The 72089-nt window shown below is 38.5% G+C and overlaps 3 pseudogenes; all 3 read left to right on the top strand.

Annotated features, from left to right (window-relative positions):
* Positions 1–44163: 44163 nt before the first annotated feature.
* LOC149236929 (protein unc-13 homolog) lies at positions 44164–45513 on the top strand (annotated as a pseudogene).
* Positions 45514–46646, top strand: LOC149236928 (uncharacterized; annotated as a pseudogene).
* Positions 46647–48463: 1817 nt separating this feature from the next.
* On the top strand, positions 48464–49794 carry LOC149236927 (E3 ubiquitin-protein ligase RGLG5 pseudogene; annotated as a pseudogene).
* Positions 49795–72089: the final 22295 nt, after the last annotated feature.

The raw sequence follows: 72089 nt of genomic DNA, 5'->3' as shown, positions 1-72089 counted from the left end.
TCCCTATTGATGGGTGGTAATCATTCCTTAGTTTTGAATTTTGGGGATGGTTTAAACTCAGCTACATCTACAGTAATATTGATGGATGGTAATCATTACTTAGTTTTGAATTTTGTGATGGTTTAAACTCAGTTACATCTACAGTAATATTGATGGGTGGTAATCATTGCTTAGTTTTGAATTTTGGGATGGTTTAAACTCAGCTACATCTATAATAAAATTTAGGTAGAACAATTATTAAGGATCTACCTGCTGGTCAAACTAGCAAGGCTTAACCCCAAGGGCATCGAAGAGATTTGAACACAAAATACTTAACAATGAAAACTGAACCGAGCTATCCCTTAGGGCTAGAAGTAGCTTAAAGTCAGATATCACAACATTTAAATTATATTCAAACCACCAAATACTTAACAATGAAAACTAAACCAACTGAACTATCCCTTAAGACTAGAAATAACTTAAAATCAAATATCACAACATTTAAATTATATTCAAACCACACCTTGTTTTCATTCATGCCTTGAACACATTTATTTTTCAATCATAGTCATTTAAAATATTCCCAGTTACGTTCTGATTACTATCAATCTTTAATACCAATAACAAATCTGTTTACATGCATAAATATCTTACTTATTCTGTATACTCAGTAAACAAATACTTTGTTTACTGTATGCCTCCTTCAGTTAATAATGTGCACCATCATGGAGATCCAGTATCACTTATACAGTTATTAGAGACCAGCCTTGAGATAAGAAAAGAAACAAATTACAAAGTCTACTTCAAAATTTTTGTTACATTGAAAGTTACCAATCAAAGCATGGATGCGAGTTAGTAGTAGACCAAAGAAAACATGACGTGAACAACCCTATTAAAACTGTTATAAATAATGGATATAAGCAGATATTGATTCAATAACAAACCCAAAAAGGGAGAGAGTTGCGGACCATTTCTGCTAAACTTTTCAATCTTCTTGCAACTGCATTATTTTCTAAGTATTTTATTAGGAGAAAAAGTAAAATAAAATTTGTATTAAAAAAATTACTGTATTTTAAATTAAAAGTTATTTAAAAATTTTAATATTAAAATATAAAGTTGGTTTGTTAATACTAAAAATTATTTATATATATATATATAGTTTTTGATCACTATATTTTCATATAAGATTATTTAATGAAAAATTTTGTGCTTTAGTTTGGTTTTCTCTAAGCAAGTTATTGGTTTTTTTCCCTAACCAAGAGTTTCTAAGGGTTCTTTTTCCCTAACCAAGAGTTTTTAGGGGTTTTTATTCATATTATAGAGTTTAATGGTTGTTTAATTTGGTATGAATTTATTTGTCAAAAAAGTTTATGGGTTTGTAGTTTTTCTTTTTTTCTCAATAAATTGGTTTATTTAATTCATGTAAGTAAAGCGGTACATGACATAGCAAACTAGGGAATAATTTCTCAAGATATAAGTGAGAATATACTCCATTAACAATGCATCGACAGTTTGTATGTCGTTTAAATGCTTGCATGGGCCCTAGCGAAGGACAAATTCTTGAGCTTACGAAACTGATTTATGTTGCTTGATTTGGTTTTTATATGCCCTAAAAAAAAATTCACAATATGTCCCTAAATGGATCTTGGAAGCAAGTTGCAACTCGCTATAAAATTCAAACCAAGACTTGAATGGGAAAACTATCCATCTGTTGGACTCCGGGCACCAAGTTACAGCTAGGGACACCCCCTTCCTATGACTCCATAGGTTAAAAATTAACTAATTTGAGGATATTCAAAGTTAGGGGTTTTTTGAGTGAAGATCAATGCAAAGTTTAGATAAGGGGTTGGATTTTTGAAAACACTCACTCGAGCACTTGTGGGTAGTGTGCTCATGTGGGCCTTAGTGAAACACAAATGCTTGAGCTTATGAAACTCATTTTCGCTGCTCGGTTTGGTTTTATACCCCATGGACAAAATTCACAATATGTCCCTACATGGCTCTTGGAAGTGAGTTGTAACTTCCAATAAAATTCAAAGCAAGACTTGGATGGGAAAACCGTCGATTCTGTTGTACTCCTGTGGCCAAATGATAGCTAGGGACACCCTACTTCTAGGACAACATGGGTCAAAATTCATTTATGAGGATCTTTAGAGCTATGGTTTGTTCAGAAAAGATCAATGCAACTTTTGCACAAGGGGTTGGGTTTTGCAAAATTCTTGTTTGAGAGATCATGGGTAGTATGCTCACTGAGACTTTTCCAAACACAATTTTGAAAGCTTATGGAACTCATTTTTGTAGCTCAATTTGGTTTTTATACCCATGAACAAAATTCACAATATGTCCTTGAATGGCTCTAGCAAGTGAGATGCAAGTTGCCATAAAATACAAATTAGTACTCAGATGGGGAAACCATTGATTCCATTCGACTCTTGACACTGGGTTATAGCTAGGGCACCCATCCCCCCTTCTAAGATTCCATAGGCTAGAAAATGATTTATTTAGGATTTTCAGAGCTAGGGTTTCATTCAATAAAGGTTGATGCAAAATTTGGATAGGGGGGTGGTTTTTGCAAAACACTTTAAAGAGTATCATTTGTATACATTATTTGGTTTGGATTTTATACCTGCGGGCAAAAATGTGTCAAGGACTAGATATGAATGGGAGAGGGTGTGTGAGAACCCATCTAAGATCCTTCTTTAAAATGCATAAAATGGTGTAATTTTTTTAAACTTCTTATTAAGCAATTTATGGTGGTACATTAAGGATCATATTTGAGAAAGAATAGTAACAAATCCACTATTAGATGGGAGGGACGACAAGTGTAACATTCCCCATCCCCAATCCCGAGGATTTCTCTTACATGTGTTTAGTTAGTTGTTAAAAAATATAGCTAGTGCATGACAATATCTTTTTACAATGTGAATGACAATGCAACATGAAAAGATAAGCATCTAGTAAAATCTTTTAATTTTCCAATGTAATGGGGGGCTTCTTAATGTGCTAAAGTGTGGTTGTAAATCTATTAATAAAATGAAAATAACACTAGTTACATGTGGCACATAGTTTAGAGGAGAATCATCTTGCATGAGAATAGTGGGTTAGTAAACCATGGAAGAGGAAGCTTTGGACTAACAACTTGTTGAAGAGTGCACCCTCTTAAAGGATGGGTGTTGGTCCCAAGGAGGATCACACTTGAGAGTGTTTCACTTGTATTGAATTGTGTCCTTATTATGTTAGCTTCACTAACCTATTGTATATGTAACACCCAAGATCAAGATTCCTTAAATGGTAATATGCACGTACATGTGACACTTAGGTTGGTGAACTAGAATTTTATTGAGGCTTGCATACCTCTGTATGTATAGATATGTTAGGCCAGTGGGCCAAGATATTGTTATACACTGGAGTGCCTATGTAATGGGTCAAAGAACAGGGATTATTAGGCAAGTGAGCCGAGTTCCATTGAGGCCTACGTGCCTATTTATGTATATATGATATATTAGATCGATAGGTCAACACATGTATTTGTTTAAAGCTAGTGGACCTATGTGATGTGGGCTTAGCTGACTACTCATTTTGCTACAAACCGAGGGACGAAAGTGTACCAAGGGCCGCGATTCCTCGGCAAAAAGGTTACATGATATGAAGATATATTATAATATTATAACATAAAGTAAAGGGAACACCATGTCTATGAAATGGTGTTTCCTCTATTTAGTAGGTCAGTGAGAGGGATAAGACTCCCTAGATGAGAGTCTGAAGGGATCCCTGGAAAACCCATGAGGGTAGTGGAGGAACTCTTGGAGTTGCAGGTCTCTAGAACATCCCTCACTGACTGGATAGGGGTTGATGAGGGATGTGACCATGTGAGTTGGAGGTTGTTGGGTTTGGTACCTTAGTTGTGTGAGGGTTTTGAAAGGTACTTGAAAACCGCATGAGGGTAGTGGAACGCCTGGAGTCGCAGGACTCTGAAACATCCCGACTAGGATAAGGACTCATGAGGGATTTGATCGAGTTGGTTGGACCCTGTCAAGTTTGGTACTTTGGTCTTGTTATGTGTGGTACGAAACATGTACATGGATCGAAAAGCCGATGTTGAGTGGGGTTATGACCCCATCTCAAGGTGACCGGGTGCTGAAAGAATTAGAGTAACGCGATCTATAGTTAAGAAGAACATCTAAGGTCAATAGCCCGCCGACAAATTTAACAAGTACCTGAAACTGTTGTGTTTGTTTTATGAGTTATCGTGGCACGTATTTTTCTGAGTTGTTATATGATTATTGTGTTATTATGGTTTTATTGTGCGCATGTTAAAATGTTCCTGCTTAAATTATGCAGCCATTTTTTGGTCATTTCTTGGTAATTCTGATATATGGGTGAGTGGCATCGCCCAGCAGGAGGGTGGACCCCAGGCTACAACACTGGGCCTGTATGGGCTAGGGATAGAGCACAGGGGAAGAATTTTGAGAATGTCTGCTGATTGTTTGACAAATTTTAAAAACGGGACAGAAAGGACTTGTTTACGAAGAATTTAATCTCTTCCACGAAATTCCCGAGCAATGTTTGGACTCTTGGAATGATGTAGTTACACACTATGTGCAGAAGGTTCGACATACTGGAACCAAACTGGAAAAACTATGGCTAAAGCCCATAAACGAATATCTGCGAACACTGTAAGTACTATGGCATACAGACACAGGTTCGGTGGAGATTTACGGATAACAAATCAACAAAACAAGGTCATGAGACCTTTAGACCTCATGTTGCAGCGAGTAAGAGCAAGTATGGCCGTAGGTCATTGTCGGCCATCTGCAGGCTCGAGTCCGGCAACATGTAAAATTTGGTGTTAGATTTTGAAAATATCCGGGTTTCCTAATTTTATTTTTGGTATACCAGTCTTCAATCTTGTTTGAATTGCAGAGGGTTTAATGTGGTCAAAGCAACACACTCGTAGACAGGCATATTTCAGTATGCAGGTGTGAAACCAAACATCTAGGCACATTATGTATGGCACATCTGGGTATGCGTGTGTTAAGAATCCGCATCAAGTGTTTGAATGCCTCAATGCTAACTAATGAATTCTATTCCATTATGGTTTGATGTTTCTGGACCACTTTCAAAGCAAGTTCATACCAGCTTCATGTACGCCACCGGGAAGCAACTGAAACAGGGCTACAATGACAATTTTTGCCATTACTTTTACAGTTAATGAGAAATGGGAATGAAAATCTAATTCAGGATATCTTTAACGATGGGGTTGCAATAATATGTGAACTTGGCATCAATATATCATAGTGGGACGGATGGCATTACCTTGGCATCAATATATCATAGTGGGACGGATGGCAATACCATCTCCATTGCATGTACAGAAAACTGAGCTATTGGGTTGGTTGCATTTATCTTATCGGATGTTCTTTATTAAGTTGGGTAATTTTACCAAGTGTACTTCGGTAATGGATGTAGGAGACATTAGTATATATCTTGGAAAATCTTGGCTATGGTCATCCAATAAAGCATCCTGCAATCGTGTTGGATGGAAAACATACTCTACTAATAGAGCTTGTTTGCAAAGCAGCCATTATGAAGCATGGAAATATACAAATTGAGATTGGATCTGTTCCAGTTAACACTAAGTTGGTGATCAAGGTTGCTGATGTAGTTGAGTCAATCCATTTCCAGCAACATCAAAGAGCATCTTGATCTTCCATGTGCAATATTCGGCCTTGAAGGGGATCATGTGACCAATGCATCGCATATCCCTGTACACTTAGGTGCAATGTCTAGTACTTTCCATTGGCAACTCGGATGTTGGGGAGAGAATTTGAATGAGGGTGATGTCTTGGTAATCAACCATTCATGTACGAGCGGACCACGGAATCCATTTTCCTGAAGTAACTGTCATAACACCAGTATTGTAGGATGGGAAAATTATCTTATTTTGTATGGAAAGTAGGGGACACCACGCAGAAATTGATGGAACAACTCTTGGCAACATGCCTCCACTTTTAAAAATTATATGGGAAGAACGAGCTTCCATCAAGGCTTTTAAATTAGTACAGCAGGGAATTGTTTTTCAAGAAGGGCTTCCTAAATTGGTTTTCATCCAAAGAGTAGGGAGATATGGATGGTGGTTCATCTAAACATGGAAAATAGGTTCTTGATTAAAGCCTTTTATATCTCAAACGGCCAAATACTTCGGTCTTCGTACTTGGATCCATTGGAGCAATGGTTTATGGGTTACATTTCCTATTTTTGTCTCTTGCTTTCAAATCTTATTGCCATTTTCTTTTTTAAATGAACTTTCATCTAATCTTCGAAAGATGCCAGATTTTGGGCAATTATGTATATAGTTTTGGTAGTTGTTGTTGCTAAATATCAAAGAACAAAAAGTCCCGAGCTAAAGCAGAGGTTGCTAAAATAGCAAGATAGCATGGCTAACTTTGACCACATCCTTTCAATTTCATCTTTGGGAGTGGTTTTTACCTGGGCAAATTTGTATCATTGTATGTCAAGGGGATTTGCTGAGCTGAGGAGATAAATGTGGCACTTCATGAGAAGTGGCCAGATAAATTGAAAATGTTAGAATTGATGGTGAACTAGATTTCAACCAACAAAAAAAACATGGAGTGCATTCTTCCAAATGATCATTGAAAAATGTCTTTCAAAAATGCTGGAAAAAAATTTGGCCACAAATATAGACTAAACTTGACATGGTTGTTGTGCCCTTGGGATTGATTTCTTTTACATGAAGTATATAACTTGCAGATCTAAGGATACCATTTCAAGATCATGACGTGAAGGTATCCTGAGCTCACATATTTTGGGTCAATGAAATAAGAGCTAGTGATGGTACCAGTGTGAGAATGAAAGCCCATCACCTTTTCGTTGATCTCTTCCATAGGGGCATGCCTATTGTGATATAGTGAGTCCCAGGTAGGAAGATTGTCTTCAGTGAGATACAATGTTCCATCAATGTGTTTTTTAGTTAGTACTACTACCATATTTGGGAAGGGATGGCACAAAGTTGTTTGCAAGTGATATCCAAATATATATCATGAAGAATTGTCAACTCAAAATGGTTGCCATACATACTAGGGGATGCATCATTGTCTTCAGTCAGATACAATGTTCCATCAATGTGTTTTTCAGTTAGTACTACTACCATATTTGGGAAGGGATGTCACAAAGTTGTTTGCAAGTGATATCCAAATATATATCATGAAGAATTGTCAACTCAAAATGGTTGCCATACTTACTAGGGGATGCATCATTGTCTTTAGTGAGATACAATGTTCCATCAATGTGTTTTTCAGTTAGTACTACTAACATATTTGGGAAGGGATGGCACAAAGTTGTTTGCAAGTGATATCCAAATATATATCATGAAGAATTGTCAACTCAAAATGGTTGCCATACATACTAGGGGATGCATCATTGTCTTCAGTGAGATACAATGTTCCATCAATGTGTTTTTCAGTTAGTACTACTACCATATTTGGGAAGAGATGGCACAAAGTTGTTTGCAAGTGATATCCAAATATATATCATGAAGAATTGTCAACTCAAAATGGTTCCCATACATACTAGGGGATGCATCATGCATCATTGATACGATTTGTTGATGTTGGTTGTTTATCGTGTTTTCATAGCTGATTGGAATGTTGCCTTAGGGGATAATGTTAGTAAACTTCCTTGTAGACACACAAAATAAATATGTTCATAATCATTCAAATTCTTTTCTAGTCAATTTTCCTATCAAGGGACTTACCCATAGCATGATCAGGGCACCAACAAAGAAAAAGAAAAGCAGATTTTACTAATCTCAATGTCTTATTTCCATTGAAAAGATAACTAGGACAACTTTGAAATATCTTCATAGAGTTACTATATTGATACTAAATTTGTCTTGCAATGCCTATAAATGTCCTATTTTCTATCTGAACTTCAAAAAATAAAAATAATAAAAATTAGGATGATTAATTATCTTATATAAAATGTAGAGGACTAGTAAATAGAATGCAAGGAATTGTTTTGCTACACTGTCAGCGGGCATGATTGCTTTTCTAAAACTATTCAAACCTACAACGAAATTTAATACTTAGAATTTGGTTTTTTTAATATTATATATATTTAATCAAATATTTTTATATTCACTCTAGAACTATTCAAACCTACAACGAAATTTAATCCTCAGAATTTGGCTTTTTTAATATTATATATATTTAATTAAATAATTTTATATTTCCTAAATGCAAAGACTGTAAAAAAAACATTTCATCTAATCCGTAGCTTGCTCACTTCTCAACTTGTTCAGTAATATTTTTTAAAGGTAAAATATAATTCCCATTGGATTCCGAATGTCTAAATCGCCCCTAATGTCTAAACACCTCCATATATGGAAAGGCCCGCGCCAATTGCTTTGCATTGAAAAACATGCCTTTTAACAAAGGCTATTCCTCTTTAAAATGGATCCCTCATGTGGAGTTCTCAGTTGTCGGTTGTCTTTGTCGTGGAAGGGCCACCCTTGATTTGCATCCGCGATGTCGGAATTTAACAAATTTCATTTCTTTCCATGGATTGCTTTTATTATCACTATATTTTCACTTAGAATTATTTAATGAATTACTTAGTGCTTTAGTTTGGTTCTCTCGAACGAGTTACTGGTTCTTTTTCCCTAACAAAGTGCTTTTAGGGATTTTTTATTCATATTATAGAGTTTAATGGTTGTTTAATTTGGTATGAATTCACTTTTCAAAAGGGTTGATTGGTCTATAGTTTTTTTTCCTTCTCAATAAATTGGTTTGTTTAATTCATGTAAGTAAAGCAGTATATGACGAAACTTTGCTAAGAATGATAGAAAACAAGGGAATAATTTCTCGAGATACAAGTGAGAATATACTCCATTAACAATGCACCTGTAGTTTGTATGTCATTTAAAAGTTGGCATGGGTCCTAGCGAAACACAAATGCTTGAGCTTGCGAAACTCATTTATGATGCTTGATTTGGTTTTTATACCCCCTAAATAAAATTCACAATATGTCCCTAAATGGCTATGGGAAGCAAGTTGTAACTCGCTATAAAATTCAAACAGGAAAACTATCTGTTCCATTGGATTCTGAGGACCAAGTTACAGCTACGGACACCCCCCTCTTATGACTCCTTAGGTCAAAAATTGATCAATTTGAGGATCTTTAGAGTTAGGGTTTTCTTGACTAAAGATCAATGCAAAATTTCCACAAGAGGTTGGATTTTTGAAAACACTCACTCAAGTGGTCATGGGTAGTGTGCTTGCATGGGCCTTAGTGAAACACAAGTGCTTGAGCTTATGAAACTCATTTCTGCTACTTGGTTTGGCTTTTATACCCCCTGGACAAAATTTACAATATGTGCCTAAATTGGCTCTTGGAAAAGAGTTGCAACTTGCCATAAAATTCAAAGCGTGACTGAGATGGGAAAATCGTCATTTCTTTTGGACTCCTGGGACTGCATTATAACAAGGAGCATCTTCGCTTCTAGGACTCCATAGGTCAAAAAATATTTATTTGAGGATCTTTAAAACTATGGTTTTGTTCAAAAAATATCAATGCAAATTTTGCACAAGGGGTTAGGTTTTACAAAATTCTTGCTTTATCATGGGTAGTGTGTTGATTAGTCCTTTTCCAAACACAATTTCCAAAGCTCATGGAACTCATTTTTGAAAACACTACTCGAGCGGTCATGGCTAGTGTGCTCACATGGGACTTAGAGAAATACAAATGCTTGAATTTATGAAACTCATTTTTGCTACTTGGTTTGGTTTTTATATCCCTTGGACAAAATTTACAATATGTCCCTAAATGGATTTTGGAAGCAAGTTGCAACTTGTCATATAATTCAAAGCGAGACTCACATGGGAAAATCATTGTATTTGTTAGACACCTGGCACCAGATCATAGCTATGGATACCTTGCTTCTAGGACTCCATAGGTCAAAAATTGATTTATTTGAGGATCTTTAGAGTTTTTTTTTATAGAAAATATCATTGCAAATTTTACAAAAGTAGTTGGGTTTTACATAATTCTTGCTTTAGCAATCATGGTTAGTGACTCACTTGTATCTTGAGAAATTATTCCCAAAGCTTATGGAACTCATTTTTGTAGCTCTATTTGGTTTTTATACCCACAAAAAAAATTCACAATATGTCCCTAAATGGCTCTAGCAAGTGAGATTCAACTAACCATAAAATACGAACCAGTACTTGAATGGGAAAGCTATTGATTCCGTTAGACTCCTAACATTAGGTTATAGCTAGGTCACCCCCTTCCTAGGATTCCATAGGTGAAAAAATGATTTATTAAGGATCTTTAGAACTAAGGTTTTGTTCAGTAAAGGCCAATGCAATTTTTGCATAGGCAGATGGATTTTTCAAAACACTCTAAAGAGTATCACTTGTATACATTGTTTAGTTTGGCTTTTATAGTCATGGATACAAATGTGCCAAGGACTAGAGAACATGTTGGCATTATGACACAGGCTTGGCACTATGGCACAGGTATTGTCCTTGATGGCAACTCACTCGGAAAATCACTCAGATGACAGTTTAGGCTCACAGGCTCTTAGAATAAAGGAAAAGGAGGTATACGTAGGTTTTCATTGACCAAGCCGCGTATACACACGAATTCACAGACCAAAAGGTGCGTATGCGTATACACGCACTTTCATGCACAGAAAAGCGCGTACAATTTGGAAAACTTGGTTTTTGATCCTTGGTATTTGGACCTATGGTTTTGGACCATGGTATCTTGTCTGAAGTGTTGAACCTAGGTATTTGGACCCAGGTATTGGTTCTAAATGGTTTTGGACCATGGTATTGAGTAAGGCCTAAGACTATAAAAGAGGAAGGAGATCATTAGGCAAAGGCACTCAAGGATTGAATATCTAATGAAGAGCAAGATCTAAGATACTAGTGATTGGGTTATGGTGCCTAGTTGGATTTGAATCAAGGAGGAACCTGAGTGCTAGAAGAAGGATAAGTTCTATTGATGGATCAAGATCTTAAGGCTTGATGAGAAGTATCTTTGTGTGATTTTGATCATTTATATTTGGCGCATGTCTTCATCTACAAATCTAATGATCTGGGTATAACTGATGTCTGAATAGTTGAAAAGGGTAAATTATCTTTTATAGATCTGTACGCAGGTTCAGCGTAGCAAAGGTGCATATACACGCTGGTTCGGTAACTGAAAACGGCGTATACGCAGGTTTGCCTTAATATAATAGTGTATGCACATAGGTTCTAAATATTGAAGTAGCGTACATCTCATAAAATATGTTTTAGCTACTTATGTTTACTGTTGCAGTGTTCTAGGTTTTGGTTGGGTTCTGGTACTGTTACTGTATTCTGGTTACAACATTTAGAGAAGTGATTGTTTGATTCAGTTTTTGGTTGGTGCAAAGGAGATTGGTTAATGCAGATATATTTGATGTTTGATTGATGTTATTGATGGATCCAATCTGAAAATTTATGAAACATGGTCCCTGGAAGAAAAGAGAAGGTTGTAGCCTTCTGTAGGTCAGCACCTACGTTCTAGTACATCTGCTAGTACAAGAGCTAAGGGGGTTGTAGCTCCCTTCCAGGAGATGCTGGAGAACAAGAGAAGGTTGTAGCCTTCTGCAGGTAGAACCCTGCTTACTGGTATAAGACTGCACCAATACATAAATATTGTAAAAAGAAGTTTCTTATTAAAAGAAGATAAAGACGAATTGCAGTAGGTGGTTTTTCACCCACATTGGGTTTCCACCTTATATCTTGTGTTCATGTGTGTGATTGCCTGTACTGTTTACTGCACTTGATTACTGTTTTATGGTTTTGATACATAGATTAAGATCAGCTAACTAAATTAGAAGTCTGCAAGATATACGTGGTTTTCTCTAAACACAGTTGCGCATATACGCAGGTTGAATTAACTGAAGTAGCGTATATCAATTTGTTTATGGAAATGAACAATTTTTAAATTTCTAATACTAATTCACCCCCCCCCTCTCAGTATTATTTCCAACAATTGGAATCAGAGTAGGTCCTTCAGAAGAACCTTGATCACTTGAAGGAAGATCTATCATCATGAGCAACTACGAGAAAGAGGCATCCATTAGGTCACCAATATTTGATGGGAGTAACTTTGTCTATTAGAAGGTAAGAACCACAACCTATCTTCAATCCATTGGTACAGAAGTTTGGGATATCGTGGAAGGAGGATACACATTTCTATCAACAATTCCTACAGATACGACTGGCAAAAGGCAGTATGAAACAAATGCAAAGGTTGTCAATACTCTATTGGGGAGTCTATCTCAATCAGAATTCGTCAAGGTTAAGCAGCTCAAAACCACTAAAGAAATATGGGACAAGATCATTCTAAGCTATGAAGGAGACGATCAGGTAAAACGTGCAAAACTACAATCTCTCAGAGTTAAATATGAAACTCTCAGAATGCACAATGATGAAAGTGTGGCTAATTATTTCTTACATATAGATGAGATTGTTAATCACATAAAAAACTTGGGTGAAGAGATAAAAGAAGTCACTTTAGTTGAGAAGGTTCTAAGATCTTTGTCTTCTAAGTTTGAATCAAAGGTTTCTGCCATAGAAGAAAAATAGAATCTTCAGAGTATTACTATGTCACAACTTCACGGAATCGTAACTGCTTTCGAAATGAGAAAAGGGGTCCATTAGACATGAGAGAAGCCACATTCAAAGCTTCAGGAAAAGGAGAATACAATGAGTCGGGACATACGTCAGAAGGAGAGGAAAAATCAAACTTTGTCAAGAACCTTCAACGGGGTTTTGGAAGATTTAGAGGTAAGCTACCTTTCAAATGCTTTGCTTGTGGAAGAGTCGGTCACTATGCAGCCAAATGTCCTCATAAAGATAAGCTTGATAAATGTAATGAACTAGTTAAATGGAACAGAAAACAGAACGTAAATAAGAAGAGCTATTATACACATGAAGACAACAATGGATTTTCAAATAGTGATGAAGATGAACATGGTAATGATTATAGACTTTTGATGGCTTTTGAAGATGATGATTTCGTGGATGCTATAGATGAAGATGGTCTCTATGAAGAGATTTCTAAACTTAAAATTTGTTTAAAAGAAAAGAGTATGATTATAGATACTCTGACATTCCAACTTGCTGAAAGGGAAAAACACAATGAAAAGTTAGAATGTGAAATTGTGGGACTTAGAAAAGATATTGAGAAAACAAAAGCTCTTAATCTTAGATTTGTTACAGGATCTGAAACTTTAGATGAGATTATCAAAGTGCAACGTTCTCCTCTAATCAAAACAGTTCTTGGATATGCTGAAGAAGCATCTAAAGCACAGAAGCCATCCACCTCTAAAAGTTATCTTGATGCAGCAAGGAGAAGTGAACAGGTTGATAATCGTCAGCAAAGGCATAAAGCGGATCACCAGGTAAATCGGGGTCAATCTACTTCAAGGATGAACAGAAGCTACAACCAACCACAGGTAAATCATTCTCAATTTGCCTCAAGAATGAATGTCAATAGAAACTACAATCACCTGGTCGGTAGATTTGATAATCGCAGGAATTTATTTAATGGCCAATGTTTCTCATGTCATAACATTGGACACAAAGCTGCTCAATGTGTTGCCTACAAGACCATCATGACTAGAGAAGCACAAAATCAAAGGAGTGTGACTGGGATCATGAAGAGAACCTACAATAACTTTTCTGCTCTTGAAAATGAAATAGAATGCTCTATTTGTAACAACTTTGGTCATGAAGATTATGAATGTAGGAGTAAGCTTCGGCAAACATCTCAGAAGGAGCAAGCTTCATTGGGTCCCAAAACATGGAGAAAGAAAGAACCACAACCAGAAAGATGTGGTATAGCCTTATATGTGGAAGGACAGGAAAATCAGTGGTACATCGACAGTGGATGCTTGAAACATATGACAGGTGATAAAGAAAAACTTTAGTCATATAGTGCCTTAGAAAAGGAAAGGAAGGTCTCATTTGGAAATGACACCCCTGCGCTCATAAAAGGTAAAGGCTCTGTTCTTTTAAAAGAAAAGGTCAAAGCTGGAAATGTTATGTATGTTGATGGCTTAAATCATAATCTATTGAGTGTTAGTCAAATGTGTGATCAAGGAAATGAGGTAGTATTTCGATCAAATGGATGTATTGTTCGTGAGCTTGATACAGGAGAAACAGTGATCAAAGGCATAAGAACTCCAAATAATTTATACATACTCAAGGGATGACAACAACAATGCTATCTAGGCAAAAATGATGAACACTGGCTATGGCACAGAAGATTGGGGCATCTAAGCTTCTCTCAGATAAGGAAAGCGTGCAAATATCAGGTTGTTCGCGATCTTCCTGACATCAGAATTCCAGAAAATACAATATGCAAATCATGTTAGTTTGGTAAGTAAACCAGAACACATTTCCCTGAGAAGGAAGGATCAGCTAGTAAGCCACTTGAACTTGTCGATATTGATTTATGTGGTCCATCAAGGAAAAAGTCACCTCGTCGAGAAGAATACTTTAAATTGTTCATTGACGACTTTTCCAGGATTTGTTGGATAGGACCTCTGAAGCATAAAGACGAAGCTTTCGAAAAGTTCAAAGCTTTCAAAGCCTTGGTTGAAAATGAATCAAATCGCAAAATCAAATGCCTCAGGTCTAATTGAGGAGAGGAATTTACCTCAGATGAATTTTTCGACTTTTGTGAAGAACATGGAATAAAAAGGGAAATCTCTACTGCAAGGACTCCTCAGCAAAATGGAGTGGTGGAAAGGATGAACAGAATGGTTCAACAAATGGCTTGTGCTATGCTTGATGAGTCTGGAACTCTTGCAACCTTCTAGGCTGAAGCTGCATTTTGCTGCCATCACTATTCTCAACAAAATAAATGTTCGGGTAAACACCACTCAAACTCCTCATGAACTTTGGTATGGTAAGACTCCTACTGTAAAATACTTCAAAGTCTTTGGAAGTAAATGTTACATCAAAAGGACTGATGAAAAACTTGGCAAGTTTAAACCTAGAGCAGATGAAGGCATTCTCCTTGGTTACTCTTCCCGAAGTAAAGGATACAAGTGTTATAATAAAATACCAGGGAAAATTGTTGAAAGTATTGATGTTGTGGTTGATGAAGCAGGTAAAAACTGAAGAGTGGGAAGAAGATGAGGATTATCCTTACACATCAAATCAGAGTAATGTTGAAGAAGAAGAAACCAATGAAGCACCAGAAGATTAGATAACGTAGAATAAAAGACTCCATCCAGATATGTTCCGAAAAATCATCCAAAGACTCAAATTTTGGGATAGAAAGAGGCAGGTGTACAAATAAGAAGAACTATTACAGAATCTTCAAGCTATCTAGCATTGCTTTCCTCCATCGAACCACAAAATGTTCATGAAGCATGCAAAGATGAATGCTGGGTCAAGGCCATGAAATAAGAACTTGAGCATATTGAAAAGAATAACACTTGGGAATTGGTTTCTAGACCTAATGATAAGAATGTCATAGGAACCAAATGGATATTCAAAAACAAGGTGAATGAAAATGGAGATGTTATTAGAAACAAGGCCAAACTTGTTTGTAAAGGGTATGCTCAACAAGAAGGTATGGACTTTGAAGAAACTTTTGCACCAGTTGCTAGACTTGAAGCCATAAGAATGTTCCTTGCTCTTTCTAGCTTTCATAAGTTCAAATTATATCAAATGGATGTGAAATCTGCTTTTCTAAATGGAGACTTAGAAGAAGAAGTGTATATTGAGCAACTAGATGTATTCATCCTTGGAAATGATCCAAAACTTGTATGCAGACTTAGAAAGGCTCTCTATGGTCTTAAACAGGCTCCAAGGGCTTGTTATTATTGCCTGGACAAATACCTCCATCAACAAGGTTTTTCAAAAGGATCAGCAGATAGAAATCTATATATAAAAATTGACAATGATAAATTGCTAATACTTGTTGTGTATGTTGATGATATCATCTTTAGTAGCAATGAAGAAGCCATGAGTCAAAAATTTACTTTGGTGATGCAGAAAGAATTTGAAATGTCCCTGCTTGGTGAGCTCACATATTTTCTTGGTTTACAAATCCAACAAAACAAAGACGGTATCTTTGTATCACAAACCAAGTACCTCAAGCAGATATTGAAGAAATATGGCTTGGAAGATTCAAAACCAGTGTGTACCCTTATGGTAACAGGATGCAGCCTCAGCGCAAATGATGAATCACCAGCAGTACATCAACCAACCTATAGATCCATGATTGGTAGTCTGCTCTGTCTTACAGGTACCCAACCAGACATCATGCATGCAGTGGGAATAGTTGGAAGATTCCAGGCAAATCCAAAGGAAGCACACCTTTAGGCAGTTAAAAGGATTTCAAATATCTTCAAGGAACACAAAACTATGGCTTGTGGTATCCTAGAGACACAGATATCACACTTCATGCATATATAGATGCAGATAGAGCAGGAAGCGTGGATGACAGAAAAAGCACTAGTGATGATGCATTCTTTATGGGTTCCAGATTAGTGTCTTGGTTCAGCAAGAAACAAAGTTCAATTGCATTATCTACAGCTGAAGCAGAATATGTGGCTGCTGCATCTTGTTGCACACAACTCCTTTGGATGATGCAAACATTTCAAGACATTCAAATCACTTGTACTCCACCCATCTCCATTCTATGTGATAATACAAGTGCAATCAGCATTTCAAAGAATCCTGTCATGCATTCCAAGACCAAGCACATACCTATCAAATATCATTTTCTCCGAGAACAAGTGCTTGAACAAAAAGTCAAATTGGACTATGTTTCCTCCAAGGAATAGGTTGTTGATATATTCACCAAACCACTGTCCAGAGAGACATTTGAATACCTCAGACAGAAGCTGAGGGTAGTTGATTCATCATCTTGCTGTTGACACTTATCTGTTTTAGAGAACAATGGTTGTACGCGAGTTTCATGAAGCGTATCCGCGTACATAAGCCGGTTTCTATGGATACAGTCGTGTATATGTTGGTTTGAAGAATATTAGTAGGCCAGACTCAGGATGAAAAGAGTCTGGTATGGGTCTGACAGTGACCATCTGGCATAGGTTTAGGGGGAGCATATACTTCTAATAGTGCATTATTGGCATTATCTTAGAAGATCTTGGTACAATTTCACAGTTGTTTTTTATTCAGGTGGAACAGGTGTAGAGGGAGATCATGATTGCTGGTATGGATGGTGATTGACAGATGTTGCTTGTTATCACCCCAAGAAACTCTCCTAGGTTGTATATCATAGATGCTCGGGAACATTACAAACTCAACAAAAATGTTGGAAAATGGTGGATGAATGGAAGGAATGATGCATATTCAAGCCAGATAACCACTTCTACTATGCTTAACCCCAGACATGGGTGAACACCCCCAGACTACAAGGCTTTAGACCACCAATTACTCACAGTTTAAGGAAAAGGTGAGCATGGAGAATACTGACCACACCAACAGATGCACAAGACCATGTGATGGCTAGCTGCAACCAGTAAAGAGGTCTGTAAATCTATTTCCTAATGCACAGACAGGATGACAGCTCTCTGGCATTAAAACAACAGAAACCTGCATACACATTCAATAATACTCGCTAGATTCTAACAAAGAGGTGGGATGACAGCCCCTCTAATGCTAAACATCAAGAGAACATGACAAAATGCATAACAGGCACAGCCTGGAACAAAGAAGAAGTGGAAAGTGAGCAATTAACAACGACAGAAGCTTGTATTAGATGAAAATGAAGACCAGAAGTTGCAGGTATCATAATAGTTACAGTCTCCAGAAGTTGAACCTTACATAAAAATAACATCCATCAACCCTCATTACATCTTATTTCTGGGTATATATGTAAGTTGATTACAGAACTATCTGCTATCCTATGCATGGAGGGGTCATAATGGACCACTAACCACATTAACTGTTTGAAATGGGTCTCTGATACAATCTGCTGCTTCATAATGAATTTGACATTCTCTGTTGCTCGACCGTCCTTCGTGCACAGGTGAAGTATAATATGAAACAGGCTCCATTACTGATAAGTGTATTTAACTGCTCGAGGCATGTCCTTTCCTTCTTCGGCCATGCTATCCCTTGAATGCGGTCGTTGAAGAGTAAATGTGCCAAATACTGATGGATGGCCGTTTCTGTCCTTCGGGATCATGGTACAGGTTGTGGGCGCAAGCAGCATGGAGGAAGATCCACCGTTGGATAGCGTGGATCGACGGCGGAGAGCACTTTGCAATGGCTATCGGGAGGTATATGTGCGGGGAGATTGTAAGCTGTTGGATCTTGGCAGATGAACAGCGGGGAATGGTTCACGGACGATATCAGGAAAGAACGGAAGCAGACAAACTAGAGCCATCATATCAGGGCGCAGCAGATCCAACGGTCATCGCACGAGAAAGGTGTGTGAACGTTAACGGGCGGGGGATGTACATGTGGGCGGTAAGTGGTTTCCCCGCACCGCTCACGGGAGGCAGGTGGTATCCGTATGCAGGGGCGCGACGCAATAGAACTGCGAGGCATGGCAGTTGGGTCCGGCGGGAAACCGCTTTTCCTGCGTGCTATCGTGCGTGCGGCTCTCAACGGCAGGAGTAGCGTATATCGTTGGATCGTGCGGGCGGTACAATCGGACGGTGGAAAAAGATAAAGGGTTAACGGGAGTGATGTGACCGGGAAAGCCGCAGGTTATTTGATTTTGTAAAAGTGCACGGTTACGTGAATATAATCGTATGGGCTTTGAAATTCAACGCTGAAGGGTTTGACCAAATAAAGGGACTTACGCGGGGTTTTGGGAGAAAAACAGGGATAAAGGGGTTTAAAGGAGAATAAGGAGAATGAAGGGGAAGATGAAACCAACTGCTGCGAACCTCTTGAAGGCACAACCGGCACTGCCAAACCTATTTTTTACCCATCAAAAGCTTAGTCTTATAGCAGAGCTAACACTGGCTCCTTCTGGGGATGAGATCCTCCCTGTGAGGTCTCAAGAACCTGCAAACCATTGCCTTTCCAGTTGAAAACAAATTAGCCAAAATTCCTAGTGTTCCATTGGGCATGGAGTCTACTTTGCTTACAATAAACTGATAAAATAAAATATTTACAACTTTAAGGCCCAAAGACCTTAAAACACATAAATTTTCAGAAAACGCCCATTAACTAGGCCATAAAAAACTACTTCTCCTCCCATACTTTTCAGTATGAAGGTGTTGTTCCCTTGAATATGAGAAATGATAAAAGGCCCTGTCCAGAAAGCATCAAATTTTCCATGATTGCCTTTCTTTTCCTTCACTGCATCCCACTTCAGCACTAAGTCACCAACCTGAAAATTATCTACTTTTGTCTTCCTGTCAGAAGCCTCTTTGATCTTTTTCTGATGTGCTGCAGCGTTTTCAACCAACTGCTCTCTAATTTGATGTACTTTTGCTAAATCAGTGATCCTCTTTGCCATGTCTTCTTCCTCATTCTGTTCTGTTTGAAGGAATTTTGCCACAGAGAGAGTTAGTTGAATTGGGAATACAGCTTCAGTACCATATACCAGCTTGAAAGGAGAATTCCCTGTGGATCTTTTAATGGTCACTCTATCAGCCCACAATGCATACTTGAGCTTTGAATCCCAATTCTTTTTATTGTCCTCTAACAACTTCTTAATTATCCTTATCAGGCTTTTATTATAGGATTCTGTCAGACCATTTCCTTGAGGATAATATGAGGTGGAATGAACCAGTTTAATACCCATTGAATCACACATTTCCACCAATTCTTTTGCCCTGAAGGCTGCTGCATTATCTGTGACCAGTTTATGTGGACAACCAAATCTGCTGAAGATATTCTCTGTCAAAAACTTCATGACCACATTATGATCAGCCTTCCTGGTAGGGATTGCTTCAATCCACTTGGTAAAATAATCAGTGGCTACTAATATCCATCTGTGCTGGCCACTGGAATGTGGGTTGATTTCTCCAATGAAATCCAAGCCCCACTGCTGAAAAGGTCCTTTTGCCTGTATTAGTTTTAGGGGCAGGGACTTCAACTGTTGTTTTCCTTCAAATATTTGGCACCTGTCACAATATTTAACAAATGAAAATACATCAGAAAATAAGGACGGCCAGTAACATCCAGCTCTGAGAATTTTATGGGCTATAGCCTTCCAATAATGGTGCCCTCCACACAAGCTGGAATGAAAATGCTGCATAACTTCTATTGACTGTTCTTTGTCCAGAAACCTCAAAAGCACTCGAGATGGATCCCTCCAGTAGAGCAAATTCTCATTAATGAAATATTTAGCTGCTCTAAGCTTAACAGTTCTGGATTGACTTGTGCTTAAGCCTGAAGAGATTTCTAGCTTCAGCAAAAATTTAACTATTTCAAAATACCAATCACAAGAAGCCAGACTTTCTGCTACTGACTGCTTTATGTGTGGTTCAACTACTTCCTTTTCTTCATCCGCCTGACCACTTTCTGCAATTGTGCATAGAGATCAATATCCAATGATCTGCAGTTTTCTTCAGCCAATAATTTGGAAAGACCCTAACCTCTGACTAGCTTGGTGGGATTCAGTTCTATATTAAATTCAATTAGCTTTGCAATCCATTTAGCCCTTCTTCCATCAGCATTAGGTTGTGTTAAGACATCTTTTATTGTAACAGAGGGTACAGATGCAATTATCTTGGAATGCAAGATATAAACTCTGAAAGCTTTCAAAGATTTGATAAGGGCATATGCTTGTTTTTCAATAATGTCATACCTCAGCTCAGCATCCCTCAAGTTTTTGCTGAAAAATTCCACCGGATGCTCTGAGCCTTCTTCATCTGCTTGCAATAAAACTGCTGCAATAGTGTCTTCAGAGGCAAATGAAAATATATGGAATTCCTTGCTGTAATTTGGGCTGCTTAACGTGGGAGCTTCCATAATGGCTTTTTTAATAGACTCAAATGATTTTCTTGCTATATCAATCCATTTGATTTCTGCCCCTTTCTTCAACATGGAGGTAATATGCTTCACATATTCAGCAAAATTCGGGATAAACCTCCTTACAAAGTTAATCTTGCCTAGAAAGGACTGGATATCCTTCTTTGATCTCGGGACAGACAAAGCATGTAGCTTTGACTATTTCTGGGTCAATTTGAACACCTGCAGCAGAAACAACATGTCCTAACAGCTTGCCCTCTTCTAAAGCAAATTGTGACTTTTTATGATTGACTGAAATTCCAAACCTCCTACACTTTTGGAACACCTTTTTCAAATGCTGCAAATGATCTTGATGGCTGCTGGAGTACACTGTTATATCATCAAGGTAAATAAGGACAAATTTATCCTTCTCTCCTATAAATGCTATATCCATAGCTCTCTGAAAGGTTGCTCCAGCATTCATCAATCCAAAAGGCATCTTGGCATACATAAAAGTGCCCCAAGGAGTGGTAAATGTAGTCTTCTCTTGATCATTTGGATGCACAACGATTTGATTAAAACCTGAAAATCCGTCTAGGAAAGACATTACTTTGGCTCCTGAGAATTTTCGCAGCAAATGCTCTATCTTCGGCAGGGGATAATTGTCTTTCTTTGAGCACTTGTTCAAGTTTCTGAAATCAACACATAGTTTGATTTCTCCACTTTTCTTCCTCACTACCACCAAATTGGCTACCCATTTTGAATATCTGAGAGGGACTATGATCTTGGCAGCCAACAATTTTTTAATTTCTTTTTCAATTAGAGGAAGAAGCATAGGATTTATTGGTCTCAGCTTCTGTTTGAAAGGAATAGTGTCTTTCTCTAGAGGGATTTTATGCTGGATTATCTTCTTATCATACATTTTCATATCACTATACTCCCAGGCAAATACATCAGCAAATTGCTTCATTAGTTTGCAGTATTCAGAACTCTGATCAGCAGACAGATGGGTAGACAAATTTATGTATCTAGGCTGACTTGGACTCCCTATGTCATGCTTACAGACTACAGATTGGTCTTCTTTCTGGGCATCTTTGTAAGGCACATCATTCTGGTCGAACAATCTTTCTAGAGGAATTAAACCCTTAGGAATATGATTGCTGGGAAGCTGAACAATGCCGTTTTTACCAATTTTATTTCTAAGCTAGGATTTGGGGCTTTCTTCCAAGGCTTCATTTTCTTGGTCAATTTTCATTTCAGAAAACTCACCAATGACTTGCAAAAATCTATTTATCTCATCATCATCATCAAAAACATTCCAATGCTGGACATTGTCAGGCAAGGATGGTCTATATTTCATTTGGACTTCATACACTAGTCTGGGAGGCATTGGAGGGATAAATAGACTAGCAGAAACAACAAGGGAATCAACAAGCTGATTTTTGGCTCTAGGGATATATGAAATACATAAATTTTCAAAGGAATCTTTGAGTCTCCATACCTCATCTCTGTATGCTTTTAGCCTTGGGTGCTTTGCCTGAAATGTTTTATTTACTTGCTGAATGATCAGATCAGCATCTCCAAACACCTTTATGTTCTTAATTCCTCTGTCTTTTGCTGCATTAAGACCCAATAGCAAAGCCTCATACTTTGCTATATTGTTTGTGACTTGAAAAGCCAGCTTAAAAGACAGTTGTGTACTTTTTTGTTCTAGAGATATCAGCACCACCCCTGCTCCTGTAGCCTTCCTGGAACATGCTCCATCAAAGAACATCTCCCAAGCCTAACCTCCTTGCTCTTCCTCGGCCTGAACTGTTGGTTTCCTAAGCTGCATTGAGGCCTTCTGGGATTCTTCTATTTGGAGGATACATGCTCCAAAATCAGTGTCCACAACATATATGGGATGATTGGTAGGATTTTTCTCATCACTGATGATGTATGCCAAGTGTGCTTCTCTACACAATCTCCTTCTTTCTCCTCCAAAAACTGGGATAGTTGCATAAGATAGATCATTCTGTAATGTCCCACCTAGTCTCTTAATCCATCATCTAGATAGCAGCATGCCAAACTTAGGAGGGACATCTGCTACTACAATATCCATCATCATACTCTTCATGGGCCACTGAGTTAGGGTAATGGCTAGATCTTTGATCAATCCAAGACATTTCACCTTTCTTGAATCAAAAGAGAACAAATCATGATATGGTCTGGTGATGTCAAGGCCTAACTCTTCCATGACAGCTTTAGGCATCAAATTGTGGCTAGCCCCTGTATTTAGCAGGCAGTTGTGGAGTATTTTGTCATGAATGGTCAAGGAGACATAAAAATATGGAGAATTATTATCAGCAGGTTCAATCATGGGGCTAAGCATAATGGCAGGCTTATCGTCTTGCAAATTGACAGAGTCAGTGGAGGTTTGTGTGATTTCCAGATCAAGAGCTTCAAGGATAGGCTTTCTAAATACTTCACTCTTTACCAACTCTACCAGAGGCACAAATATTTTCAATTTTTGGACTTCTGACTCAAAGCTGAAAGAAGAAGATAACTTATTAGAACCTTTTACCTCTTGAACTAGAGCTTTGAGAATGACTGGATCAGTTGCTGGTCTTCTCTGTCTAATATTCCGTGACTCTGTTTGGACGACAGCTCTTTGGGCAGCATTCTCCTTGAAATTTTTTGCATTTGACCTCAAATTATATCTTTGCTTCTCCTCAGCTTGTAGGACAACTTCTCTATCCAATTCTTGACTATCTTGTTCCTGCAGCAAAGATTCTTCATAAGCAGCAAATGTCAAAAATGCAGCGCTGCCTTTATCTTCCATGCAGTGAATTTCATCCTCATCTTCTTCAAATTGTTCCTCCTCCATGACTACATTTTGGAAAGGAGCTTTAACTTTATGTTCTTCATTTGGTTCTTTACCCCTCTGAATTATTTGTAACTGCTCATTTGCTCTTCTGAAAGGATTTGGGTTTCTTGGAGCAAATGTGTTCTGCTGCCTTGTTTTTCCTGAATTCTGCTCAACCTTCAGCTTAGATATTTCAGCAGCCAATGACTCTATCATCTTAGTCATTTTATCTAATTTAGGTTCTGAAGATGATGCAGAGGAAGTAGAAGCCTGACCTCTCTGCCTCCTTCTGTCAGCTTGACTTTTGAGCTTTTTTGCAGCCATAATATTAGACTCTACTTCTAGGGCTGCATCTTGCATGTCTGCCAGAGTAGCACATCTCCTTTCTCTCAATAACAGGCAGAAATCAGAGTCAAAAGCATTAGCATAAGTGAGTTTGGCAGAGGTGGGGGTAGGCTTTACCTCAGCTAGTATCTTACTATACATATGATTGAATCTTTTATTAAAATCAGGCAAAGATTCCCCATTTTCCCTCTTCAGGTTACCAAACTCAGTATGATAATACAACAAGTCCTTTTTATCTCCCCATTGCTTCAAAAATGCTTCATCTAAGGTTTCAATATCTGTTATAGATCTCTGGGGTAATTCTCTGAACCACTTCCTGGCCTCTCCATCAAGGCTTTGGACAAAAACTCTCATCCACGCATCATTTTCACTTATATCTAAGTTATCAACATAACTGTAAAAGGCCTCAAGGTGTTCTTCAGTTGTTACTCCCTTTGTGCCAGTGAACTTAGGCATATAATTATGATATTCTCCCACAGGCATAGGATTCAAAGGGATAGGGAAGACCAAAGGTCCATATCTGGCAGCAACAATTCTTTCTATCTTCGTGGGTACTTGCTGGCCTGCCATGATTGGGATATGTGGAAGAATACTCGTAGATTGAATGGTAGGAAGTAATGTGATGGATGGCAGAGACAAAGGGATGTTTTGGACTGTATTGGAAGCTTTCCTTGGACTGAGCTTCAAAGGGGAACTAACTGAACAAGGGGCTGTAATATTCTATGAAGGAATTTTCTTATTAACAGTGTTGAGCTCTAAATCCTCAAACTGTATATGTTCAGCTATAACTTTATCTTTCAGAGATGCATGAGATTTCTTAGGCTTACCTGATCCTGATGCCCCTTTCTGTTATGCTTTCTTCGATTTGACAATCTTCTCAGGGTCAGGTACTGATTCAGCTGGTGATTTCTAAGGATTTCTTCGAGTATGTCTTACAAACTGAGCCCGAACTTCAATGTGGAGTCGCCAAATGCTGGTCTTCCTCTAGTGGAGTTGCCAGATAGATTATTACAACCAAAATATGTGCCCAGACCTTGTCTATCATCAAAATCTGGAACTGTGTCATTCTCCTAGGGAATCTGAACTTCAATTTCTTCTCCCCGGCAATGGCGCCAATTAATGTTATCACCCCAAGAAACTCTCCTAGGTTGTATATCAAAGATGCTCGGGAACATTACAAATTCAACAAAAATGTTGGAAAATGGTGGATGAATGGAAGGAATGATGCATATTCAAGCCAGATAACCACTTCTACTATGCTTAACCCCAGACATGGGTGAACACCCCCAGACTACAAGGCTTTAGGCAGCCAATTACTCACAGTTTAAGGAAAAGGTGAGCATGGAGAACTCTGACCACACCAGCAGACGCACAAGACCATGTGATGGCCAGCTGCAACCAGTAAATAGGTCCGCAAATCTATTTCCTAATGCACAGACAGGATGATAGCTCTCTGGCATTAAAACAACAGAAACCTGCATACACATTCAATAATACTTGCTAGATTCTAACACAGAGGTGGGATGACAGCTCCTCTAATGCTAAACATCAAGAGCACATGAAAAAATGCATAACAAGCACAACTTAGAGCAAAGAAGAAGTGGAAAGTGAGCAATTAACAACAAAAGAAGCTTGTATTAGCTGAAAATGAAGACCAGAAGCTGCAGGTATCATAATAGTTACAGTCTCCAGAAGTTGAACCTTACATCAAAATAACATCCATCAACCCTCGTTACATCTTATTTCTGGGTATATATGAAAGTTGATTACAAAACTATCTGCTATCCTATGCGTGGAGGGGTCATAATGGACCACCAACCACATTCACTGTTTGATATGGGTCTCTGATACAATCTGTTGCTTCATAAATGAATTTGACATTCTCTGCTGCTCGACCGTCCTTCATGCACAGGTGAAGTATAATATAAAATAGGCTCCATTACTGATAAGTGTATTTAACCGCTCGAGGCATGTCCTTTCCTTCTTTAGCCATACTGTCCCTTGAATGCGGTCGTTGAAGAGTAAATGTGCCAAATATTGATGGATGGTCGTTTCTGTCCTTCGGGATCATGGTACAGGCTGTGGGCGCAGACAGCATGGAGGAAGATCCACCGTTGGATACTGTGGATCGACGGTGGAGAGCACTTTTCAATGGCTATCGTGAGGTATATGCGCGGGGAGATTGTAGGCTGTTGGATCTCGACAGATGAACGACAGGGAACGGTTCGCGGACGATATCGGGAAAGAACAGAAGCGGACAAACTAGAGCTGTCAGATCAGGGCACAACGGTCATCGCACGAGAAAGGTGTGCGGACATTAACGGGTTGGGGATGTACGTGTGGGCGGTAAGTGGTTTCCCCGCACCGCTCACAGGAGGTAGGTGGTATCCGTATGCGGGGGCACGACGCAATAGAACTGCAATGCATGGCAGTTGGGTCTGGCGAGAAACCGCTTTTCCCGTGCGCTATCGTGCATGCGACTCTCGACGGCAGGAGTAGCATATATCGTTGGATCGTGCAGGAGATACGATCGGACGGTGGAAAAAGATAAAGGGTTAATGGGCGTGATGTGACTGGGAAAGCCGCGGGTAATTTGATTTTGTAAAAGTGCATGGTTAAGTGAATATAATCGTATGGGCTTTGAAATTCAACGCTGAAGGGTTTGACAAAATAAAGGGACTTGCGCAGGGTTTTGGGAGAAAAACAGGGATAAAGGGGTTTAAAGGAGAATAAGGAGAATGAAGGGGAAGATGAAACCAACTGCTGCGAACCTCTTGAAGGCACAACCGACACTGTCAAACTTGTTTTTTAGCCATCAAAAGCTTAGTCTTATAGCATAGCTAACACTGCTGATGATAGTTGTTGATGACTATCATAGTCTTGTCTTAGATATTTGGTCTCTATGTCATATATTTCTTGTATTATAAAAGGTCATGTAACAACCTATCTTGTTTCCCCACTATGCTTGGGATGGATGATGTAATGTTCTTGTCTTATCATGTATAAACTTTTGGTGTATCCCCACTTGGTTGGGTGGATGAGTCAATCTTGGTATATCCCCACTTAGTTGGGAGATGGATGTATGTATGCGTCTTTGGTGATAGGAAGGTCATTTATGATGTATAGAGTCATGTTCTTCTTGTAGAACATCTTTTTACAGACACTGCCTACAGTCAGGGGGAGCATGGACAACACAGTAGAGCAGAGATTTCAGCATGTACTCAGGGGGAGCATCACCCTTTGCCCTTGATGACAAAGGGGGAGAGTGATTTGGGGTTGCCATCAAGTCCAAAGGGGGAGATTGTTGGCATTATGACACAGGCTTGGCACTATGGCACAGGTATTGTCCTTGATGGCAACTCACTCGGAAAATCACTCAGATGACAGTTCAAGCTCACAGGCTCTTAGAATAAAGGAAAAGGAGGTATACATAGGTTCCCGTTGACCAAGCTGCGTATACACACGGATTCACAGACCAAAAGGCGCGTATGCGTATACATGCACTTTCATGCACAGAAAAGCGTGTATAGTTTGGAAAACTTGGTTTTTGGTCCTTGGTATTTGGACCTATGGTTTTGGACCATGGTATCTCGTCTGAAGTGTTGAACCCAGGTATTGGTTCTAAGTGGTTTTGGACCATGGTATTGAGTAAGGCCTAAGACTATAAAAGGGGAAGGAGATCATTAGGCAAATGCACTCAAGGATTGAATATCTAATGAAGAGCAAGATCTAGAATACTGGTGATTAGGTTATGGTGCATAGCTGGATCTGAATCAAGGAGGAACCTGAGTGCTAGAAGAAGGATAAGTTCTATTGATGGGTCAAGATCTTAAGGCTTGATGAGAAGTATCTTTGTGTGACTTTGATATTTTATATTTGGCGCATGTCTTGATCTAAAAATCTGATGATCTGGGTATAACTGATGTCTGAATAGTTGAAAAGGGTAAATTATCTTTTATAAATATGTACGCAGGTTCAGCGTAGAAAAGGCGCATATACACATTGGTTCGGTAATTGAAAACGACATATACGCAGGTTTGCCTTAATATAACAATATATGCACACGGGTTCTACATATTAAAGTAGCGTACATCTCATAAAATATGTTTTAGCTACTTATGTTTACTGTTGCAGTGTTCTGGGTTCTGGTTGGGTTCTGGTACTTTTACTGTATTCTGGTTACAACGTTCAGAGAAGTGATTGTTTGATTCAGTTTTTGGTGGGTGCAAAGGAGATTGGTTGATGCAGATATATTTGATGTTTGATTGATGTTATTGATGGATCCAGTCTGAAAATTTATGAAACGTGGTCCCTGGAAGAAAAGAGAATGTTGTAGCCTTCTGTAGGTCAGCACCTATGTACTAGTACATCAGCTAGTACAAGAGCTAAGGGGGTTGTAGCTCCCTTCCAGGAGATGCTGGAGAATGAGAGAAGGTTGTAGCCTTCTGCATGTAGAAGCCTACGTACTGGTATAAGACTGCACCAGTACATAAATATTGTAAAAAGAAGTTTCTTATTAAAAGAAGATAGAGACGAATTGCAGCAAGTGGTTTTTCACCCACATTGGGTTTCCACCTTATATCTTGTGTTCATATGTGTGATTGCTTGTACTGTTTACTGCACTTGATTACTGTTTTATGGTTCTAATACACAGATTAATATCAGCTAACTAAATTAGAATTCTGCAAGATATACGCGGTTTTCTCTAAAAACAGTTGCGTATATACGCAGGTTGAATTAACAGAAGTAGCGTATATCAATTTGTTTATGGAAATGAAAAATTGTTAAATTGTTAATACTGATTCACCCACCCCCGCCTCCCACCCCCTTCTCAGTATTATTTCCAAGAGAACAATGAGAGGGAGTGCCTAAGGAAGCCACCTAAGATCCTTCTTTCAAATCCATAAAATGGTGAGTTTTTTTGTAACTTCTTATTTAGTGATTTATGGTGGTACATTAATGATCATATTTGAGAAAGAATAATAGGGAATCCACTATTAGAGAGGAGGGATGATGAGTGTAACACTTCCTATCTACAATCCCAAGGATTTCTCATACATGTATTTGGGTAGTTCTTGAAAAATATAGCTAGTGCATGACAATATATTTTTACGATGTCAATGACAATGCAATGTGAAAAGATTAGCGTCCAATAAAATAATTTAGTTTCTGAATATAACGGGGGGCTTCTTAATGTGCTTAGTTGTTGTTGTAATTATATTAATAAAATAAAAATAACATTAGGTACATGTGGCACATAGTTAGAGGAGAATCATCTTGCATGAGGACACATGGATAGTAAACCGTGGAAGAGGAAGCTTTGGACTAACAACTTGTTAAAAAGTGCACCTCTTAGAGGAGAGGTGTTGTTCCCAAGGAGAATCGTGCTTGGAGGGTGTTTGACTTGTATTCAATTATGTCCTTATTATGTTAGCCTCACTAACCTATTGTATATGTAAAACCCCTAACCAAGATTCGTTGAATGGTAATATGCATGTCCATGTGACACTTAGGCTGGTGAGTTAGAATTTTGAGGCTTGCATGCCTCTATATGTATAGATAAGTTAGACTAGTGGGCCAAGATATTTATATGTTTAAGGTCAACATGCCTGTGTAATGGGTTGAAGAGCTAGTATTATTAGGTTAGTGAGTTGAGTTCCATTAAGGCTTGTGTGTCTGTTTATGTATGCATGATATATTAGGCTGGTGGGCCAGCACCCATATGTGGTTAGGACCATTGAGGGTAGTGGAACTTCTAGAGCCATAGGACTCTCGAAGATCCTTGGCCGACCAAGATAGGGGTTGATGGGGGATGTGAGCATGCTGGTTGGAGGTTGTTAGGTTTGGTAAATTAGCTTTGCGAGGGTCTAGAAGGAGACTTGGCAGACATGTGAGGAAAATGAAACTCCTAGAGCCGCAAGACTTTGGAACATCCTTGGTTGACTGAGATAGGGGTTGATGGGGGATGTGATACTATTGGTTGGAGGTTGTTGGGTTTCGTACCTTGGCCCTATTATGTTTGGTACAAGGTATGCGCGTAGATCAAGATGTGGATGCTGAGTGAACTCATGGCCCCAACTCGGGGGTGACTAGTTGCTAAAAGAACTAAACCAATGCAGCTTACAGTTGGGAGGAACATCTGAGGTCCGCAATCCGCTGGTAAATTTAATAGATAAGTACTCAAAACTTGTTATGTGTTTGTTTTATGAGTTATCATGGGATGTATTTTACTATATTGTTATATGATTATTGTGTTATTATGGTTTTATTGTGCACATGGTAAAATTTCTGGCTTAAATTATGCAACCATTTTAACTCATATCTTGGTAATGTTAATATATCCATGAGTGATATCACCTAGCAAGAAGGTTGAGGAGGTTACAAGTAGTATCAAAGCCCATACTACAACATTGGGCTTGTCTGGGCCCGAAATACAACAAAGGGGGAGAATTTTGAGAATGTCTGCCCATTATTTGAACAAATTTCTAAAAGAGACACTATCTCCCATGCTCATGGTACATCAGAATTGATGCATGTGGACAGAAAAGACTTGTTTACGAAGAATCTATTTTTTTTTCAGCATGTGGACAGAAAAGACTTGTTTACGAAGAATCTAATCTTCTCCACGAAATTCTCGAACAATATTTGGATTATTGGAATGTTGTAATTACACACTGGATTATTGGAAGGTTCGACATGCTGAACCAAACTGAAAAAGTATGGCTAAAGCCCATAAACGAACATCTGCGAACAATATAAGAACTATGGTATACAGACACATTTATTTCCGGATAACAAATAAACAAAAAAAGGTCATGAGACCTTTAGACCTCATGTTGCACAAGGAGTAAGAATAGGGAGATATGGAGGGTGGTTCATCTCAACTTGGAAAGAAATGTTCTTGTTTAATGCCTAGTATCCCTCAATAGGCCAAATACTTCGGTGTTCGTACTTGGATCCATTGGAGCAATGGTTCATGGGGTTACATTTCCTATTTTTGGTCTCTTACTTTCGAATGTTATTGCCACTTTTTATGAACCTCCACCTAATCTTCGAAAGATGCCTTGGGCAATGATGTATATAGTTTTGGCAGTTTTTGTTGCTAAATATCAAAGAAAAAAAGTCCCAAGCTAAAGTAGAGGTTGCTAAAATAACAAGATAGCATGGCTAGCAGAGGTTGCTAAAATAGCAAGATAGCATGGCTAACTTTGACCGCATTCCTTCAATTTCATATTTGGGAGTGACATTTACCTTGGAAAATTTGTGTCATTGTATGTTAAGGGGATTTGCTATGCTGAGGAGATAAATGTGACATTTCATGTGCAATGGCTAGATAAATTGAAAAGGTTAGAATTGATGGTGAACTAGATTACAACAACCACAAAAAAAAAAGCATGAAGTGCAGTCTTCCAAATGATCATTGAAAAATGTCTTTCGAAACTGCTGACAAAAAATTGGACACAAATATGGACTAAGACATGGTTGTTGTGCCCTTGGGATTGATTTATTTTACATGAAGTATATAACTTGTAGATATAAAGATACTATTTTAAGATCATGATGTGCAGGTATCCTAAGCTCACATATTTTGGGTCAATGAAATAAGGGCTAGTGATGGTACCAGTGTGAGAATGAATGCCCATCATCTTTTCGTTGACCTCTTCCATAGTGACATGCATAGTGTCATAAAGTGAGTCCCATGTAGGAAGATTACTTTCAGTGAGATACAATGTTCTATCAATGTGTTTTTTTGTTAGTAATATCCAAATATATATCATGAAGAATTGTCAACTCAAAATGGTTGTAGGAAGATTGTCTTCAGTGAGATACAATGTTCCATCAATGTGTTTTTTTGTTAGTAATATCCAAATATATATCATAAAGAATTGTCAACTCAAAATGGCTGCCATACAGACTATGCACATGGATATGATTTGTAAATGTTGGTTGTTTATCGTGTTTCCATAGCTGATTGGAATGTTTCCTTAAAGAATAATGCTAGTAAACTTCCTTGTAGACCCACAAAATAAATATGTTTATAATCATTCAAATTCTTTTCTTTCGTTTTCTATATCAAGAGACTTACCCATTGCATGATCAGGGCACCAACAAAGAAAAAGAAAAGAAAATTTTACTAATCTCAATGGTTTCTTTCGATTCCTAAAATAACTAAGTCAACCTTGAAATATCTTCATTGAGTTGCTATGATGATACTCAATTTGTGTGACAAAACCTATAAATGTCATATTTCCTAACTTTGTTGGCATTATGATACAAGTGTTGTCCTTGATGGCAACTCTCACAAATAACAGATCATAGTGCAGCAGGTCAATAGCAAAGAATTGATGATCAGACTACAAAGAATGAAATAAAAAGAGGTATATGCAGGTTCCTCTTAACCAAGGCACGTATACACGCAGTATAGACGATCAAAAGGCGCGTATATGTATGCACACACTTTCATGCAAAGAAAAGCGCGTAAGTGTGGGAAAACTTATTTTTGGTCCATGGTATTTAGTCCTTGGTATTTGGACCTATGGTTTTGGACCATGGGATCTCGTCTGATGTATTGAACCCAGATATTTGGTCTAAGGTATTGATTCTTTATGGTTTTGGACCATGGTATTGAGTAAGGCCTAAGACTATAAAAGGAGGAGAAGATCATTAGACTAGAGCATTGAGAAAATCTTGAATATCTGATGAAGGATGAGATCCAGTATGCAGGTTGTGGGTTCATGATACTTTGCTTGATCGGAGCTAAGGAGGAATCTTAGCGGTTGATGGAGAACAATATCTAAGGATAGATCGAGATCTAATGGCTTGGAATGAATCATCTCTATACAGTTTGATCATGCATATTCTAGATCTATATACTGATGCATGTAATGTTCTGTAAATATTATGATCTAGGTATAACTCAAGTTTGGAATAGCTACAAATCATGAATGAATATTTACAGAAGTATACGTTGATTGACTTTGATAAAAGTGTGTATATACGCAGGTTAGATACATCTGAATAGCGTATACCATATAAACTATGATGTTTGAAGTTACAGGTGATTCTGGTTGTTGATGCAAAGTCTGAGTTCTGGTGACTGTTTACTGGTGTCAGTATTCTGCATATTCAGATTGGATGATTATGTTTAGCTTCAGTGTTGACGAATGAGATCTATAATGCATCAAGATCATAATGACTTATCTTTATGTGATCTGATGGACTAGATTTGGTTGCTAACATACGTATTATCCTTGTATATGTAATGTTCTGGGTACGTCTGAAGTTAGGAAGTGCAGCGAAGTTATAAGTAAGTAGTTGATGACATATACGTTGGTTTGCTTTGGTGAAGTTGCGTATACGCGCTGGTTTGGCATTTCCAAGTAGCGTATGCACTCTGATGCATGATTTTTGATGATACAGTTGGTTTTGAATATTGTTGCAGAGTTCTGTGTTCTACTCTATGTTCTGGTGACTGCACTTTGTTGACAGGGTTTCAGTGATTCAGTATTGGGTGATTCAAAGATTGATGATGCTAGTGTTAATTGATTGTGTGCTTCAATGATATAGATGGGTCCAGTATGAAAATTGGATGAAACGTGGCCTTCAGATTATGATGTTGTGTTCCATGAGTATCCAGTCTGAAAGTTTAAGAAACGTGGTACCTGGAGGAAGAAATAGAAGGTTGTAGCCTTCTGTAGGTCGACACCTACGTACTAGTACATCAGCTAGTACAAGAGGTAAGGGGGTGGTAGCTCCCTTCCAGTAGTAGCTGGAAAATGAGTGAAGGTTGGAGCATTCAGTAGGCTGGCACCTACGTACTAGTAAAAGGATTAGCTAGTACAAGAGCTAAGGGGGTTGCAACTCCCTTTCAGGAGAAGCTGGAGAACGAGAGAAGGTTGTAGCCTTCTGCAGGTAGAAGCTTGTGTACTGATATAAGACTGCACTACTACAAAAATATTGTGAAAATAAGTTTCTTATTAAAAGAAGATAGAGACGACTTGCAACAGGTGGTTTTCACCCACATTGGGTTTCCACCTTACATCTCAGTGTTCATGTGTGTTGCTTATGTGTGATGATCTATTCTATTTCACTGCTCCTGTTTACTGTTCATATGGTTAATAATGTTCTGATGCACTCATTAAGGATCAACTAACTGAATCATAAGTTTACTGGATATACACTTTGTTATCTCAAAATCAGACCCTGGAAGGCTGCTGACCAAGAATACTTTAAGTCACTCTTTCAAACCTACTTTAGGCTGAGGCTTAGCCTCCTCAACCTGAGAGGGTTCTCTCACAAGATTAAAGATTTGGATAATGAATAAGATGGCTAACTCTCTGAAACAAAATGAACAAGTATAAGAGGTTGAAACAAAATTAGAAAGTATCCATTGGGCTTATGGAGTCAGATATGCTTCAGTAGTGACAGTAAGGTTAGCTTTGCATAGAAGTCAGGGCATTCCGAATCCAACATATGTAGAACACACCAAACACATATAAGGGCAACACAATTTACAAATATATGAAGGAAATTAGAGCACTGTTAGTGATTTCTAAGTAATCATACATTCATAACCCTGTAGATAATAGGAAAAGACAACACAAGACATTCATCACATCGAATTCCTTCTGATTCCTGAGAATCAAAGCCAATACTGTATTACTAGAAAAACAAAGTCTTTTACATAGAGCCAAATATCAGAGCTTTTCTCCATGAATTTCCAACCCTTGGTACATTGCTCTTTCTCCTATATATAGAATTCTTTACATAGCTGAGATTCCTCCTCCAGCATGAGGGGAACTCGAATTCTACTTGCTATGACACCTACTCAAACTTTTGTTGAGATTGCAACAAGATGATGGAGCTTAGTGAAAAGAGTCGCCTTCACTAAGTGGGCCCGCAGGCTATTTTTGGCGCAAGTCTATTTTTAGACTATGTCTTTTTTTAGACATATGGATCATGTCTATGGATTGCAGGTTGCTGTTTTATGGATGATTGATCAAGTTGGGAAAAAATAGATGGACTTCTATTTTTGATGAAAGTGTGAGTGATCACAGTGTGAGTGATCAAAGTCTATTTTTAGACTGGCTGTCAAAAATAGAAAAGTCAAATATTATTATCTCACAATAATATTTGGACTATAAACTTAATCTTATTCTCTTGGAGCACTTCAGTTTGAGATACAGAGGTGGCACATGCAACTGTCAGAAGGAGATACGCTTTTCTTATGAGTCAGTTGAGTTGTTGCATGCATGACTTCAGTTAGAACTCAATCAGTTGAGTTTGGTGGAGTTGATTGTGGAGTTGATGGAGTTGTGTTCAGTTTAGCTTTGTTAAACTGGTTGTATTTAGTCTAACTGGCAAATAGACTAGAGATGAGTTGGGTGAATTAGTTTTTAATTAATTCACAAGTTATTAACTCATAATACAACTAATGAATACATCAGTTAACTCAGTTGCATGTCAGTGCATGTTCAGTTCAACAGGGACAGGTGGTAGAGAATCAGATTGCTATCAGTTGTGACTATAGTTGTGCACCAGATCTTGCACAATCAAGGGATTGAGTATGCCAATGAGTTTTCTCACATATTTGCCCACATTATAGCTTGTGCTCACGTCCAACAAAGAGTGAGTGACTATTTTGCAGGTGAAAAACGAGTTTGGTGAGCCATTCTCATCAGTTCTTGAGCAAGTATTGAGCAGTGGAGGCAGGCAAGCAGTGGAAGAGATTTGGAGATCAAATCTGAGCTGTATTGTGTGTAACAGAGGTGGAGATACTTGTGAGAAGTATTATGCTGTGTAATGTTACATGACTCAATCCTTAATATACAGATAGTTGGGGTTTTTAGCGAGATGCTTTCCCCGGGATACATACTATGTTAATGTGTGAATGCTCTTGATGTTTTATTGTTATTGATGCTGCTATATTGATGATCAACGTAGAGGAGCTTATGTATTGTGTATGTATTCCGCAATAGTACATGATCAGGATAATCTCTGTTGAATATGTGTTAAATTATTCAAAATTTCTACATGGTATCAGAGCGAGCTAGATAATTGTAGAAAAAGTTTCTACATGGTATCAGAGCTGTTGATCATCAGATCTACTATTCAGGAAGTGTCTACATTCTATTTCTTCAGGCAGAGTCTGTAATCGGGCCAGGTAGCCTTTGGATTCATCCTTCCTTTGGAAGGTGAGATATCCGGTGAATGCCCATACAGTCAATCTCTGTACGAGAAATATTGTGTTCTCACGAATCTTAGATCCGAGGCGGTTGAGTTGGAGCTGGTGGAATTCGAATTTGCAGCAGTGTTGTTGAAATGTCTTTCAACGGATTGCAAATGTTATTCCAAAGCAAGAGCGACCTGGCGCTCAAGGATAAACTCAGTAACAATAAGTATGAGAATGGATCTTCATCAAAGGTATCTGATGAAGAGAATTGCGCTTTGGCTGCCAAAGCAAAGAAGGGGAAGAACAAGAAAGCTTCTCATTCCGGTGCGAAAGGCAAGAAGCAGGACATGTCCAAGGTGAAGTGTTTTCACTGTCACCAGCACGGACGCTATGCCACTAATTGTCTGCAAAAGAAGAAGAACAAGCAAGCTGCTGGATCTTCAGCAGGAGAGGCTCTAGCCTCACAGTTTGAGCTTGATTTTTCATTGATTGCATGCTTGGTTTCAAGTGTGATGGGATCAGTGTGGTTCTTGGACAGTGGTGCATCTTTTCACATGACGGGAGATAGAGATTTGTTCTCTGATCTGGAGGACAAAGATCTTGGAGTGCACATCGAGATGGGCGATGATGGTAGATACAGTGCGACTGGTATCGGTACCATTTCCTTTGAGAGGGAGTTTGGTAAACCCTTTGTATTGAAGGAAGTCATGCATGTTCCAGGATTGAAGAAGAATCTCATCTCAGTGGCGATGTTAGAAGACAAGGGGTATGATGTTGTTTTCAGCGAGAGAAAGGCCTTCCTCGTAGCAAGACAACTGGTGAGACCCGGAAGATAGGGGTTCGAGTGAGGAACCTTTATCAGTTGCATGTAGATGGATGCGCAGCAATGCCAGGCAAGGCAGAAGGATTGGTGAGCCGGGATGATGGTGAGTTGTGGCACAGGAGATTGGGTCACCTTCACCATGGAGCCTTGAAGATACTGCAGCAGATCACTATAGGGCTTCCTAAAGGCACACTTGCGTAGTCAGATTAGTGCAAGGGGTGTACTTTGGGGAAGTTTGTGAAAGCCACCTTTCACGAGAAGGATAGTCGCGCCACGACGATCCTTGAGAGAATTCACACAGACATGTGTGGACCTTTCTCAGTTGCTTCGACAACAAAACACAGGTATTATGTGATTTTTGTTGATGATTTCTCTCGTAAGTGATGGATCTTCTTCATGCAGAAGAAGAGCGAGACATATTCAAAGTTCTGTGAATTCAAAGCACTGGTCGAGAAGGAGTCGGGGAAGAAGGTGAAGGCTCTTAGGAGCGATAATGGTGGTGAATACATCTCGGACGAGTTCAAGGATTTCTGCAAGATAGAAGGGATTCGTAGAGAGCTCATAGCTCCCCATAACCCACAACAGAACGGGGTAGCTGAGCGAAAGAACAGAACGATTGTGGGTGCTGCACGGGCAATGTTGCATGATCAGGGCCTACCCCTTCACTTGTGGGCGGAAGCATGCAATACAGCAGTTTATGTGCAGAACCGTTGTCCTCATAGGATACTTGGCATGAGTACACCCGAGGAGGCTTATTCTGGTAAGAAGCCTGATCTTTCTCATTTGAGGATTTTTGGTGCTAACGTTTACATGCATGTGACGAAGGATGCCAGGAAGAAGTTGGAGCCGACCGCAGAGGTTGGGATATTTGTGGGGTACACTGATACGCCCCACAACTATCGTGTGTATTTGCCAGACAGTGGTAAAACTGTTGTGCGACGGGATATAAAATTTCAGGAGGAGAAAGGCATGAAGTGTTCGCTTGAGAGGGAGCTACACTTGCATGCAGATGAGGAGCTATTAGTTCCTAAGGATGAGCTTCAGGATGTGGATCAGCCACAGGACGAGGTTCATGGAGTGGAAGAGACCACTCATGCAGCGCCAACCATTAGAGGGCGAAAGCGCTTGACAGAAGCTGAGCGACTGGCTCAAGATGCAGAGAAAGTTGTAGGACCACCTACAGCCCAACGTAGGCAGAGACAGTCACTTGATCGGTACACTGGATACATGGCTCTTATGAGCAAGTGTGTTTTGACTGAGCCATCCTCTTTCGAGGAAGCTGTGGAGGATCCCGCATGGGTAGACGCCATGGTGGAAGAGTATGATTCTATTGTCAGAAACAGTGCATGGGAGATTGTTCCTAGACCGGAAGGGAAATCAGTGGTGGGTTCGAGATGGATCTACAAAGTTAAGCAGGAAGCTAACGGGAGTGTGGAGAAGTACAAGGCAAGATTTGTTGCCCGAGGCTTTTCACAGATTGAGGGGATCGATTATGAGGAGACCTTTGCACTTGTCGCAAGGTATTCTTCCATACGGACGATTCTTGTTGTCTCAGCGCAGATGGGATGGCACATTCATCAGATGGATGTGAAGACTGCGTTCCTCAACGGAGTCATTGAGGAGGAGGTGTACATTGAGCAACCCGAAGGCTTTGAAGTCTTCAGCAGCGAGTCACATGTGTGCAGGCTCAAGAGAGCGCTGTATGGGTTGAAGCAAGCACCACGTGCTTGGTACACACAGATAGACAGCTATTTCACAGGACTTGGATTCTCCAAGAGAGAGGCGGATCCGAACCTATACCAGATTGTGGTGGAGGGTAAGTTGCTTATCATTGTACTGTATGTTGATGATTTGATTCTAACGGGTGATGAGCTGTTGATACAGTCATGCAAGAAGGATCTTGCTACAGAGTTTGAGATGAAGGATTTGGGCCTCCTTCACTATTTCCTGGGATTGGAAATATGGCAGCGCAGTGGTGGACTGTTTGTTTCTCAGGGCAAGTATGCTCGGGAGATACTGGAGAAGTTCAACATGCATGGCTGCAAGCCTGTCGATACTCCTCTTCCTGGAGGTTGGAGGAAGGAGGATGCCACTTCGGGAGAAGAAGTGGATGCCACTGTTTATCGACAGTTGGTGGGGTTGCTGATGTATTTGGTCAATACACGACCTGATATATGCTATGCAGTTAACCAGCTTTCACAAGCTATGGTTAAGCCTACCAAGCTCTTCTGGAAGGCGGGCAAGCATGTATTGCGCTACTTGAGAGGCACATCGGGATATGGTTTGTGGTACAGACAGGAGGATGAGGTGAAGCTATGTGGCTTCACGGATGCAGATTGGGCAGGGAGCCCAACAGATAGAAAGAGCACATCAGGAGGGGTCTTCAGTATTGGATCGACAGCAGTTTCTTGGTACAGCAGGAAACAGAGATCCGTGGCACTCAGTTCAGCGGAGGCCGAGTATATGGCACCAAGTTTGGCTGCATGCGAGGCTATATGGATGAGGAAGATCCTGGTTGGTTTGTTCGGTTCTCATTTGGATCCTACTGTGATTTACTGTGATAACCAGAGTTGCATTAAACTCTCGGCTAATCCTGTATTTCATGATAGATCTAAACATATTGACATCAGGTACCATCATATCAGAGATTGTGTGCAGCGGAGGATCATGTTACTTTCGTACATTCCAACGGAGGATTAGGATGCTGATATTCTGACGAAGGCTCTCACCAGGAGCAAATTCGAGTACCACCGAGGCAGGATAGGGGTTGCTGATAATCCATATCTTGTCGAGAGGGAGTGTTGAGATTGCAACAAGATGATGGAGCTTAGTGAAAAGAGTCGCCTTCACTAAGTGGGCCCGCAGACTATTTTTGGCGCAAGTCTATTTTTAGACTATGTCTATTTTTATACATATGGATCATGTCTATGCATTGCAGGTTGCTGTTTATGGATGATTGATCAAGTTGGGAAAAAATAGATGGACTTCTATTTTTGATGAAAGTGTGAGTGATCACAGTGTGAGTGATCAAAGTCTATTTTTAGACTGGCTGTCAAAAATAGAAAAGTCAAATATTATTATCTCACAATAATATTTGGACTATAAACTTAATCTTATTCTCTTGGAGCACTTCAGTTTGAGCTACAAAGGTGGCACATGCAGCTGTCAGAAGGAAATACGCTTTTCTTATGAGTCAGTTGAGTTGTTGCATGCATGACTTCAGTTAGAACTCAATCAGTTGAGTTTGGTGGAGTTGATGGAGTTGTGTTCAGTTTAGCTTTGTTAAACTGGTTGTATTTAGTCTAACTGGCAAATAGACTAGAGATGAGTTGGGTGAATCAGTTTTTAATTAATTCACAAGTTATTAACTCATAATACAACTAATGAATACATCAGTTAACTCAGTTGCATGTCAGTGCATGTTCAGTTCAACAGGGACAGGTGGTAGAGAATCAGATTGCTATCAGTTGTGACTATAGTTGTGCACCAGATCTTGCACAATCAAGGGATTGAGTATGCCAATGAGTTTGCTCACGTATTTGCCCACATTATAGCTTGTGCTCACGTCCAACAAAGAGTGAGTGACTATTTTACAGGTGAAAAACGAGTTTGGTGAGCCATTCTCATCAGTTCTTGAGCAGGTATTGAGCAGTGGAGGCAGGCAAGCAGTGGAAGAGATTTGGAGATCAGATCTGAGCTGTATTGTGTGTAACAGAGGTGGAGATACTTGTGAGAAGTATTATGCTGTGTAATGTTACATGACTCAATCATTAATATACAGATAGTTGGGGTTTTTAGCGAGATGCTTTCCTCGGGATACATACTGTGTTAATGTGTGAATGCTCTTGATGTTTTATTGTTATTGATGCTGCTATATTGATGATCAACGTAGAGGAGCTTATGTATTGTGTATGTATTCCGCAATAGTACATGATCAGGATAATCTCTGTTGAATATGTGTTAAATTATTCAAAATTTCTACAACTTTAACTAACTATTAAATGCAACAAACTGCCAACTAGAAGTTTTAGAAACCTAAGACAATTAGGAGTCTAACTCCACATCATGCTGGTAATAGCATTTATTACAATCAAAACTCATTCTCTGACAAGTGGTCTCCTTCAGTTTGGCTTGGTGGATGTTTAAAACTCCTTGTTGGCCCTTAATGTCTCATCTCCTTTACTGCTCCTGAAAAGTAGGAAGCTGCCCCTGTTTTTCTGCTTTTGGTTTCCTCGAGGATATTTGAAACCAATTAACCATGTTGTTCTTCTTTGATTACACAAAAGTGTATTGGAGTGCCACGTTCTTGATGTGCTGTAGACCTTGCCCATGCACGTGTATGAGGATAAAACCTGTTTAATTCTGCCTGAAGTATGATGAACAATACTTGGCTGTGATCAGTTTTATGACAAATGGCTTATGGTTTATATATGCTTTTCCTTTGCTCGTTTTGCCCTTGCTGAATGCTTGTCTTGTGTAAATGATCCTTCTTTAGAAACTCTTTTTCGAAAAGGTTTCCCTTTTGTCCCTCAAAATTGGTCAACTTCATCAAAATATGTAGCTACAGCAGTTTCATAGCACGCTACGAAACTGCTGTGTAATCACAAAAACACAGTTTAAATGCCAAAATTTGACTGTCTTGAGCCTCTTTATATTGAAATGTCCTTTTCAACTGCCCTAAAGCCTTTCAAAACTGAATGGAGATGCATCACTCTTCAAGAAAAACTGCAACAAGGTAAATCATCAAAATTTGGGACATAACCTTACTGTGTGATCTTCGATTTGCCTCTTCATATTTTGTGATTCAAACTCTAACACCTTTGAACATAGTTTAACTGCTTTCTTGAAGTCTTTCAATTTAAGACAGCATGCTGCATGATTCAGGTTACACAATACTTTCAAAACCTTTGATTGCTTTTTCTCCTCAGCACTGAAGGAACTGTCGTGCTCAATATATTTTGTAGCCTTCTCATATTTCTTTGCAGCTCGCTGGTACTTTCCAACCTTGAACAAAGAATTTCCTTGCTCCTTCTTCTGTTTAGAGGCCTCTATTTTCTCTGTTGTATCCATATCCCACGATTATTTTTCCTTCAGATATTATTCGCTTGAGAATGCCTCCATCATTTCATACATCAACAATCTTAGTCCACGAAAGTAATTCCACATCAAATTGGAGGGTGGCATTGGGAGGTATAGTGGGTCGCACGCCAGAAGAACCATAGGCCAATTCTGGAGGTATTGTGAATAGTGCGCATTCTCCTTAGAAGCCTTTGTTGGCTCCAGATGTGCCTGTTCCTTATCTTTCGAATCATCCTCATTCACATTTGCATCAACTAACTTAGTCTCAGGTACTTCATTGGCCTCATTAACAGTTACATCCACAGCCTTCAGCTCAGGCACTTCTGTAGCCTTTTTTGGGGTTTCACTTATATTAGTGTCATCTTTAGCCTGAGATACATCTTCCTCTTGCACAATAGAAGGCTGCTCACCAGATGCTGTGGAAAGGGTAGTCTCAGGAGCCTTCGCCACAGTTTCACCTGCAGCAGAAGATGGTGAGGGAGAGGGAACCAAACGAAGGCCTGCAAAGGGATTGGCTGCTCCACCAGATGTTGTTGGATTGCGACGGACTTTCACAATTCTTCTAGATGCAAGGACCTCTTCACTGGCCCTCTTTTATAGAGCCTTATCTGGTCAGATAAGTGCTAAAAGCTTAGAAGGCGGTGCCAACAAGATCCGGCAGAGTCGCAATCCGCAGAGCTGCCTTGCAACAAAAATATAGGGAGAAATATATATATATTTTATATATCCCGGCTGCCTTTTGCGTTGCTTTGTTTGCCTGAAGTGCAAATCACCAACTCAATTCAGTCCAGAAATCATAAATTAAGACCAAGAATTAAAGAAAAGTAGTTCGCCCTCCTCTTCTGCTTTGTTTATCAAAATCTGTGTTGAACTTGTCGATAAGTTCATTCATGGTACTGGAACAATTTGTGATCATAACTGGGTAAGCCATCAACAGTGTATCGTTATATTCCATTAGAAAATCATCTTGAAACTTTGGGGATTCTACGGCAGGCAACCTTCTTATAAGACTGGAAACTTGCTGACGCAAAGAATTTTCGCATGGAATTTCACCTCTTTGCATTGCTGACAAGAAATGATAAAGAACTCTAATACGGCTGTTAAGCATTTTTATGGCACTGTGAATTCCGGTTAGATGTGCAGCCAATTGAGTAGCAGCTGAGCCTCCATCTGAGGGTATTAATTCGCTTCCCATGTATGAACCCAAACATCATCATGATTGTGAACACTCGGCTCCTTTTCGAAACTTGCAACATGTGCATACCAAGACACCTAATGACCTAATGATGAGGATAAGCAGTTGAATTGACAGGCAAAGTGTATGGGCTGATAACTGATGATGTAGGAAGATAACATATTTTGATAAATTTGACAGCTGGATGAGATTTGATATGGATTAGCACGAATCCCCTATTTCGTAGCGCATAAGAACTTTGAAATAGGATTGACATATGGAGCTTAGGTGTGATGTTAGACCAGTGATGGATGAAAACGGAGTGTTGACCTTTATTTAAACATACCAACAAGACTCCTAGGACTTAGATACTAAGGCAAACATGGAAAAATTAAACTCGGACTAACACCTAACCTTTACAGTCGAACTGATGTGAACAATTTAGAAATTGTTTCTTAAGTGATAACACGCTTGTTGCATTAAACACAGTTGCGTATACACGCGGTTTGCCTTAACTGAAGTAGCGTATGTTATCACTTAAGAATTCTAATTTCAAAACCGCTCACATTAGTTTGATGGTAAAAAAATTCGGTGCTAGTCTAGGTTTGAGTTTTCGTTTGCCTTAGAGTCTGAGTCTTAGGAGTCCACTGTGCATCCTCATTCACCACTTGTCTCATAATTCACACAATTTCCATGTGTCAGTTTTGTTCAAAAGTTATTATGTGCTACAAAGCTCCTTAGGTGATTTCGTAGCGCATAAGTCAGTTTTAGGTGTTTTCGCAGCACAACATGTTTCATGTAATTTCGTAGCACAGAAACCCGGTCTAGGTGATTTTGTGCTGATCCATAGCAAATCTCACCCAGCTGTCATACTTATCAGAATCCGCTGTGTTTTAGGTCGTTAGGTGTCATTTGATCAGGGTCTGCCAGGATTTGAAGCAGTTCTTGTCAGGTGTCATAGCATTGACACCTGAAAGTGTTCATGTATTGGAAGCTGCAGACAAGTTAGAGAAGGACCTTGTGCAGATCATTGTTGAAGATTCAGTGGACTGTGAAGATGGAGGAAAGGGGGTCATAAGGGAAATGCCCCCGTATGAGGTTGACTCTATTCTGGCAGACTTGTCAAGAACATGGATCAAAGAAAGACTAGAGAGACTTCACGAATGGGCGGACAGGAGCTTGCAACAAGAAGACTGGACTCCGGTGGCAAACAAGGAGAAATATGCACCCTCAGCAGCTGAAGTTTTAAGGATTGTTGAAGAGACACTGGATGCTTTCTTTGAATTGCCATTATCTCAACATTCAGATCTATTCCCAGATCTTGTGGCTGGACTTGACAGAGCTCTACAACGCTATATTTCCCAAACTAAATCTGGATGTGGATCCAAGAACAGTTATGTTCCTCTTTTGCTAGCACTTACTAGATGCTCAACTGGGTCAAAGTTTTGGAAGAAAAAGGAAAAATCATCAAGCCATCAGAAAAGGAAATCTCAGATAGTGTCAATGAATAGTTCTGAGCCTATGACGCTGTCACAACTGTGTGTTCGGATCAACACCTTACATCACATTCGGACTGAAACAGAGCAACTGGAAAAAAGAATATCCTATGGTTGGAAGATGGATCTTTTTGCCAAAGATAATGAGAAATCAAAAGTTACTCTTGCACCCATTGGAAGTGCGCCTGAAGCCAAGTTCGAATTTTCCCAGGCTGGCAGTAAGGAGGGCATTCAGCAGCTTTGTGAATGTACTGCATACAAGACAGTTTTCCATGATTTGAGTATTGTGCTTTAGGATGGTTTATACCTTGGGGGAACAACGGGTGCAAGGATAGGACCATTTCTTGAACAACTTGAATCAAACCTAGAAATTATAGCTGATACTGTCCATACGAGAGTTCGTACTCGTGTTTTTACAGCATTAATGAAGGCCTGTTTTGATGGTTTTTTGTTGGTATTGCTGGGGGAAGGTCCTTCTCGTGCTTTTTCAAAGTCCGATTCTGAAATAATAGAGAAAGATTTCATGGCTCTCAAAAACCTGTTCAAAGCTGAGGGGGATGGTCTTCCTGGAGAGTTGGTGGAAAAAGCAGCAATGCCTGTGACAGATATCTTCCCCTTGTTTTCTACTAACACAGAAGACTGATCAGCTCTAGCTTTTCTGCGGGAATGTGATGAGGTGTGGAATGTCTATGGTGTGCTAAACTATTTACAGGCTCTTGTTGAGAAGTCTGTGATCATCCAGATCCTAGAGGAAGAGAAAGAAGGTAATTTAACATTTACTGCAACTGATGGATATGACTACAATGGAGGAAGCAATGTTCTGAAGGTTCTGGGATACTTTAGTATTATTGGTATACTTCGTGTACATTGCCTTCTTGGAGATTATTACAGTGGACTCAAGTGCTTGGCACCTATAGATGTTAACCAGACAGGTGTCTACAATTCAGTGATTGGAAGCCATATCACAACTATTTATTATTATGGATTCGCCAACCTTATGTTGAGAAGGTATGTTGAGGCAATACGGGCCTTCAATCAAGTTCTGTTGTATATAATAAAGACCAAACAGTTCCATCAAAAGTCTCCACAGTTTGACCAAATTCTGAAGAAAAATGAACAGATGTATGCTCTATTGGCTATATGCCTCTCTATCTGTCCACAAATGAAGCTTGTTGAGGAAAATGTGAACAATCAGCTGAAAGAGAAGTATGGAGAGAAGATGGCAAGAATGCAGAGAAGTGATGAGGCTGTGTATGACGAACTTTTTTCATATGCCTGTCCTAAATTTATTACTCCTTCAGTACCAAACTATGATGAAGCTCTTGTAAATTATAACCAGGATGCATATAGGCTTCAGTTGAAGCTGTTCTTATCAGAAGTAAGACAGCAACAGCTTTTGTCAGGTCTACGGAGCTTCTTGAAGTTGTATACATCCATCTCAATGGAAAAGCTCGCGAATTTTATGGACGTTGATGAGTCTACCTTAAGGACAACTCTTATGACATACAAGCATAAGACTCATGCAATTGATCATGATGGAAGAATTATATCAAATGCGGATGTTGACTTTTATATTGATGAGGATATTGTTCATATTGTTGAATCAAAGTCTTCAAAGCTATACGCTGATAACTTTATGCGTCACATTATCAAGTGTGAAGAGATTATTAGTGATTTGGACAGAGTAAGCTTGAATAAGATGGTTGCTGTTTTTGCATTATGGAAATGCCAGCTGTAATGAGGTCAAACATCCAAATTTTGTAATTAGAGAAGAGCAGTCTTAAGCCATGAACAGTGGCGATCATTTAGCTATGAAAGGAAGACTGTGTTTTTGAAATTACACAGCAGTTTCGTAGCGCGCTACGAAACTGCTGTAGCTGCATGTTACAATTGAGTTGATCAATTATGATTGACAAAGCGGCAAATCTTTTTGAAAGGTTTTGTCATCACACAGGTACATGGGAAAGGCTTACAACACACCAAGGACGTGGCACTCATTACTAATTCAAGAAAATCAACGTGGCTAATTACTTCCGAATAATTTTAAGGAAACCAAAAGCATAGTACCGGGGCAGTTTCCTGTTTCTCAGCAGAGGTAAAAGGATACGACATTAAAGGCCAGCAAGCAACTACAGACACCTATCACAGCCAAACTAAAAGAGACCACTTGCCAGGGAATAAATCTTGATTGTAATAAATGCTATGTTCAGCATGATGTAGAATTAGAATCCTAATTGTTTTAGGTTTCTAAAGCTGTCAATTAGTAGTCAGTTGTATTTATTAGTTAGTTAAAAGGTTAATAGGTGTCATTAGAAGTAGACTTCGACTTCCCCTCATGCTTGAGGAGGAATCTCAGTCAGGTAGAAGAAGTCTATATATAGCTGAAACAGCAATGTAATCAGGGTTGGAAAACTTTATAATAGAGCATAGTATTTGGCTTATGTAAAGACTCACTTTCAGTAATATAATTTTGATTTTACTTCTCAGGATTCATGAAGGATTTCTTATATTCAGAATGTGTGATGTTTTCCTTTTCTTAGTTTTGTTTACAGTGGTATGGATGTATAATCACTCAGAATTCACTGAATGTGCTCTAATTTCCTGTATGCATCTGTAAACTGTGTGGTTCCATATGAGTGTATGTTCTGAATATTCAAATGCTGAATGCCCTGACTTCCATGTAAGGTCAAGATCTTTGTTATATTGAGGTGTTGTTGACTCCATAGGCCCAATGGATACCTGTTTAATGTATTTCCAGCATTCATATTTGTCACAGCTATTCTACAAGAGTTAGCCATCTTATTTTAATCAAAATCATTATTATACCCAGAGAGAGCCCTCTCAAGTTGAGGAGGCTAAGCCTCAGCCTAAAGTAGGTTTGAAATAGTTACTTAGAGTCAACCTGACCAGCAGCCTATCAGGGTCTGATTTTGAGATAACATTTTCACTGTTATCACTCAAGAAAAAATTTTAAATTGTTCACATCAGTTCGATTGTTTGTCAAAGGGTTGGTGTCAATTTTTGGGTCTAGTCTTTTCATCTGGTTTTAGAGTCTAAATAGTTTGAATAGGAGTCTTGTTAAGAGAATTGTTGGTATGTATAAGGGGGTCAATTCTCTGTCTTAGTCTATCATTGGTCTCACATCTCACATGGATATCATATGTCCAAACTCGTTTCAAAGCTGAAATTGTCTAGGTGATTTCGTAGCGCCTATAATCATTTTAAAGTGGTTTCGCAACACATAAATCCCTTTATCAGTTTCACAGCGCAACATGTTTTAGGTGATTTCGTAGCGCATAATTCATATTTTGCACTGGCTGCGCTACGAAATTGGGGATTTGTTTGAATCCATAGCCAATATTTCACAGCTGTCATACTTATCAGAATCCGCTGTGTTTTAGATCGTTAGGTGTCATGGTACTGGCACATGTCGCAGTTGTTGCTGAGAAGGAGACAAAGGGTTCTGTTTACTATCTGAATGCATTTAATGGAAAGTTGCTTGCTGGCATCAATCAAAAGATTCAGTTATACAAATGGGAGCTCCGTGATGATGGTTCAAGAGAATTGCAGCAGCAGAGGCCATAATATTATTAATGTTAATAATACCTGGATTGGACCGCCTGTGGGATTCTTCATCCTATGGTCCTTCACCAGCAGTTCCGTCGGAAACTTATGCACAACCAGCACAACCAGCGACTAAACAGAAGTTGCAAAGGAGATACTCCCGAATCGCTGACAATTACAATTCACTTGATGAGGTCGAATCTTCCAATTTGATTGTAGGGATTGACTTCACTAAGAGCAATGAGTGGACCGGTGCAAGGTCTTTTAATCGCCGAAGCTAGCACCACATTGGAGACACTCCAAACCCTTATGAACAAGCGATTTCGATAATTGGGAGGACCTTATCTGTATTTGACGAAGACAACTTGATCCCTTGTTTTGGTTTTGGGGATGCTTTGACACATGATCAAAGTGTGTTTAGTTTCTATCCAGATGATAGGTTATGCAATGGATTTGAAGAAGCGTTGAAACGCTACAGGGAGATAGTCCCACATCTTCGACTGGCTGGGCCAACATCTTTTGCCCCAATTATTGAAGCAGCAATCCATATTGTGGAACAGAGTGGTGGGCAGTACCATGTTCTCTTGATAATTGCAGATGGACAGGTAACAAGAAGTGTTGACACTGACAATGGACAACTGAGTACACAAGAACAGAATACAGTCAATGCAATAGTGGAAGCCAGTGAATATCCAATATCAATTGTCTTAGTTGGAGTGGGAGATGGGCCTTGGGACATGATGCGGCGGTTTGATGATAATATTCCAGCTCGAGCATTTGACAACTTCCAGTTTGTGAAACTTTACAGAGATTATGTCAAAGAATGTTGCTCAATCTAGGAAGGAGACTGAGTTTGCCCTTGCATCACTTATGGAAATACCATCTCAGTACAAGGCCACACTAGATCTTCAAATACTGGGTCGCCGCAGAGGCAAGATGCCTGATAGGTCTCCTCTTCCGCCAGCACTTGGCAATGATAATTATGCTGCAAGGCAACAATATCAGCGTGCAGACAGTTTCCAAACAAATAGCTCCCGAAATCGTTGTGTTGATTCCTTTGCAGGATCTGCCCCTCCAGAAGCCAAGGATACACAGGATGCTCAACTGTGTCCAATCTGCCTGATGAATGCTAAAGATCTTGCTTTTGGATGCGGTCATCAGACCTGTTATGACTGCGGACAGAACATTGTTACATGCCCTATATGTCGCAGTGATATCACAACCAGGATAAAACTGTATTAAAGTCAATGCAGATTTCGCAGAAAGATAAATATCTATTATGACTTGGCCATCTGAAATACGCCGAATTGGGGCTGGATTGGCATGGGTCCATGTTCTATTGTGTGGATTTGCACAGTAGCTATGATAAGGGTAAATGTGAAAGAGGTGCAGAGTGCAAGTTTCGCCATAGTTCAGATGATGGTTGTTCCCATACCTTTGTCCAAAGCACCAGCTGTGTGAAGTGAATTTTTAAAGGCAGGGAAGAAGTTAGGATTTGAAGTTTGATGTGATTAGACCTGGAGAGAATGATATTGATGTCAGAATGTCATTGCATCTTTTCCTCAGGAGAAATATCTGTTTCTTGAAAAGTTGCAAACAAATCTTGTCAAAATGATCAAGGGAGTAAGGTGCTTAAGCCATGAACAGTGGCGATCATTTAGTTATGAAAGGAAGACTGTGTTTTTGAAATTACACAGCAGTTTCGTAGCGCGCTACGAAACTGCTGTAGCTGCATGTTACAATTCAGTTGATTAATTATGATTGACAAAGCGGCAAATCTTTTTGAAAGGTTTTTTTTCATCACACAGGTACATGAAAATGGTGGACAGCACATCAAGGACGTGGCAGTCTGCTCTACTTTGGGTAATTAAAGGATAAAGGACATGCTTCTTTGGATTCGAACATTTTGAGGTAAACCAAAGATAAGACAAACAGGGGCAGTTTCCTATGTTTCAGGGCAATGGAAAAGATGTGTCATTGAAGATCAAACATGAAGCATTAAAGGTCCATCACAGCCACCGCCAGAAAGGAACCAGATGTCAGAGAACGAGAACCATTGTAATCAAGGCTATTATTAGCATAACACGGTGTTAGAATCCTACTTGATTTAGATCTCTAAAAAACTCCAGTCAACACCTTGTTGTATTTATTAGTTAGTTAAAGGGTTAATAGGTGTCATTAGAAGTAGTTTTCGAATTCCCCTCATGCTGGAGGAGGAATCTCGATCAGTTAGAATAAGAACTCTATATATAGCTGAAACAGCAATGTAATTAGGGTTGGAAAACTTTATAACAGAGCATAGTATTTGGCTTATGTAAAGACTCACTTTCAGTAATATAATTTTGATTTTACTTCTCAGGATTCATGAAGGATTTCTTATATTCAGAATGTGTGATGTTTTCCTTTTCTTAGTTTTGTTTACAGTGGTATGGATGTATAATCACTCAGAATTCACTGAATGTGCTCTGATTTCCTGTATGCATCTGTAAACTGTGTGGTTCCATATGAGTGTATGTTCTGAATATTCAAATGCTGAATGCCCTGACTTCCATGTAAGGTCAAGATCTTTGTTATATTGAGGTGTTGTTGACTCCATAGGCCCAATGGATACCTGTTTAATGTATTTCCAGCATTCATATTTGTCACAGTTGTTCTACAAGAGTTAGCCATCTTATTTTAATCAAAATCATTATTATACCCAGAGAGAGCCCTCTCAGGTTGAGGAGGCTAAGCCTCAGCCTAAAGTAGGTTTGAAATAGTTACTTAGAGTCAACCTGACCAGCAGCCTATCAGGGTCTGATTTTGAGATAACAGTGTATATGAATCTGAATATGGAAATGAAAAAATTATATTGATTTGATAATACTGATTCACCTCCCCCTCTTAGTATTATTTCCAACAATTGGTATCGGAGCAGGTCCTTTGGTAGAAGCTTGATCGCTTGAAGGAGATCCGTAGAACAATGGGAAAGAAGCTTAAGAAGAAAGCACCTAAGAAGAAGAAGACATCTCAGAAGAGCTATGACAGTGGGAGAAGCGATTAGGGAATATGTGGAAGAAGCACTTCAGATTCAGAGTCACTTCAGAATGAAGATGAACAAGAAAAAGAACTATCAGGTATGAATTTGTTATCCTGTGGTGATACATTCATCCATCCATTTGAAGATGATGAAAGTGGTAGTGAAACAACTGAATTTGCTCTTATGGGCGAGAAAGAAAGATATCAAATAGAGGTAGAATTTAAAAGGCTTACAGACAAAATTAGAGATCAACAAGATCTATTGCACAAAACGGAATGTATCTCCAAAGATGTAGTTACCAAACTAAAAGCTCAACTAGAGGAAGGAAACAAGGTAAGGAAGCTATTCAAGGAAAAGGAAGATCAATGTAAACATTTGTAGGATGAAGTGACATCATTAAGAAATGAAGTAAATGAAAGGAGCATAACAATCAAGAAACTCGGAGAAAGATCCAGTTACTATGAAAGTCTTGAAGCTACAATCCTCTCGCTAAAAGAAGATCTTGAAGAATCAAATAAACAGAATAAAGAACTACTCCAAGCTCTTGAAAAACAAGAAAATGAAGTTCATGAATTAAAACATCAGTTGGAAGAAGGAAGGAAAGCTGAAGAAAACATGAAGAAGCAGTATCGTGAAAAGGAAGAGCAACTTCAGGTTGAGGTAAATATTCTAAAAGATAACTTAGAAGAAAAGGACAAACTCTTATGATTTCAAGATAGTACTAAGATCTTGGATGATATCCTTAGTAGTCAAAGGTCTCCTGCTATCAAAAATGGTCTTGGTTTTCATGAATCTATTGAAGGTGAATCTAGTTCACAAAATAAGACAAGGAACTCTAATGCACAATCTGAAATACTCAACAAGGAGATGAGAGGTCAATCCCATCAACAACCAAGGAAAGAAATTCTTCAAAGAAAATCTTTTACTCCTCCGATGAATAATGTTGAATGTTATGTATGTCATAATATTGTACATGTTGCAGCTAGATCCAGAAGTAGAATGGTTCAAGAACATCACACAGAAAGATCATCACGTTCCAGGTACTTTAAGGGATATTGTTTTTCTTGCAATATGTTTGGTCACAAAGTTGTTGATTGCTACAGAAGGAATATGAAACATGTAAGATGTTATGCATGTAACAAGCTGGGACATATAGCAAAAGAATGCAGGAACAAAGTACAGACACCATACCAAAAGGAGAAAACATCGTCACACTTGAAGATATGGAAGAAGAAGGAAGTACAGTCAGAAAGATGTGGCACAACACAATGTACAGACATAATCAACTCAGAGGAAGCTGAAAGTGTAAAACTTCAGTGTTCTCAATCTCATACGCAAGTTTCATAAAGAGAAGTCACATATATATGTGAGTTAGACAGTGCACAGTCGTGTATATGTCAGTTTGAGGAAAAGTAGTGGGACAGGCTCAGGAAAAGGGTCTAATATGATTCAGTCCATTATTTGCTTTGTTTGATAATGGTTACAATTTGCTGATGATGTGTGGAAATATCTTGATACTTATAAGATGTTTAGAGGTGTTTTGATCCTAACTTGATGATTATGATGATGCCTCGATACTTCTTGCTGATATATGCATGATTAGATCTGACAGTAAACAGATGGCATAGGCTCAGGGGGAGCATATACTTTTATTAATGCATTGTTGGCATTATGGTTAGTCATCCTTGGTGATGATGCTTATATGATACATCTTGCTATGATATGGTTATGAGTTGTCCATGACAAAATCTCATATGATTCTTGGGGTTACATAGTTAGTGTTCAGATCAGATTTGTGGTTGATTCTCTGATGATGCATGTATGGTGCTTACATGGTGATCTTCATAAGGATAAGGATTCCTATAGTTCTTGGCTCTCACATGGATGAGGAGTGTTGCTATTGATGATATCAAGAAACCTTGAAAAATGATCACGAGCTCATGGTTTGCTAGATACATAGTGCTATATATGGTATGTTGGATAAATGGATGATTACTTAAATTGCATATTGTTGGTTGACCAAGAGAATGATGTTATTACAGGTTGCATGGAGACATAGCTATTCGAAGACATGGCTTACTTAAATTGTTTGAGTTCTTACCTTATGATGATAGGGTGATACTCACATATGTTGATTATCATGGTTGATGCTTGTCAGATGTGGGATGTTCCCTAGTGATGATACATGGTTAATATATCGAAGGATCTTGTAGAAAGATCATGCAGTTCTTGATTATGATGATCATGGATGATGACTATGGTATTTTCACACACATATGATATGATGTGAATGACTTGGTGCTACCGCTTGGAGATATGACATTTGCTTAAGGTTATTTGATCTTGATGAGATCAAGAAGATGAGTTGATATCTATATGTAGACATTCTTTGTCAAGGGAACTAATGATGGACATATACAGGATGTTACTCTGGATGCTGTTGATAGATGCTTATGGAGCAGATCATATATTGTGTATGATAGTTGTTGATGACTATCATGGTCTTATTTATATGGTTGGTCTCTGTTATAAATGTCATGTAAAGGTCATATCAAGACTCATAATGTAATAGTTTGTCTCTGTCTATTGTAGTCATTTGATGAATCCCTTTTGGTCATATGATGTAATTTGTACCCCCACTATGCATGGGAAGGATGATGTAATATTTCAGTCATGTATAAACAATTGGTATCTGGTATATCCCCACTTGGTTGGGAGATGGATGTATGTATGAGTCTTTGGTGATAGGAAGGTCATTTATGATGTATAGAGTCATGTTCTTCTTGTAGAACATCTTTTTGCAGACCTTGCTTACAGTCAGGGGGAGCATGAACAACACACTTCAGCAGAACAGAGATTTCAGCATGTACTCAGAGGGAGCATGGACAAATTGGTACACCTTGGCATATACAAAGGGGGAGCTCAATCAGAGATTTTAGCAGGTACTCAGGGGGAGTATGGACAGCGGAATGTATATCAAGGAAGAGAATATCTTGGTTCGCCCTTTGCCCTTGATGTCAAAGGGGGAAAGTGACTTGGTATGGTTGTTGCCATCAAGTCCAAAGGGGGAGATTGTTGGCATTATGATACAAGTGTTGTACTTGATGGCAACCCTCTTGTAGCAGAACAACTCTCTTATATATAACTAGATGAATCTACAGAAGAGATATCAGATGTGACAGAAGAACTATGACATGAGATGCAGGGCAGCTCAAAGAAATCAGTTCAGATGTAATGTACATTGACAACTCGTTAAGATGACAGTTCTCAGTATGGCAAGTTAGCTTTGCCATCAAGTCCAAAGGGGGAGATTGTTGGCATTATGATACAAGTGTTGTCCTTGATGGAAACTCTCACAGATAACAGATCATAGTGCAGCAAGTCAGTAGCAAAGAATTGATGATCAGACTACAAAGAATGAAAGAAAAAGAGGTATACGCAGGTTCCTCTTAACCAAGGTGCGTATACACACGGTATAGACGATCAAAAGGCGCGTATACATATGCACGCACTTTCATGCAAAGAAAAGCGTGTACGTGTGGGAAAACTTATTTTTGGTCCATGGTATTTAGTCCTTGGTATTTGGACCTATGGTTTTGGACCATGGTATCTCGTCTAATGTTTGAACCCAAATATTTGGTCCAAGGTATTGATTCTTTATGATTTTGGACCATGGTATTGAGTAAGGCCTAATACTATAAAAGGAGGAGAAGATCATTAGGCAAGAGCACTGAGAAAATCTTGAATATCTGATGAAGGATGAGATCCAGTATGTTCATGATACTTTTCTTGATCTAAGCTAAGGAGGAATCTCAGCGGTTGATGGAGAACAAGATCTAAGGATAGATCAGGATCTAATGGCTTGGAATGAATCATCTCTATACAGATTGATCATGCATATTCTAGATCTGTATACTGACGCATGTATGTTCTGTAAATATTATGATCTGGGTATAACTCAAGTTTGGAATAACTGCAAATCATGAATGAATATTTACAGAAGTATACGCTGGTTGACTTTGATAAAAGGGCGTATATACGTAGGTTAGATACATCTGAATAGCGTATACCATATAAACTGTGATGTTTGAAGTTATAGGTATTTTTTGTTGTTGATGCAAAGTCTGAGCTCTGGTGACTGTTTACTGGTGTCAGTATTCTGCATATTCAGATTGGATGATTATGTTTAGCTTCAGTGTTGATGAATGAGATCTATAATGGATCAAGATCATAATGACTTATCTTTATGTGATCTGATGGACTAGATCTAGTTGCTAACATACGTATTATCCTTGTATATGTAATGATCTGGGTATGTCTGAAGTCAGGAAGTGCAGCGAAGTTATAAGTAAGTAATTGATGACATATACGCTGGTTCGCTTTGGTGAAGTTGCGTATACATGCTGGTTTGGCACTTCCAAGTAGCGTATGCACTCTGATGCATGATTTTTGATGATATAGTTGGTTCTGAATATTGTTGCAGAGTTCTGTGTTCTGCTCTGTGTTCTGGTGATTGCATTTTGTTGACAGGGTTTCAGTGATTCAGTATTGGGTGATTCAGAGATTGATGATGCTAGTGTTAATTGATTGTGTGCTTCAATGATATAGATGGGTCCAGTATGAAAATTGGATGAAACGTGGCCTTCAGATTATGATGTTGTGTTCCATGAGTATCCAGTTTGAAAATTTATGAAACGTGGTACCTGGAGGAATAAAGAGAAGGTTGTAGCCTTCTGTAGGTCGGCACCTATGTACTAGTACATCAGCTAGTACAAGAGCTAAGGGGGTGGTAGCTCCCTTCTAGTAGCAGCTAGAAAACGAGTGAAGGTTGGAGCATTCAGTAGGCCAGCACCTACGTACTAGTAAAAGGATCGGATAGTACAAGAGCTAAGGGGGTTACAGCTCCCTTACAGGAGAAGCTCGAGAACGAAAGAAGGTTGTAGCCTTCTGTAGGTAGAAGCTTGTGTACTGGTATAAGACTGCACTGGTACAAAAATATTGTAAAAAGAAGTTTCTAATTAAAAGAAGATAGAGACGACTTGCAGCAGGTGGTTTTCACCCACATTGGGTTTCCACCTTACATCTCAGTGTTCATGTGTGATGATCTATTCTATTTTACTGCTCCTGTTTACTGTTCATATGGTTAATAATTTTCTGGTGCACTCATTAAGGATCAACTAACTAAATCATAAGTTTACTGGATATACACTTGTTGCATTAAACACAGTTGCGTATACACGCGGTTTGCCTTAACTGAAGTAGCGTATATGAATTTGAATATGGAAATGAAAAATTTATATTGATTTGATAATACTGATTCACCCCCCCTCCCCCCCCCTCCACCCCCACCCCCGCACCCCCCTCAGTATTATTTCCAACAAACTTAACTTAAAAAAAATTAAAGTGATTAATTATTTCTATAAAGAGCAGAGAATCAGTCACTAGAATGCAAGGAATTGTTTTGCTACACTTTCAGCGAGCATGGTTTCTTTTCTAAAACTATTCAAACCTACAACAAAGTTTAATCTTTAGAATTTGTTTTTCTTAATATTATATATACTTAATCAAGTAATTTTCTATTTGCTGAATGCAAAGACAATGTCAAAAAAAAAGACATTTCAACTAATCCATAACTTGCTCACTTGTCAACTTGTCCACTAATATTTTTTTTTAAGTAAAATATAATTCCATTGGATTCCAAGTGTCCAAATCGCTCCATATATATAGAAAGGCCCACCCCATTTGCTTTGCATTGGAAAATATGCCTCGTAACAAATGGATTCCTTGTGTGGAGTTCTTAGTTGTCTTTGTCCTGGAAGGGCCACCCTTGGTTTGCATCAGCGATGTCGCCATTTAACAGATTTCATTTTTTTTGAAAATGATAAAATGAAAATGGATTACTATATGTATTAATAATTTTTTATTATATAAATATGTGATTATAAAAAATTATAAAAATGTATATATTTATTTATTGTTTTTATTTTAAAATAGAAAACACATGTTGTTAATTATCATATTTTTCTATAGGGTAGGAAAATTTATTATAATTTAGTCAAATTAGCAGTGGGGACAATTATTATTGGTTATTTTGTAAATACAAGCTAACTCATCACCATTATTCAAGGAAAACCACATGGAATTACTTGTTAGCTGTCTTTAAGGGGGCAAGCTTTTGCTCCTACTTCCTTTATTCCTAGAAAGAAAAACTCTTAACCATGCAAAAACAATTTTAAGACATATCTCTAGACCCAAAATTACTTATCATACCTACTCAAGCCATATATTTTATAATAATTTAATTAATTTATTTTCAAAGTAGAAAAAAAATTTAAAAAATGAAATTGATACATTTAAAAAAGATATAATTGATTTTTAGATTTTAAGTTATATAATGAGAATATTTCAGTGCTTCAAAAAAAATTATTGTAATTTTTTACTTATATTTATAAAGGGCGCGGTTAGTCAAAAGAATATAAAGAGAGTTTCTTTTTACTTGGATTTAAATGACCATCAAAGGTTATCCAAAAAATAGTTTTAATATCAACAATTTATGAGTTTTATTTTTTTCAAGATTTTTCAAAGTTTTTCAATGAGTCATTGTAAGAAGTAATGGATAATGCCCTTTGACATGACTCGTGTCTAACATTCTTTGCAACAAATTAAATAAGACTAAAAACATATCATGCAATTAAAAGTTACGATTTTATCAAAATTCTTATTTTTCTTGAATAGTTTAGATTTTTCTAGCTCAACATTCTTCTTCAGCATTAATCATGTTAGTGTTAAGGTTACGTTGTAGAATTTTTAGCTTTTTAATATTTCTTTGGAATTATTACAAATGTAGTTTTAACGTTATGGGATTTTTGCAAATAAGCATAATAATTATATTTCCTCTCATAAATAAATTATTACTCTTGTAGTATTTTTTGTAATGGTATGCATATTATAGTGTTTTTATCATTTAATTTATTAATATAATTTGGGTTTGATTATAATATTATGTCTTCAATCAAGTATTTGTGTTTTTGGAGTATTGTATGTTTTTTCATATTATTCTCAATCATTTTTGAGTCACACCTTTATAGATTAGATAGGAAATTTCAAGCTATGTTTGATGGATATTTGAACAACATTAAAGAATTATTACATTTTGAGTTCGTTGTGTATACATTGTTCAAAAGTAAATTACAAAAGAAATTGTGTTACAATTTACCACTAAGGATATTTCAATGTGAACAATGCAAATATTCATTGTTACGAAGATAGATAGATTTTTGGTGCTTTTGTTGAAAATACGCATGCATATATAGTACTTTGTGTGACTCAAACCTCAACGGGACTAGAATTAATGACCGTATAATGAACTCTACCTTGAAATAGCTCAATCACACTAATTGTGCTAACTCAATGGGTTGAATACATAACTCTACAAGCATGTATAGGCTTATATGTCTGTGGAGTTATATATAATACCTAATATGTTAACTCAATAATTTCAACCAAAGTGTTTCAAGGATGAGTTTATGTTTCACAAAATTTTGTGCTCAAATTTACCACTAAGAAAATTTCAAAGAGGATAGTGAAAATACACATTGTTATGAAGATAAATAGAGTTTTTTTGCTTTTGTTCACAATATCCATACCTACATAGTACTTTGTGTCACTCAAACCTCAATGAGACCGCATGGTGAACTACACCTCGAAATAGTCTGATTGAATTGATTAAGCTAACCCATCACACTGTAAATATAACCCTACAAATGTGTATCAGGTGACTGTTATCACCCCAAGAAACTCTCCTAGGTTGTATATCAGAGATGCTCGGGAACCTTACAAACTCAACAAAAATGTTGTAAAATGGTGGATGAATGGAAGGAATGATGCATATTCAAGCTAGATAACCACTTCTACTATGCTTAACCCCAGACATGGGTGAATACCCCCAGACTACAAGGCTTTAGACCACCAATTACTCACAGTTTGAGGAAAATGTGATGATGGAGAATACTGATCACACCAGCGGGTGCACAGGACCCTGTGATGGCTAGCTGCAACCAGTAAAGAGGCCTGCAAATCTATTTTCTAATGCACAGACAGGATGACAACTCTCTGGCATTAAAACAACAGAAACCTGCATACACATTCAATAATACCAACTAGATTCTAACACAGAGGTGGGATGACAGCCCCTCTAATGCTAAACATCAAGAGAAAATGAATAATGCATAACAGGCACAACCTGGAACAAAGAAGAAGTGGAAAGTGAGCAATTAACAGCAAAAGAAGCTTGCATTAGCTGAAAATGAAGACCAGAAGCTGCAGGTATCATAGTAGTTATAGTCTCCAGAAGTTGAACTTTACATCAAAATAACATTCATCAACCATCAACATTCTGTCTTCTGGGTATATATAGAGGTTGATTACAAAAACACTCTGCTGTTCTATGCGTGGAGGGGTCATAATGGACCACCAACCACATTTACAATTAGATATGGGTCTCTGCTGCAAACTGTGTGCTTTAATGGATGAATTTGACATTCACAGGTGCTCTGCAGTCCTTCTCTGAGCAGGTGGAGAGTTGTTTGAGAGGAACACCATAACTGATTAATGCCTTTGACTGCTCGAGGCCGTCCTTTTTCATCTCGGCCATCTCCTTCCTTGATTGCAGCGGTTGAAGAATTAATACAGATAGTACCGGGATTGGTAGCCGGCCACCTTCATTTTTCGGGAGCAGAACAGGTTATGGGCGTAGACAGAATGGCGGAGGCAGACTGAGCAGAGAAATGAAGCCCAGCCGTCGGATCATACAAATCAACGACGAAGATCACATGAGGAGGGTTATCAGGAGGTGGCGCGGACGGGCGAATGTGGGCCGTCAGATCGCAGTCGAGCAGATCCGACAGTGATCGGGTGCGAAAGGAGTGCGGAGGTTAACGGCCGGGGGACAGTGGTATAGCGGGCAGGCGGTATTCCCCGCACCGCTTACGGGAGGCAAGCGGTATACGTACACGGAGGAGCGATCCAGTCAAAACACGATGCGTGGCGGATGAAAACCTCCGCCCCCGCAAGTTAACGCGCATGCATGTTTCAGCGGGGAAAGGTACGACTGCTGTCTAATCGCGGCGGGGTTTGATCGGATGGTGAGGAGATGCACAAGGTTTAATGTGTGAGAAAAAGGCCGTAGTGGCACGGGAACCGTTGGATTGAGACGATCAACGGCTACGGACGAAGGATGCTATATGGGCGGGGTTTTGTGGGTTAAGCGCCCAGTCTTTAGGAAATGTAGGTTTATGGGATAAAAATGAATTCGCACTGAGTTTTGAAAGAAACAGGGCTAGCGGGGAAAGAAGAAGTTTTGGGAGACAAAACAGAGAAAACGAGGGTTAGAGAAAACACAGGATTAGGCAGATTTTCATAGAAGAAATAGAGTCAGCGGAGGTTATGAGGGTGTGAGGAAACCGAAGGAGAAGAAGGTGAATGACCACTGTGAGCACCTTTCGCAGTACAAACCAACCACCAGACCTGAATTTGACCTTCAAATGATGAAGCTTGTAGCAGAGCTAACACTGGCTCCTTCTGGGGATGAGATACTTCCTGCGAGGTCTCAAGAACTGCAGACCAATGCCTTCATACAAAACCAGCTTTAAAACATTTGCCTAGTGTCCATTGGGCATGGAGTCAAACGAAGTCTATAACCTGAAAAAGAAATTGCTTACAACCATTAAGGCCTGAAAACTTAAAGCTTCAAAAACTGCCCATTTGCTGGGCCACCAAAATTGTTTCTCCTGCTCTCGACCCCTTCATCATAGACCTAAAAAACAGGATTTATTTGATCCTCTACCTCAAAAAGTTTAGAACATTTAAGCTTAATAGGTAGATATGGATCATATTTCATCTCCCTTCTGTGTGCTCTCCTGCGTGGTTGTTCTTCATGGGAGCCTTTGTACACCTGTTGAATAATCATTGCTGCAGTGTACTTATCTTTATCATCTGTGGCCTGCATAACCAATATGAATGATGAACCATTGTATTCTTGTGCAGGGGACAAAAAGACATTATCTGCTCCTTCACTTTTCTTAAAACAGTCCATATCCAAGTAGGAGTTCCAAGACTATGCATCCTCTTCCTCTGTCATCAAGCAAGCTGCCTTTTCAATCTGTGTGGAGGCCACCTGAGCAGGTTTCAGAAAATAAAAACTGAGGTGATTAGTCTCAGCCTTGAGAGTAGAGCTATTTCCTGCCTCAGTGTTCAAGGGGCAACTTTGAGGGATTGTCATTTGAGCAGGCAGAGGGACCAAAGATGATGGGGAGCTTTCCTCTCCCTTATTAATTACTGGGCTGGGAATAAAAGCAGGCTGGCTAATTTGTAGATCTGCATAGCCATGTGAGGATGAGCTAGCATCGAGCACAGATTCTTGGAGGATAAAGGGGTCAGTTGCTGGTTGCTGCTGATAAGCTTGTTGTTTTGCAGCTACAACAAACTCATGAGCAGTGCCTCTGGATAATGCTTCTTCATAGGCAACTCTGGTTAGGAAAGGAGCACCTCCCAAACCATGGACCTCCTCCTCTTCATCAGGATGCTCTTCTTCCATGACTATATTCTATAAAAGGGTCTTCACCCCTTTATCTTCATTTGTAACTTTATTTCTTTGCAAAATCTGCAAATGCTCATTTGCTCCTCTGTATAGATTTGGAGTTGAAAAAGAAATGGAACAATGAGCTCCTGCTTCCTCAAAATACTGCTCAGCATTTAGTTTGGAAACTTCAGAGGCTAAAAACTCTATCATCCTGGCCAATTCATCTATTTCAGGATCATAGGATGATGAGGATTCACCTCCTTGTCTTCTCCTTTCATCATCACCTTTGAGTCTTTCTGCAGCAATAATGTTTACTTCTACCTCAAAGGCTGCATTTTGCATGTCAGCCAAAGAAGCACATCCTCTTTCTCTTAATAGCGGGCAAAAATGAGAATCGAAGGCATTGGCATAAGTAATCATAGCAGAAGTAGGGGTAGGTCTTACTTCAGGTGGCATTCTGCTGTACATATGATTAAATCTGATGTTGAAATCAGACAACAGCTCACCATCTTCTCTCTGCAAGTTCCCAAATTCATTATGATAAAAGAGCAGATCTTTATTATTCCCCCAGTGCTTTAGGAACACATCATCTAGGGCCTCAATGTCTGCAATAGACCTAGGGGGTAATTCTCTAAACCATTTTCTAGCTTCCCCATCTAGGCTTTGGACAAAAACCCTCATCCAGACATCCTCTTCATTGATATCTAGGTTATCAGCATAGCTATAAAAGGACTCTAAATTCTCTTCAGCTGTTACTCCTTCTGCACCAGTAAACTTAGGCATATATTCTTGATAATCCACTGCAGGCATAGCACTCAAAGGGATAAGCAAGACCAGGGGTCCATACCTAGCAGCAACGATTTTTTCTATCTTTGTAAGGGCTTGCTGGCCTGCCATGGCTAGGGTATATGAAAGGATACTGGTGGACTGAGTGGAATGGATCAATGAAAAGAATGACAGAGACAGAGGAATATGATGGACAACATGGATGCTTCTTTGAACTGAGGTCCGAAAGGGAAATGAATGACTAAGGAGCTAAATGAATCTCTGAAGGTGACATTCACTAACAGAGATACATGGAACTTTTAAGGCTTACCTGATCCTGGTGCTCCTTCCTACGAACTTTTCTTCTGCTTAACAATCTTCTCAGGGTCAGGCACTGATTCAACTGATGGTTTCTAAGGATTTCTCCGAGCATGCCTCACCAGTTGTGCCAGAACTTCAATGTGGAGTCGCCAAATGATGGTCTTCCTCTAGTGGAGTCGCCAAATGATGGTCTTCCTCCAGTGGAGTTGCCAGATAGATGATTACAACCAGAAATGTGCCTAGACCTTGTCTATCATCAAAATCTGGAACTGTGTCGTTCTCCCAGGGAAGCTGAGCTTCAATCTCCTCTCCCCGGCAACGGTGCCAATTTATGTTATCACCCTAAGAAACTCTCCTATGTTGTATACCAGAGATGCTCGGGAACATTACAAACTCAACAAAAATGTTGTAAAATGGTGGATGAATGGAAGGAATGATGCATATTCAATCCAGATAACCACTTCTACTATGCTTAACCCCAGACATGGGTGAACACCCCCAGACTACAAGGCTTTAGACCACCAATTACACACAGTTTAAGGAAAATGTGATGATGGAGAATACTGATCACACCAGCAGATGCACAGGACCTTGTGATGGCCAGCTACAACCAGTAAAGAGGCCTGCAAATCTATTTTCTAATGCACAGACAAGATGACAGCTCTCTGGCATTAAAACAATAGAAACCTGCATACACATTCAATAATACCAACTAGATTCTAACACAGAGGTGGGATGAAAGCCCCTCTAATGCTAAACATCAAGAGCAAATGAATAATGCATAACAGGCACAGCCTGGAACAAAGAAGAAGTGGAAAGTGAGAAATTAACAGCAAAAGAAGCTTGCATTAGCTGAAAATGAAGACCAAAAGCTGCAGGTATCAGAGTAGTTACAGTCTCCAGAAATTGAACTTTACATCAAAATAACATTCTTCAACCATCAACATTCTGTCTTCTGGGTATATATAGAGGTTGATTACAAAAACACTCTGTTGTTCTATGCGTGGAGGGGTCATAATGGACCACCAACCACATTTACAATTAGATATGGGTCTCTGCTACAAACTGTGTGCTTTAATGGATGAATTTGACATTCAAAGGTGCTCTGCAGTCCTTCTCTGAGCAGGTGGAGAGTTGTCTGAGAGGAACCCATAACTGATTAATGCCTTTGACTACTCGAGGCCGTCCTTTTTCATCTCGGCCATCTCCTTCCTTGATTGCAACAGTTGAAGAATTAATACAGACGGTACTAGGACTGGTAGCCGACCACCTTCGTTTTTCGGGAGTAGAACAGGTTATGGGCATAGACAGAATGGCGGAGGAAGACTGAGCGGAGGAACGAAGCCTAGCTGTCGAATCATACAAATCAACGGCGGAGATCGCATGAGGAGGGTTATCGGGAGGTGGCGTAGATAGGTGAATGTGGGCCGTCAGATCGCAGTCGGGCAGATCCGATGGCGATCGGGTGTGAAGGTTAACAGCCGAGGGACAGTGGTATAGCGAGCGGGTGGTATTCCCGCACCGCTTATGGGAGGCAGGGGGTATACGTACACGGAGGAGTGATCCAGTCAAAACACGACGCGTGGCGGATGAAAACTGCCGCCCTCACAAGTTAACGCGCATGCAGGTTTTGGCAGGGAAAGGTGCGACTGTCGTCCGATCGTGGCGGGGTTTGATCAGACGGTGAGGAGATGCACAAGGTTTAACGTGTGAGAAAAAGGCTGTAGCGGCGCAGGAACCGTTGGATCGAGACGATCAACGGCTATGGACGAAGGATGCTATATGGGAGGGGTTTTGTGGGTTAAGCGCCCGGTCTTTAGGAAATGTAGGTTTATGGGATCAAAATGAATTCGCACTAAGTTTTGAAAGAAACAGGGCTAGCGGGGAAAGAAGAAGTTTTGGGAGACAAAACAGAGAAAACGGGGGTCAAAGAAAACACGGGATTAGGCAGATTTTCATAGAAGAAACAGAGTCAGCAGAGGTTAAGAGGGTGTGAGGAAACCAAAGGAGAAGAAGGTGAATGACCACTACAAGCACCTTTCTCGGTACAAACCAACCACCAGACCTGTATTTGACCTTCAAATGCTAAAGCTTGTAGCAGAGCTAACAGTGACATGATTATAGAGTTATATATACAACCTAATGGGTTAGCTCAATAAATTTGATCAAGTTGTTTCAAGTAAGATTGTAATATTAGGTCATTGATTATAGTTCAACTAAGTTTTACTAGGTTGTTAATTGTTATTGTACTCAAAGGTTGAGCTTATACCCTCCATCTAGATATTTCAAAGATGAAAGGAGATCCACAATGTTTTCCTTGTAACGTTGATATGATTTGGACCTTCACAAAAATATCTTTGTAATAAGATTTTAATTTTTTTGTTTTGATGAATTTGAGTAACATGTCTAAAATTTCACTTGGAAGTTTAAACAAACCATTGTGTTGGTTGGATTTTCAAGGAAGCCCATTAGAAATTAAGGTTTTGAAGAAGAATGATATTGAAATGTAAGAGAATAAAGTAGAACTAAGTGGAAATGAAAAAGAGTAGCTCTACCATAGAAAGCTCTTAGTATTAGTTATCTCAAAGATGACAAGACAAGGGAGACATTGTGCATGGCCATGCATGAGAAGAGGTTGTTGTTGAGTGCAATCCATTTATAACATTTTTTTTTCTAGTGAGTAACAATGCATAATGTTTTCATATATAGCTCTCCCTTTTTTAATCATCTCTTCTTAATGAAAACCACTGGGGTTTCAATGGGGGAGCAATACCATACCACATGATTCATTTGGGGGATATATATTGAAAAGAAAATGATATAATATATTGAGCATATATTAGGGGGTAAAGGGTTTTTATGTTAGAAGCATAAAAAATGGAGCTCAAATTTAATGAAAAATATAAAGGGGTATACAAACGTTAAAGAAAAAATAGATACCTACAATATCTAGTGAATCTAAAGTTTTTTAAATTGTGAAAGTTTAAATTTCGCTACAAATTTAAAATATGAAAATTTAAACTGTAAGTTTAGAACAATTTAAACCTACAACAAAATTTAAACTTATAACAATTTTAAAAGCAATTACAGTGTCATCACTATTATGATTTTGACTGATTTTTATTTGGCCAAAAATCACGCTTTGAAATAAGTGGAAAAATGCTCTCTTCCTCACACACCAGCAAGCTTCCTCCTCTAGAAAGAAAAAAAACACACATATTTTCATCTAAAGAAAAGAGTAAAGATAGTTGGGTGCCCAAAAATCATAGCTGAAGGTACAAACACAAGTAAAAGGCCGCAAGGAAGATGAATTGTGGTGCCTTGCATGCAGTTGGGCCAAAGAGGGACAGAGAAGACTTCTTTGATGGATGACATAACTATAGTGCTAATTATAGAGCCCTAGAAGATTTCTGACCAGAGAAAGCTAAGCTGGTCACATAACAAAATGTGGACTGAATAGGTTCAATAGCCCCTAGGGTTTCAAGAAGAAACTCATTGTACAATTGGAATTGTATAAAAAAAAATCCCATCACTGAATGGTGGAAGCAATTTATTTTGCTATTGTATAGAGAGCTTTACTTTTTATTATGCATATTTTTTATTTTTCTGTAATTGTTTCTGTTGAGTCTTCCATTACGCTCCTCAACAGCAAGCCTATAATATCCAAGGAGTTGCAAGACAAGGGGATCGCTTCAATTCGTCAATTATTTTATCATTTCATTCCACGTACTATCCCTTCTTGTCTGTCCCTTTTGCTTCTTGGCAATAATTGCTTAGTTTTGAACATCGGGGGCTTAAGTCCGATGTCATAATATTTAAACTATACTCAACCTACACAGTGTTTTCATTCCCTGCTTTCAACACATTTATTTTCCAGTCATAGTCATTTTATTTGGACAACAATATTTCTTGTTACAATATAATAAATATTAATATTTAATATTAATAACAAAATTATTTATGATCATCAAGTATGTTACTTTTTCTGTATACTCAAAATTGTGTCCACTGTCTGTTCATCATCATGAATATCAAATATCACTTATTCAATGATTAGAGATCATTTCTAAAATAATAAGAACAAATTATAAAGTGTTACTTCAATTTTTTTTGGCAAATTGAAATTTAGCCATCAAAAGATGTAAGCTAAAAGGAGTACACAAAGCATTACATGAAAAGTATATAACAATGATGGATATTTTAGATAAAAATGTACATATTAATTTAATGATTTAAAAATATAAAAGAAAACAATTGTTTATTATTTTTTGATTTGTTAATTGGATAAATTCATCATAGTAATCACCAAAATGTATAAAGATTGATTTCTTTTAGATTCCATATTTGTTATTATTATTTTGCTATTTATATAGGTAATTGATAGTATGCAAAAAAATAAATAGTAAATAGCCAAATACAATCACTCACAAACCACAATAAACATCAAGATATACCATAGAAAACTCTTTTGTAAGAACACCTAATTGGAAGGTCAAACTACTTTGCACTCTTTTGTTTATTATGGAATTAATGCAAGTACAAAGAAGAAGACACTCTCAATGGAGTTTCTCGAGACCTATGCCCTGTTGGCTATTGCAAAACACAAAATAGAATTAAATCCTTTTCCCTCCTAGTGGTCCAATTATAACACAACTTTATAGCCAACTAGGGGTTAAATTTAACCTGTTCAAATCTCAACATGATTTACCCATGAGGACTTCACTCAGAGATGTGCATTCATATTGGGAGATATATATTGAGAAAAAAATGACATAATATATTGAGCATATATTAGGGGGAAAAGGATTTTTCTATTGTCATGTATAAAAAATGGAGCTCAAAGTTAACGAAAAAATATAAAGGGGTACAAAAAACATTAATGAAAAAATGGATCCCTATAATATCTAGTGAAAGTAGTGGTTTTTCAAAATGGGAAGGTGTATTGGGTTCATACTAGTAGGGGGTTGGATAATGTGATTTTTAGAGGTATTTTCCAATATGTAGTTAGACTAGGAGTATTGTTTAGTATGCCATGAACGCATGTGATATGTCAGAGGTTCATTTAGTGAAGCCCTATGGATTTACCGTTAAAGAGAGCTATATTCATAATTCCCATGTGGCTAGCCACTTTTCCATGAGTAGCAAGTGTTGAGCGCAGCAACTTCACTCAATGAACCTCAGACATATCATGTAAGTTCGTGGCATATTAAACAATCCCCCTAATTTGACTACATATTGGAAAATACCTCTAGAAATCACATTATTTAACCCCCTACTAATACGAATCCAATACACCTTCCCAATTTTAAAAACCCCTACTTTTGGTCCATAACTAAAATACATAGGTCCAAGCAAGGCTAAATGGTACACTTGAAAGAAGGTGGAGGAAAAATTTCCTCACCTCAATCAATAAAATATTTTGGCAACCAAAGGACTCCTAAATTGGGTAAGTATGATCTGGATTGGATCATTATATTATTTTTCATCAATATTGATGTTTTCATAGTGGAAAAAGTGGAAGAATAAGCTCATAGGACCATTTTATCAACAGGTCCTAGATTGGAAAATTAGGTTCTAAAAGCTTCCGGAAGCCATTTGAGGCATAAAATGACCCTTTTTGTTGGGTAATTCTTTTCATAAGTGTTTTCCCCTCGAACTATTCTACACAGATGACTTTCTAATGGTGCGAGAATTACCTCTATTAGAGCTCGTATGCAAAAGTTTTGTTGTATGGAAGTTGACCTTCATGTTTTTTTCCACCATGATAAATAACAAGATGCCATGCCATCCATCATTATCGATGGAAAAGGGTCTATCCATGTGATCATGATGAAGAATAATATAGAAGATTCCATATTGTAACTATATTTAAGAGTTTGAAGGAGTCAAAATTAACCACTAGTAGGCTATTGGGTTGTGTTATAACCAGGGTAGTAGGAGGAAAAAGGGTTCCATTCTATTGGATTTCATTTTGTTCCATATATGAGGAGTGTAGCTAAGAGTGGTTAGAGAGAGATAAAATATAGATGGTTGTATACTATGGTATCCCATGAGCCACAAGTCTCACTACTTTTTACTTGCATCCATTTCCATTCAGAGAATGAGAGAGTAGAGGAGCCTCACCTTCCAGCTGGGTTTTCTCCTGAAAGGGTTTCCCAAGTCATAGGTTGTGTTCATTATAGTTTGTGATTTTGATTCTGGTGTCCTCTATTTTCTACATATTTTATCTATTACTTTTGTAAGCATAACATGGTTTTTAATGAATCCAAAATGTTGGATACCATGTCTAGATTAATGGAGGCTGACATTTTGATGTTTGGTTGTCATGCCATGGGCTACATTATTACTCCATGCAAATTATTCATGTCAATTGTATCACTTATAAGCATTTTCATGTCTAAAGGGGTATTAGAATGTTGACAAAGGCTCTAATAATACCATGATCTCCTCTCTACATAAAGGAAATAGGAATATTCTAGGCATATACAATATAGATTGGTAACTAGTAACTAGTAATTTTGTATTGTATAGAAAGAAATATTTTTGAGCTACTCATGGCTAATTCATATGGATAAGTTTTCAACCCTTGCAAGAGGAGATATATGTATATTTGTTTCCTAAAGGAAATATAAATATATTTTCCTTATATATATATATATATATATATATATATATATATATATATATATATATATATATATATAAAGAAGATATTGCATAATTTATGTTGTTTCTCTAAAATATTTGGATATAGAACAACTTAATCACCAACTATAATAACACTTGGTAACCTAGTCAGATTTCATTGAAATAGTGTTGCGATCTCATGATATATTCCTTCAAATAATTTTGTCAGAATTATTGAGATAATGCATTGTGTTGTTGATAAAACTCTATCATGTAAGCCCATATATATATTATATATATAGCCTAGTAGGTAAGCTTAATTAGTTTGGTTGAACTATTTTAACGTAAAGTTTTTTATGAGGTATTCAATTCTAATCTAGTTGACGTTTGATCACACTAAGTACTAGTGGGTTACTAACACTACAAGGAAAAGACCTTTTAGCAAATTTTTTTATGGAAGCCCTATAAAAGTAGCCCAAAAATCCATTTGTAGCAGAGGTGGGCAGGCAATTTTTTTTGGCTAGTGCGTCTAAAATCTTTAAATGCACTCATGCTTTACTATCCATACAAGCATCGATGTTGCATATAACATGTTGTACCGTGGAAAATATATTTTTATAAAATAAAATAAAAAACACAGTGCGCTAAATACGACAATGCATCGGTGTCCTTCATATAGTCAAACGTCTCAGTGCATACCACTAAGGAGAACCACTGTAGTTTTAAATTTCAGAAAAATGCGGTGCTATTTTTCAATAATGCTCTAATGCGGTAAACATATTAAAACACCCCGAGGAATCTTCTAAAGCGCATAGCTAAGCGATTTTTAATTTCCTAAAAAAGAGCATAATATAGTAAAAACATAGCACTGGTGCAGTACCTGTATAGAAACGCCCCAAGGCGTCTCGAGAAAAGCACTGTGATATTTTTTAATTAAAAAAATGCAGTGCTTTTGGATATATCCCGCACCGATGCTGTTAGAGAAATGTAGCAGACGAGGGTTAAATTAAAAAACCCCTCCCAGCTGTAATTTTCATTTTTACCATCTAAAGTGTAGAAGAGATTTGAACCATGGTGCCACTCTTGTCATATGCAACCACCCTGACATTGGTGCTTCTCTTGCTTACCATTATTTCTTACTGTGGTTACTGTCAGAGTTTCCATTTTTTTCAAACCGTGCTCAAAAATGTTTTTCTCCATTATGTGTCCTCAATACCTCCCCGATGACCAAATGTCTAGGTAATGTCTATGTTTCTTTCCAATTTAAATTTTTAGCGGATTAGAATTGCAAATTAGGTTAAATTTGCCATATTTTTTGAAAAAAAAATCACCGTATGGTGTGCTCGATATGTTTAGCTCGCACCAATAGCGATGTGCCTTGTAAATTTACAGGGCACACTGCATTTCGGTGCATGAACATAATACACCGTCATTGTTGTGGTGTGTTTTGTACATGAAAATGCACTGGGAAATAGGTGTGTCATACCACTATCAAAAGTTAAATTTGTGAACCAACAATGATGCATCATACTTATGTGCGCACTGATATCATTGCAGTTATAGTTTAAACCGCATCAACGTTGATTCATGAATTTGTTTTGAGTGCATTGGTGTTTTTTTTTAATTGAAAGTTTTGTTTCCATATTTATAAATACATGTTTCATTTAATAAAACAAAAATTGTATTTTATGTACGAAGTTGATGTATTTTATATGTAAATCATGTAGCAAATATGTCAACAGAGGGAGAAACATCAGGAGTAGGAGAAGTAGGCAGACCCATACAATATGGTCTGAACATCGTAGGCCAAAGAGAGGGAGAGGGATTTATACCCTCATCCTATTACTACAATGACCTGAGCACTCTTAAGGAATGTAGGCCTCCTAAAGTACTATGAGGAGGCTACATCCCTTAAGATACACTCTGTCTTATTAGAACATCTAAGCATTGATGGAGTTCCTAGAAGTAGGCTTTTCGTGTCGGTCCTGGGGCATGGTATAGGCCCACTAAGGAGAAAATATACTTTATCACTAGCCTATCTAGGAGAGGGGAGGATTTTCCCCAGTTCCCTCACTAGCCTATCTAGGAGAGGGGAGAATTTTCCCCAATTCCCTGATGTCCCCCATTGGATTGAGGCTGAGAGTTAGCTTGCCTACACTCATAGATATGTCAGGTCTCATGCAGTCCATCCATCATATTTACAAGTCAGTGGTGAATAACTACAACTTTATTTTTTTGCTGCAAAGGAGGTTAGGTGCCTCTCGTTATTAGTGGCCAAAAACATTAGTTTCCCTCTTTTCTATTCTATTGATTCTTTGATTCAGGTGCCACATTGCATCAAATG

This window comes from Pinus tabuliformis, chromosome 8 (assembly GCF_031772625.1).
Source record: "Pinus tabuliformis cultivar Carrire ecotype Pingquan chromosome 8, CPIR1, whole genome shotgun sequence".
NCBI lineage: Eukaryota > Viridiplantae > Streptophyta > Pinopsida > Pinales > Pinaceae > Pinus > Pinus tabuliformis.
The sequence above is the reverse complement of the archived record's forward strand: the minus strand, read 5'-3'. Positions and strand labels throughout refer to the sequence as shown.